This window comes from Metopolophium dirhodum, chromosome 1 (genome assembly GCF_019925205.1).
Source record: "Metopolophium dirhodum isolate CAU chromosome 1, ASM1992520v1, whole genome shotgun sequence".
Classification (NCBI taxonomy): Eukaryota; Metazoa; Arthropoda; class Insecta; order Hemiptera; family Aphididae; genus Metopolophium; species Metopolophium dirhodum.
This window is the reverse complement of record NC_083560.1, coordinates 139,459,274-139,531,362: the sequence shown is the minus strand read 5'-3', so window position 1 is coordinate 139,531,362 and position 72,089 is coordinate 139,459,274. Positions and strand designations below refer to the sequence as shown.

Genomic DNA, 72,089 nt, shown 5'->3' with positions numbered 1-72,089 from the left:
AAAATTTATTTTAGTTATTTTTATAGCTGGAAAGTTGAAAAATTCTGTCTTAAAGACCAAATTCTCCTGATTTTAATACAATTAAGATTGAATTTAGCTTAGCCAGATTTAAAACTAGTGAATCCATTGTTGGTAGTACTATTTTAACATTAATTAGTGTTATTCATGACATTTTGTATGTTAACTTCAACCAAAATTATTGCTTGCCAGAAGGTTTAAATAATTTTAAAAATTGTAGAATATCATTAGAGTGTACTGAAATTTCATTCAATATTCCTAAACCACTACTGGACCAAAAATTGACGGAAGTATAGTTCATATAAACATTAAAATACATTGAAAGGACTTATTGTAGTGGCTCCTAATGGTGTTATTACTTATGCTAGTAAATTGTATCCTGGGTCTACTTCACCTTCATTCTCATAACTTTTAAGAAGCATTTTTATGTGACACAATACACATACATAATTTATAAATGTTAAATATATGTATATATATATCCAAAATTATTAATAATATAATATATAGGGTAAAACACAGTTATATGCACCTTAAGAATTCGTTTTTGATAGTAATTGGAATACAACGAAATCGAACTGCAAATAATCAAATAAATATTATAATATCAAGATTGATATTGTAGTGGCCCAATTTAAATACGAATACATCGTACCTCAATAAACAAAACTTTCAAACAATTATTGTCGTCTTAAGGTCCCCACACACTGCGGCGGTGGCGTTAAATTCTATTGTCTTAGTTTTACCGCCGCGGTGAAATGTGTCCTGCATCAATTTACCGCCACCGCCACCGCTGCAGTGTGTGGGGACCTTTATTCATAGATAATATTATCTATGGTCTTATTAGTGTCCCTATCACTAAAATATTTAAACAGTATCAGTGTGACTGTATAATCGAAAAAAAAATATCCCTAAAATGTATAATTACACATTTTATTATATGAGAAAAATTACTTGGTGCCATAGACATATTAACCTAACATAATAAATTATTAATTAAAATGTCTATGCTTGGTGCCAATAATCATTAAATACTATGTTATATTTTACATTTGATTCTTTTTATAATTTAATATTGTCAATGTCATTGTTTATTACTTTATTATACTTATCTAATACAAATGATTTAAAATATTTCTCAGTTGCCAAAAAAGTAAACCTTTAAACTTGCCATTTAGAATTTTGTTATATTCAATATTTTTTAATATTCTTCGTGCACAACCTTTTTTGTGGAAAATTGTACAGTTGGCACTTAAGTGAAGATATACCAATACTTAATAAATAGCGTAATCAATGACCATAGTACGATAGTACCTACTTCTGACTTCAGTTATTCTTCAAGGAGCCATTGAGTATGCAGGGTTAAAAAAGTTACAAAAAATTAAATAACTAGGTAGCCAATTCAATTTTGTTCTATTCTATTTTTTAAATTTAACTATTCCCATATTCTTATAGCAATATTGAAATTGGTATTGCATATTGGACACCGATCGGAGTCCAACCTCGACACACAATCGACACACAACACCTTATGGCCAGATGGTATCAGGGCATGTGTTCTACGACTTTCATGGCAGATCACACAGATGTCCTCTACATTTCCCTGGGGTAAATATTCTTCTATATTTTGAGGGACGGGGGCATACGGAACTTCATCTTCTTCGTCACTTGCATAATTTACTTGCCAAAAATCTAGAGCTAAGTCTTCAGGTACGAAGAAATCAGCCTCATTATAAGAAGTATCATTTTGTTCTGGATTTAATTATGAAAGTATAGAAAGAAAAAACGTTAAATAATACGTTAGTTGATTGTTACATGAATTAAAGTAAAAATAATTTATTATAATATTATTTAATGCAAACTATATACCATCTATATTTATAAGACCTGGATTTCCATCTACATTTGGTACTTCCTGGGGAGGTGCATTAATTTGCCCATCTTGGACCTCATCTTCAGAATCTATTATTTTAATATAATAATTGTTTTAATAGTAAGTAGTAACCATGTTCTTGTCATAAACATAAACTTATTTGAAACATTCATATTTTAGGTTTGTAAATTGCTAAGAAATGAAAATATAATTGAAATTAGAAATTGTTCTCACCTTCTCCATTATTAATAACTGGATTATCCAATCTGGCAGCTTCAACGTTTTGTATTGCAGGAAGGGGAATTTGATCATCTGGTGTGTCATCTTCAGAATCTACTAAAACAAAATCATCAATAGTTTCGGTAGATATTGCTATATTTTAAACTATTAATAGTAATTTATTTATATTTACTATGTAAATAATTTGGGGTTTGGGGGTGTAGACATGTTATTTACAAAGTATAAATAATATAATATATGCCTAAGGAAGTAATTTACTCGATAAATATTCACAATAATTACTACAGGTATTACTTGGTCAGCTTTTTGCAAACACATGAAAATTAATTCAAGTAAAAATAACTAATACTTAATAATATGATAACTAGGTTAGTTTTAAATTTTAAAAGGAGTGATGAATGTATTTTATTTATAATTAATTCTTTTAATTTAAATTTTGTGTGATTGGCTATTGAAAAAAATTTATCAAAGGTTGTTTAAATTTTGAAATATTTTTTTTTTTATTCATACCATCGGTAGCATTATGCCAATTTAGTTCCCTGGTGAGATATCCATCCACACAGTGTGAGCACTGCAGCAAAAATTCTTTTATTGTTATTGCTCCTGTAGCAAGTAGAGCTGTTGTATGCTTTATACGCAAGCTATTTAAAATAAATTTGAATTTTGTGTTTCGTGTTGTAGCCATTCCTGCTGCCAATTGATTAATTACAATATGCTGCTTAATGGATATATTTTTCAAGTGATCTAGGCGTACACAAAATTTGATTTCAGTTATTTATTTCCAAAGGACATTCATTTTAATTTAGTAATATTAATTAATCTACATCTACATACATTTACGATTTTAGTCATTGGCCTTAAACTAACAATTACTATTCATAAGGTGTTAGATTTATATGCTCAACAACCCTGCCAAATAGTATGCACAAAATATAATTACTAAATTATTAAATAAAGTAAAATGTCTTATAACCTAGGTACACGGGTCATGGATACATAATACATATTATTAGTATATAGCTATTTCTGGGTTACTAGAAATATATATAATTCTAAGACTTGACTATTATTAATGAAAGCCAATTTTTATTTATTTTCAGATTCTAATAAAAATTGAAGAGATTTATACTATTTATATTTTGTATCCCCACGATAAACAATATATGAACATTTTTTATATGAAAAATAAATCAAAAAAAACTTACCCAACATTCTCCACAAATTTGGGTGTGACACTTGAAAAGTCTGTTTAAGATTCGAATGGAAACTTTCCACGTTATTGTTCGTTCGGCGTGGTTGGTTGTAAACCGAAAAACACTCTGGGCCTTTGCTAGTTAGCCAAAAACTATAAAATTGAAACTATTAGGTTGTATTGAGAACATTTTATTTTCCAATGATAATGAAACATATAACTCATGTGTATTATTATACTCAATTTACCTAGTAAAATATGTAAAAAATCTCGGTAACAAAACACCATTATTTTGGGCATGCATTTTTATGTCTTGAAAACCCTGCTCGATCTGATGAGCAGGCAATAGTGCTAATACTGCACACATTCTCAAGCACATTTTAGCTTCTCTGTGCTGTTGTACGTGGTTTGAGTAGCCCATCTTCTTTATATTTTTCTGCAAACTCTAAATAATTTATTTTTAATAATAAATTACTTAAATTATAATTAATGGGGAATGTTAAAATAAAATAAATGAAACAAGAAAAATGTCAAACCTGTACAAAATGAAACCAACACGAAGATACTGTCGCTTCAGGGTATACATCAGAGAAGACGTTGCGGAGTGCAGTTTCGAAGTCAATCATGATTGTCAATGGTCTGACTTCGGGAAATTTACGAGAAAATCTTTCCAAAACTTTCCTATATGCAGCCTCAGTCTTTACTTCCATCAATACAAAGCATACAGGAACAGACTAGACAAATGCATGTAGGTAGTTTAATATTTGTAATTTATAAATTTAAATGAATGGTAATTAATAATTATTTTTTACGTGATTTTGCAGAATCAAATGCAACATAAACAGTTGTCTACAATGAGGCATTGACGGCACTACTTTGAACGTTGCATCAGCGTGTAGTTCCGTGGCCCCCTGATGCACTACAGCACTAATGATTTCTTGGCACGCAAACATCACGCTATACTTTCCATCATTGTCCACTATCCATTCCTGGTAAAAATTATAGTTGTTGCATTGATACCTGTAAATGAGATATATAAATTACAACAATCAATAATTTTTAATTTTATTAATATATAATCTTACCTATCAGTATTCATATCCAAGTATTCCCCTAACTCGCGTAATGTGGATGGTACTGCTGGACAAACACTTCTTCGCGACTGCCGCATGGAAGACTCCGCTGTAGGCCAACTATACACTAAAGCCGCATCCGGATTCCTATCAAATTTATGTTTCATAAAAATATTGTTTGCATTTAACAATTTTAAAATACATTATAAATTACCCATACCTAACTATTTCTTCATCATATATAACTTTTAGAGGCGTAGTCTCTGTCTTTGATCTTTCAACCAAAGTGCTCCTAAAACGTTTAATAACTTCTTGCTCATTAAACATTGGACCATGAGCTTCATGAGTGTGAGCTTTTTTAGCTATAATAGTGCCATTTTCCATTTGTATAGCTGTGCCTTTGCAGTACACATTAGGTGTAGCACAGATATAGTAACTGTAATAATTATGTTAGAGACAACATTTTAACTAACCATTTGTTATGTATAACTGTAATTTTTTAATAAAACAAAAAATAATGAAAATTTGATTTTGACTTACCGTTTACCTCCACGAGTTTTATTTATTATATAGTGAAATCCTTCGTGATCCATTTCAAAAAATAAAACAAACAAGCAAGCAAAGCAAGGTAAAATAATTTTTATAATTTTTATTTAAATAAAAATAAAAATATAAAAATGATCAAGTAAAATGGAATTGTATTTAAATGATCAAATGACAAGTACAAAAATGTAGAAACAAATTACAATGAATCAATATTTAGGTTGAATACACTATACTAACTGTGTATGCTGTTGTATAACACTGCCGTCATAAGCAAAAACGCCGCTAGTCGAACGATTTTGAGGAAAACGCGTTTTTGTGATTTGTATTTTTATAAAATCATAACATCTTGTACATTATAATTATTTAATTACTTCGAAATTAGTCTAGACGTCTAGACGTCATACCCGCATATTGTGTTGTCTCTGTCTTACTCAAAAACGTTTTGGCACGGGGAAAAAACCGAGAAAGTTACATAACTAAGAAACGAAATTTTCACCACGTGAAAAGGAGAACTTTAGCTGTACAATATCGTTTTTATTTTTTCGATATCACTTAAACGAAAAAAGTTCTTATTGTTTCAAAATCCTTTATTTTTCAAACTTTAATAACTTTTATTGAAGTTCCGATAACGAATAAATAAAATCGATATTACACAGCCAAAGTTCTCTTTTTCGGTTCTTACCCACGCAAAACAGTTTTTGCTATGTTGTACATTTGTCAATTATGGACTAAAAAATATAATTGGTATATTCCAACTCTTCAATAAATATTTTGAACATTTTATGGTGTATACAAAATGTCCATATTCAGTTAAAATTGCATGTAGTGCCATGTACGGTAATTTTTAGAGTTACAAGAAAAACCAAAATCGATTTTGTCAAAAACCAAATTTGCGTAAAAATTACCGTTTTTCGTAATTTTTTTTGTTTCTTTTTCCTGCCGCTTTTGAAATTGATTTTGAATTTTTTACTAACATTTGCAAATCATCTAAGCTCCCAAATCTACTTATATAATTTTTATATAAGTATTTTACATAGTACGCACAAAGTTATATCGCTTAAAAACTACTAGTTCGAATTTTGATTTAGATGCATCAAAGTTCTCAAAAAAAAATATCTGCTGAATAATAAAAAGTAGAAAAAGACAATTCCCATTTGAAAAATAGAAGTTTGTATTGTAACAACATCATCCGTGTCGCAGTGGGAAGACATTCAGCTACTGGCTTGATGGACCAGGGTTCGATACGCTCTCTCGGTGAAAAAGTTTATCAATTAAAAAAAATTGAACCGTTCAATTCTATTCATTGTTCTTCTCCTTCATGTACCCGTGTTCCCGTGCATATATTAGACAGTCTAGATGACCGACGATATGTTAATAATATATATGTACCGACTACCGACATTAACTTGGGTGTTAAAAAGAATAATAATAACGTCTTCCCCCGATGCGTTAATTTTTTTTTTTATTTTTATCCATTACCCATTAGGTTTAAAATTTACATATCAAGTAATATAACATATTATAATACAGTAAAATCTCTTTATAACGGAATCGCTCGGTACCAACTGATATTTCCGTTGTAGAGGAGTTTCCTTTTTAGGGGGACTAAAATATACGGGATATAAATTATTTAGGACTATTAGAATTTTCCGTTATAATAAGGAGAATTCCGTCTTTTGGAGGGCCCAGTAAAAGGAGGTTTTACTGTATTACTACTAGGTCAATATAAGTATATCAATATGTACATTATTATATATTTTTTGGATATTATATACAATTTAAATATAATACAAGGAGAAATTGCCTTCATTACAAATTGTACAACAGTAGGACTGAGATCCTAAATAGTAGTGAATACTACTGTATATTATCATAATATTAAGTTGTAATTTGAACCAATACTAGGATTTCAAAACTAAATTGTATTAGTAATTACTACATTAATTTATAAATATTTTCAGTTATTACATATTATGTGCTACTCCTAATGTATAGGCAAAATTTTAGGTGACCTACACCTCATAATACTGTTATACCAACCTATATAGTTACCTATTTTTTCATAAATATTTCAATACCCTCCCAACCATATTTAGGGTGTTGCCCGAGCAACACTTGGGGACCCTATGTTACATGCCACTGATTTACATGCCACTTGAATTCAAGTTTATAATGTACTTACATTATGTGAGTTTATTGTGCTATTACTTCAAAATTTTTTGAAAAAAATTATTTTAATAGAAGATTATCATGCTTCACCTCGGTGCTTAAAGTTTGTTTCGTCCTTAGGTTAACGACAAACAAGACACAATACCAATAATATAAAAAAAAAACAGGTAACTAATTTATATTTTATTTTTATGACTTGGAAGAGGGAAAGAAAGATGAAAAACAATAGATAACAATTATAAGATGATAAAAGTTGTATTAATATCATTACTTGCATATTAATTATCATTAAGTCTTAATAGCTTTTGAGATTTTTTTGTAATTCAATACCCGAGTAGCAATTTGAAGGTGCAACGTCTGTGTATTTACACGGTGCTTAAAAGACCGTTCATACACGGTGTGAGCACTGTGCAGCTACAATAAACTATAACATTTATGCTAGGAAGGGTTGACGGTGTAAGAATAACCAATCAATAAAAGTGTTAATATATTCTTGGGTTGAATTGCGTGTGTAATTGTGAAAAAACACGGTGAAATAACTGTGAGAAAATTGTTTCAAGTACGGTGTTCTCAGTGTGCTATATATAATATATTATATAGAGGCGAAACCGTGAAACATATATTTATAGGTATTTGTGTTTTTGGTCGAATACCGTGTGTCCGTGCTAAGTACGCACGGTGAACTTACTGTGTGGAAATTGTTTCAAGTACTGTGTCCCCACTGTGCCAAAATGTAAAATAACATATATATTTATATATAGACTTTATTATATAATATATTATATAGGTAGTTGTTTATGTTTCTGGTTGAATAACGTGTGTCCGTGCAAAGCACACACGGTGAACTTATAATATAATATTATATGATAATGGGCAAATTATTTAAACCACGTGATTTAGATTTAGATTGATAATATAGCGAGTAGGTATAATAATATTATTATTGAAATCATATAATTATTTTCATTCTGTTGTAGGCGTTCCGCTTTTCACTATTTGGCGCGTGCCGCGTTGTTTTCTTTGTTAGCTAAGGACAGTTTATATATTATACTATAAATTATATAATAATATATATTCAACATTCAAAATGTAAGTACAATATATGTAAATAATACAGTGTGTTATATATTATATATAAGGTGTTACAAATATATATATTTATATATCTGTTATATATAAACAGCAGTCTACTGCACATTATATATTATTATATATACCTACCTATATAATTATCTTATATTACATACATAATTATTAGATATACCTATTTAACATAACAATCGTTAACATATCTCGATACATAGCATATATAGGTAGTTGGATATAATAATATACCTAGTAATATTTTATTTAAGTTTAGCAATTGTTTTAATAGTAATATTATTATATTATAATATTATTATATCTCTACCTTAATCATTCATACCTACTTCTCAGATATTGTATATTACTTAATATGTAGTTATATGTGCATGGTAAACACACTATTTATATATTTAGCCATGGTATTATAGATTTGGTATAATTATACAAACTTGGAAATCAAAATATTATAATATAGGTAGGTATATATTACATATTTTGATTTCCAAGTTAGTAAAATTATACCAATCTAGTATCTTATAACTTATAAGATATATATAGATACTTAGTTATGAAAAGTACCTATAGGTATAATATTCACATTCTAAATTTAATTTAAAAGAACCAATTTATATAACTTAATTTATTAAAATAATATTGGGTCTTATAAATTTTAAAAAGACTGGAATGATTGAATGATGGTTTTATTTATTAATTAAGTATAGGTTCCTAATTCAAATTTATTTTTTTACTTATAAAATCTTTTATAGTATCTACAATACCTCGTACAATACATATGTAACATAAGTTTAAATTATTTTTATATAGGTACCTATGTATAAATCTGTAGACTGCCATTTGAATAGTAATTATGTTTAGTTAAAACTAATCATAATATATAATGTAATTAGTCAGGATGGTATACTATTATATTAAATTTAATTTAATAACATGTCATCATATTTTAATTAGGTAATTTTTTTAAAAATTACATATATATTATATACTAAATTTGGATTAAAATAATATGTATAGGCACCATCATTTTGGCTTGCTTTAAAATGTCATCATTAAAACAGAACATTTTATTACTTTTATAATTCAATACCGAATAGAATACATTAAAATAATATGTTTAAATATCTATATATAGTTATTATATGTTATTGTACCTAATTTGTGATGAAATGTCTATTACATAGTCTATATAGATACTATATAGTATATCTATGAATACAAAAAATAACAGTACGCGTGTTAACAATATAAAGTTTAATTTGGTTGTGTTCTTATTATATAGGTCTAAAGTTAACTTAAGCAAATCTAGTCGGTATCGCAGAAGAAAGCGAGCTGCTACAGTTCTTACTTCAATGTATTCATCATCTAGTTCTGGTAATGAGTTTAATAGTGATCCTCATCAAAACCCCCTTCCTCATATTCCATGTCCATCAAATTCAGAAATTTATGAACGTTGTTCATCACCAATAGTACACACAGAGGAAGAAGTAACTTTAACTAATGATGATGAAGATTGTAGTGAACCAAGTTCTAGCTATAGTTCTTATGATGAAAAAGAATTTAATCCAGAAATTGATGGTGGGGTTAATTTAACTATTGCTAAATGGGCCATTCGAAATAATATTACTCACATGGCTTTAGACGATCTTCTCAAAAATTTATCAAAGTATCCACAATTTAAGGAATTACCCATAGATTCTCGAACATTATTAAAAACACCCACCAAAACTATTATTAAAGAAATTAAAGGGGGTAGTTACCATCATTTTGGAATCTTTGATCAAATTGAACATTTGATAAAGTCTGGTACTCCACTCCCTTCAATACTCATGCTAATGGTTGGAATAGACGGATTACCCATCACAAAAAATCCTCCAAGTCAATTATGGCCTATTTTAGGGTATTTTTCAAATATTTCTGACCCTAGTGTTTTCATTATTGGTTCATATTATGGTAAACCAAAACCAGAAGACAGTAATGAATTTTTGAGTGATTTTGTAAATGAAATCCGTGTGCTGATTAATGATGGTGTGACGTATAATAATATCCATGTAAAACTTCATCTAAAAGCTCTTATATGTGATGCCCCAGCAAAATCGTTTGCATTAAATTTTAAGGGGCACACAGGAAAAAAATCGTGTATTCGTTGTCATACTATTGGTTCTTTTGGGAATAATCGTATTTATTTTCCTCAATTAAATGCACCACTTAGGAATCATGAAGAATTTAGATTATATTCTGATTCAGATTTTCATTGTGGAAAAACAATTTTGGTAGATATACCTAAATTTGATGTAATTTCTTCTGTACCGTTTGATTACATGCATTGTATTCTCATTGGTGTCACCAAAAAATTATTAATGTTCTGGACTGGTGGCATAAAACAACACAATCAAAATCTTCCAAAAAATTTAATTTCTGCAATTGATAAAAAATTGACCAATTTATCGCAATATATTCCTCAAGAATTCCAAAGAAATTTAAATGAAAATAGTAGAAAGCATCCTCTACAAGATGTATCCCGGTGGAAGGCTACAGAGTTGAGACAATGTCTCCTCTATACGGGGATGGTAGTTTTTAAAGATTTTCTCAGTAAAAAAACCTATAATCATTTTATGGAATTATGCGTCGCTATAAGAATTCTCTCTACAGACAATATTTCAAATGCATATATTATGTTTGCTAAGGAACTACTTACACACTTTGTTTCAACATTTGGACAAATTTATGGAAAAACATTCATGTCACACAACATTCACATAACTCTACATGTAGCTGATGATGTGAAAGAGTTTGGACCCTTAAATTGTTATTCTGCCTTTCCGTTTGAAAGTTTCATGCAGCCATTGAAAAAAAAAATTAAAAATGGTGTAAAACCCCTTCAACAGTTGGCTAGAAGATATACTGAATATAAATTATTACGGGAACACAGACAAATAAATGAATCTAAATTTGACTACCCAATAAAAGTGTTATGTAAAAATAAAAATAGACCACTACTGCAAGAAGCTTGTGATCCACAGTATTCAGGATGGAAGCATAAACATTTTACAGTTAAACTTAATGACGCTAATAACTGTTTTGAATTGGAAAACGGTGATGTAATAGTAATCGAGAATATTGCAACTTCAAAAATTAATAAAAACCTGTTGGTCATTGGAAGACGATTTACTAAATTGTTAGATTTCTTCACCACTCCATGTTCATCAAAACTATTAGGAATTCAATCTGCCTCGGAACTTGGACCACTTCAGTCTTGGGATTTTAAATGTTTAAAAAAAAAAAATATGTGTTTACCTCTCAACGAATTAACATCAATTGTTATTCCACTGTTACACTGCCAATGAAATAGTATAACTTTTTTTTTTACATTTACCTACCTTATTACTGTTTATTAGTTTAATAATTTAAGTAACGTAATTTATAAAAATGTTTGATTATACTTTTAATTATTGTACATTTAAAATGCATTTTACTTATATGAATTTTCAAATTTCTCAGGTCGTGGCTAGTTGTTACATTTTTAAACACAAACGAAGTACAGCATGTACCATTTGTGTGGTTTGTTAAAAAATCAAAAATGAACCAAAGTACTTGTTGGTTTCCGCACATGAAATCTGATTCCAAAAAGGTATCAAATACATCTGCTGCAAGGGTATTATTTAGTGGATCCCAAATTGCCAAAATGATAACCATATGCATTGAACCTAATGAACGTGATGGGTCATATTATGAAGCTTCAAGAACTGCAGGACCATTTGGTTAGTGTTAGTTTAACACATGATTTCATAATTATCAAAAATATTAAATCATATAATTATCTATAATTTCAATTTTATTATTCCAACTATACAAATATTAGTTCTTATAAAACTCTATAGTTACATACTAAATGCAAGTCATCATTTAAATGTGTTTCTTTTGTTTATAATTTATTAAATTAATTATTACCTAATTTGTAAACATAATATTTTTATGTAAGACCTCTTGAAAAAATAATTTTACTAAAGCGTATTACAGAAATGCTTACATTGAGAATCTATCAAATAATAATATTCAATTTATCATCTGACAAAAATGTATATATATATGTTTATAATTTCCATCTGTTATTACTTAATTCACAAATATTTCTTTAAATAAAGCTAATGAAATTCAAGCGAGAAATGTAGCCAAGGCTTGTTCAGACTGCGAAACATGTGATGAAGAACTAATTAGTTCAGATATAACAGCTTCAACAAGAAAAAGAATGCCCAAAATATTGTATTCGCCTGAGATTCTAGTTAAAAAACCCAAACAAATTTGTTCTATAACAGATACAGAAGAAACTGATGAAACTATTGAATACTCATTACCGAATCCACCATTAGTTGCTGTTACTCAATCTGATTTAAACGAAAATACAAGTACCTAAATCAATACACTATTTATTTTATATTATACTAAAATTAATTGTTATAACTATATTGCAGCAAATGATCTAGAGCCAAAAGATTATAGATCCTTAGAATCAATTTCAATTCAAATTAATGATTTCATAGATGTGGCATCTCAACCAAGTTTATCAGGTATTAAGTCAGTTTATATGTGTCAATCTCATGTAATTAAACCTCTATGCATTATTTTTTCAAATATACTTTCAATTGTTTATTGATTAGCAATCTTATTTTGTTCAGGTATTTGTAATGATGGGTTGAAGGATGCTGAAACAAATCTCGAAAAAGACATTATTTCAAATTTTTTAAAAGAAAGTAGTAGCGCTGAAGATTTTTCAGCATTTTTAAATAATAATAATGATGATGATGCTAACATGATATATACAAATCTTGATACTACACCTCATTGTAATGAAACTTCCAACACATCTGCAGTTACCTTTTCTTCTAACACAGGAAATACTACTGAGACGAGTAAGTTAGAGAAAACTTTTATTTAATATAGTTCATATTATAAGTAGGTATGTTAATATTTTTACAAAGTTGGTTAAGTATATTACCTAAATCAAATATAACTAAGTAATATTTTTAAACTATATTTTTTCATACAAACCTTAATTACTCAATATGATATCAAATATAAGTAAAAAATAATTTAAATTAAAAACTGAGCTTTATTTTATCAGAACAATTTTATAATAAAATATTTATCTCGCCGTAATTTGTGAATTTATATGGTTATATTGTCAATCATTTAACATTAAACAAAACTTTTATTTCATATAATGTAGGTTGTTGCTGCAAAAGTATTTCAGATATGAAATCATACTTCAAATCTAAAGATAAACAATTAATGGTTCAAGTAATGATGCTAAACAATTCAAACACCAAACTTTGCAAAGCAGTAGAGAATATGGACAAAAAAATTGTTAGTATAATGAAATCAGATTCACGAATTAGAGCCATGGCTGTCCCACTTCCAAATATTCCTCCTGCGTTCATTGGTATCTTACCAGTGAAAACGATGGATGAATTAAAAACTGTAGAGACATTATTATCTGATGGTAACGAAGAGGCAAATAAATATAAAGAAGAACTGGTAATTTATAATTATTATTTAAATATTAATATTGCAGTTATTAAAAAAAAAAATATTTCTTTGATTCAAAAAACTTTTAAATTGTATTTAATACTCAATAAAATAAAATATATATTAACATATTAAGAATTATGGATATTGAGAGTTTATAATCTTAAAATTGTGTATTCCATAAGTGTTAAAACATTAAAACTATAACATAAGTTGTACAATAGTACTATTGTAGCCTGTAGGTACTCTATACTTCATCACACGGATAAAATGTATTGTAAATCATTTATTAGTCATTGTGCGTGTGTGGTTGGTATATTTGTAATTTTGTACTATATGACCCATGTAGTCATATATATATATTTAATCATAGAACATCCACAATAGTTTAGGTATATATTATTATGTATAATTCAGATAGAATCTAAATAATTGTTTTTTTTTTCTACTGGTTTTATAAATGCCATTTCAGAAGTTCTATTTGTTGAATAAAGTTGGCGGGATGTCATTTAACACTGCCATAAGGAAAACAATTGACTGTTGTTTTGAAAAAGAATTACTAACAAAATTTAGTTATAAGGGGAAAACAAAAGAAAAATTTATTGGCCTCCAGATATTCTCAGTCATTTATGGTAACATTACTATCATTTATAACTTATAAGATTTATATTATATCATAATTTTATTAGATTCCTTGTCAAGTTTTCGCCGAAGTCCTGAAGATGAAACAAAATTTCATTCTATTGCTGACAACTACATAAGACATGCCCCTCTTTATAACTGCAGTGGTAAGAGTGAAAAAAAAAAATATAATGATTATGTAAAGTATTATATATTTAAGTATTATATATATGTAGTATTATATGTCAGTTTTATTTTTCAATTTTATATTTTTTAATTAATTCAGTTCCTATACTGTTGTGAGAAGATAATTTTTTTTTTTTTTTTAATATTGAATGTAAAAGAAATAATGTTACTAATGTGTATTTTTGTAATAAAGAATACAATAATTGTTAAAATAATAAATATTGTTATTTATGTTATTTTTTAATATTTATACTCTATAATTAGATTATAATAGTGTGCTGTTAGTTTTAATATTAGAGTGAATTGACCTATCATCAAACCTCTAGGTAAGAACTTTATATGTGCTCTAGTGCAGTCGGTGTTTATTAAATATTTTCATTTTCAAGTGAAATTTTTAATTTGTGATATTTCACATAATTGTATTTATTACATATACAAATGAAAATATCAATAATTCATTGACGCTTGAGATTTTTACTTTAAGTTTTAATAATAGGCAATTTATTCTAATTTAAAAACAAACAGCACACTATTGAAACTATAGTGATCGAAAATTTGCTGTCGTACGTTGTAGGTAGTATCAGGTAAAACAGAGACAACAAACTCGCGCGTGGTTATATAGTATCCTCTAATAATTATATAAGCTGGTATATAGGCCCAGGCCTGTACTTAAGGGAGGGCCAGGATGGATCATAGCGCTCCTCATGGTGGAACTTGGAGGACGGTAAATTTTCATGAACTTTTTTTTATAATGATGTAAAATAGTTTTTCCTTTTATTATGTATATTGTGATTTAGTGGAAATTTATTCACGCTAGGTAACTAAAGTGAATTGGTTCCTTTATTAAAATACAAGTAATGTTTTATAATTTTATATAAGTATTCATAATTTTTATTTTTAACATTAGACATCCCCCTCCATGCTACTAAAAAGAAGGACGGAATTTCATTAATGCGCCCGGGGCGCATAATTTCTAAATACGGGTCTGGGGCGTATAGCTATAGTCAGTGCTCGAATTGGGGGGGGGGGGGCGCAGGGGGACGGAGCTCCCCTTCAAATTTTAATTTTTTTTAGCGTACCCCTTTTTATATTTTTAATTTGAACGGGGGGACGGTACGTCTCCCGTGTAAATTATTATTGAAAAACTTATAAAACGTTTATTTATAGATATTTATTATGTATTATCAATTTGAACAAAATATGCGATAAATTGTAAATTTCATTAATGATAAAAATCAAAATATATAAGATAATTTATTATTATAATCACGGACCACAGACTATAAATCTTAGTCCGTGATTATAATACAGGCTTACATATAATACTGATATACTAATAATGTGTATAAATAATGTATATTATATCGAGATTAAAATTAAAACCACCAGTGCACATGTTTGTACCTGAGCCTTATGTTGTATCATGGATACATAGAGGCAAACAATGTGCTGATGAAGTTAACTGCCCTAAACGACAAAATATTGAAGAGAACCATTCATATGTAGAGCTATGGAATATATTAAAAATTTAAATAATGTATAAAATATTTTAAAATAAAATAAAAGATTTGTTTGTAATTTAATAATATTTATTTATTGTTGTAATGTAACCTTTGTTTAATTTTAATGATTGTTTGATTTGGGTTGAAAATACTACATGGGGGGTGTGGGGGGCGAAGCACCCCACGGGTTAGTTTGGTTTAAATCGTCTATTATATTTCCAATTCGAGCACTGGCTATAGTTAATTAATACACTGTTGCACGGTGTTGAACCAGACCTACACACATACAGTACATGGTGTTTCAACCGACAAATGCCCAATAAGTACACGGTGAAATATTAACATAGTTGCACAGTGCTTTAACTGACTGTTACACGGTTGTACGATGGGCATTTACCCAATAAAACCTCCGTTAAAATATTGTACCATGACACAGTGTTTGAACTGACAATAGCACTCTGAGTGCACAGTGCTACCCATGTAAAAATTTGGTATTCAAAATGACTGAAAACACAGTGCAGGGACAGTAACTACACCGTGTTCTACACAATTAATTTATTGATGATTTGACACAATCATAGCACAGTAATTGCTACTCGGGTAGCATTTAGCTACATAGTACTGCACTGTTGTCTGTTTACATAAGTGTGTATTGATGTTTTTACACCTTTCTTCTACAACATAAATGGATGCACCGATGATTAATGGTAACATAATTGAATCATTCAATTAAAAAATAATATAATTAATTTTTAGGACTTAAATGCATGTTGGTTTTTAGGTATTGTTGAACACGATTATGACTACAATGTTGAACATCAAGAATATGGTATGAACTAAGTAGTATTGGATAAAATGTATTTAGTTAGTTATCCATTTACTGTTGTACACTAGTCAAATAGTGTAAAAATTATGAAAAACAAATCAGTATGCATTATCAATCATATGATATTATTATTATAACGTAAATCGATAGGTTTATAAGAATAAAATATTAAAACCTATAAAATAATAGGCCAATTCACTCTAATATAATATAAATTATATATTTGAGCCAACAACACAAAATTGGATGTATATTTCGAAGTACTAGTTCCTTCAATTTGGCACAACATTTACCCCTTTAATAATTGAGTTAATAAACTTTTGAAAACTGTGAACTGGTCTAGGGACGCTTCTCCTTCGATTCTCAAAGGTTTCAAGAATATAGTACTTTTTTTGAAGGATTTGGTTTTTCAAAATCGTAATTTATCGAGCAAACCTAAAAACTTCAATATTGATTGTATCGTCTTGTAATCTTTGAGGCTCAATGCAGTGACACCTCTAGATCAAATTTATGTTCTCAAAAAAAACCGTGTATCGTATTTAAGTTTGAGAAATTAGAAAAACAAAATTTCCCGCCAATTTTTTTTTTGAATAATTTAAATATTAAATACTTAATTTACCTACTTAATATTTGAGATAAAAAAACTATTACTGGCTGGCAAATGATCTAGGTACGCTTCTGCTTCGATCCTTGAAGGTTTCATAACGATAGAACTTATATTGAATGATTTAGGTTTTCGATATAATACGAAATTGAAAAACCTATCTAAAAACATAAATCCTTCAATGAAAGTCCTATCGTCATGAAACCTTCGAGGATCCAGCCAGTAATAGTTTTTTTATCTCAATTATTAATTAGGTAAATTACGTGTTCAAAATTTGAATTATTCAAAATAAAAATTGGCGGGAAATATTATTTTGCTAATTTCTCAAACTTAAATACGATACACGGTTTTTTTGAGAACATAAATTTGATCTAGAGGGGCCACTGCATTGAGCCTCAAAGATTACAAGACGATACAACCCATATTGAAGGTACTAGTACTTCAAAATGTATATCCAATGTTGTGTTGTTTGCTCAAATATATATATTAGAGTGAATTGACCTATTATTTTATAGGTTTTAATTTATTATTCTTATATACCTATCGATTTATAATAATAAATAATGAGCTACACGCCTACTAAAATAAATGCGAAAAAAAAGTTCAAAATATTTATTACTTAAAATGTTATACAGACGTATACTATAAGAAAACGTCTGGTTATACAAATAATCACTTAATGTATTTTTCAACTTTTTGCTACTCCGATTACGGGCGAAAAAATGGTCGTACGTATTTCGACCATAGACCATTTTTAGTAATCACTGTATCTTATGAAAAAACCAGTCTGTTTTTGTTCATGTACAAAATGTATCTGAACCACTCAGAACCCCCTGCAAAAAAGTTCTAATGCTGTGCCTGATAGTTATTAACATAGCATAGTGTGTACTGAAATAACTCAGATTTGTTTGTTTAATTAATATAGGAAGTATTAAAATAATTTTGTTAATTTAACACAAGAAATCGATAATATTTTTAATAAAATTAACTTAAACTATAAACTCAGTGGTTTATTTTATTATGATTGCTTCTAACAGTAATTCAAGAACGATAATGTGTTTAGTGGTGCAAATGTATGTCTTCTTGCCAATTATAAAATATTGGGTGGCTGAGTAGGTATAATATTACATATAAATAATAATGTTTATTTTAGTAGCAGTAAAAAATCTGTAGGAGGGATACATTTCCAATTTGTTCTACACTTGTGGGCTGTGTCATTATAACTCAATATTTTTGTGATATTAAAAATATTTTTAAGTACGGCCTGCAAATGAGTGTGATGGTAGTGTAGTGGTAATAGTAATCTATGCATAATAAGCCGTCTAAAAACACAAATATCACAAATTTGATACAATCAGAATTCAATTAAAAGTTTAAAATTAAATGTCATACCCAAAACACGTATTATAAGATGTTACAACCAATAGGTATTAGGTAGGTACGTCGGTAGTATACAACTTAAGCAATTATTATATTAATTTATTTATTTTTATAACTTTTTATTTTTAAGTTAGTATTGCTAAAATTTTGCTATAATTTATAAGCAGTAGTTAGGGTTTTAGATATTTTATATTAAGATTTTTGTATTTGTATGTTGAAAACGCTGTTATTTAATTTTTAAATATTCGAGAAATTTATGTCTCTCTGTTATCAAAATCTGTAATTCTGTTCCAGCCACAACCCGACAACCGTGGTATATACATAGATAATAAAGATATCTTTATTATCTATGGGTATATAGCACGATTTAAGATACAGTATATATAGTATATCATAAATCGTGGTATATAGTTTAAATAAAATATAATTATTATCAAATAATATAATAATTATCATTCAGTGGAACAATGATGAAACCTCACATACAAAAATATAATTTTAAGAAATTGAATGTTGGCAACAATTTTATGCCGCCGTCTTTCAACCCAGGTCTTTATCATTTTATATTTTCAACTATAATATCTTATCACGAATATTTGTCGGCTATAATATGGTTCTGCGTAAATATTTGTCGGCTAAAATACGGTTCGGCGTAAATAATTGTCGGCTAAAATACGGTTCGGTGCAAATATTTTTCGGCCGTAATATTTGTCGGCTAAAATACTGTCGGCCGTAATATTTGTCGGTTAAAATACTGTCGGCTGTAATATTTGTCGGCTAAAATACTGTCGGTTGTAATATTTGTCGGCTAAAATACTGTCGGCCGTAATATTTGTCGGTTAAAAATACTGTCGGCTGTAATATTTGTCGGCTAAAATACTGTCGGTTGTAATATTTGTCGGCTAAAATACTGTCGGCCGTAATATTTGTCGGCTAAAATACTGTCGGTTGTAATATTTGTCGGCTAAAATACTGTCGGTTGTAATATTTGTCGGCTAAAATACTGTCGGCCGTAATATCTGTCGGCTAAAATACTGTCGGATTTAATATTTTCGGCTAAAATATAGCCCCTCTGTTGAACAAACTAAGAAACGTAGAAAATTGATAAAGGTAAAAATTATATTTTTAACAATTCCATACATAATCAACTTAACTCCTCTTATGCGGTTTTAATCCTTTAATTTTATTCTATTTGATTTTTTTCAATTATTCATGTGTTCCAACTGTAAATTCAAATTGGTTCCAAAAATTCTAAAAAGTTCTAAAAAGTGAAATATTCTTATATATATTTTTTTTTTATTTAAATAGCTTACCTTTAGATACAACACAAGAAGTCAATCATGCAAGGACAGTGTTTAAAAAGCGTGAAAAAAAATTGTATTTTCAAAAATATTTATACTCATATTTTTTTCTATTTTATTTTAGTAGAGCATGGAATTTTTATGAGATCACAGATGAAGATAATATGACTACAATAATAAAGAAAAAAATTGAACTATTTTTATGTGCATTTATTTAAACAAATAAAATTGTTATACTTTTATTTATTTTCAATTATTGGGAATTATTAATAATAGTTTGTTTGTGTAAAAAAATACTGTTATACAGTGTAATCCCTTTTGAAGGTAACCATAGGCGCAACTAGGAACATTCTTCTGGGGGGCTAACGTTTTATGACATGTTTTTAGTTTTGTAGAAGTAGGTAACAAATATTAATAATTTAATATTTTAGTTTAATCTAAAGTTTAATCTTTTAGTTTCATCTCTATTTCTCAATGGTACACAATTCCCTGCTGTATGTAAAAAATTTTCTCATTGCCCTTTGCTTTTAATTTTTATAAGCCTTTGTTCTAATTTTTTTATTCCCGTAGACGATGACCCATATGAAGTATTACACAGGTTTAATAAGTTTAATACATTTTCAAATTTGCTGCTATCATTTGATTCTGAGCTGGAACTTGGTATGGGTTCTATTAAATTTAATTTTTGTACATTTTTATCGTTATTAATATTTGTATTATTAATTTCTGTCTCATTTCTTTGTTCTATTACAGCTTCTACTTTTAAAAATGGATCATAAAATGACTTAACCAAGACTTGTTCTCCAAAGGCAACTTTAGCTATATTAAAACGGTCTGTAGCAGTTATAGAAGAAAAATTATCAGATTTAATATTAAAAAATTGAAAAATAGCATACTGATGTTTACAAAACTTTCCAGCCAAGGCACTAGAACATGAACAAAGACCACATTTAATATTAACATAATATAATAATGTTTGTTCTTGTTCACTTGGCACTAAAAATTCATAGTCATTTTCTTGTACAATCATATCTTCTTTTAAATATGTAACTTTCTTCATCATTTTTTGTAACATTAATCTGATTGAGGAATTTCTACTGTATGCAAATTCTCTTAGTCTTCTTTTATAATAATCTTCTAAAGCTGTACTAGTTAAATCTATTAAAGCTAACACATTGTACGCTTTTACTCTACCTAAAACATGATCTTTATAAAGTCTAACTGCTACTTCACAGTAATTGTTAGTTACATGACCTCTAGAATAACTGTCCCTAAAACATATACACCATTTTTCTTTATATGTCCAATAATTACACAAATATTTTGTCCATTGAGGAAACTCTTCATTTTTACAACCTTTTTTGTAAGCATTTTCTACATCAATCATATTATCGGCGTATAAAATGTTTTGAAATAATTTCATTAATGGTTTACGTTTTTCAATAGGAATTTTATGAGCTGAATCCCACAACCATCGCCAAACTGCTTGCAAGACATGGAACGTACAAAGTAACGTGTTACTTTTTTGGCCAAATATTTTTGATGGCATTAATTTCAGCTGAGCTTTGATCAGTCAGAAATAAATTGGGATATCCCTGTCCACAAAAACTTTCTAGAACAGCTTCATTTATTAATTTAAATCCTTGACAATAACACTCATACGTTTGACCTTTTGTTTAAATGATGGCTAAAGGCACTGCCCCTGCAGAACTTGGGCACATAACAAATGTTATTGAATGATTCAAAGGATCACATGCACTTGTGCTGTCTACAAATATTATTTCTTTTGCCTCTTTCATTTGATGAGCTCTTCTCATAATGGGTGTTATAACAATTACAGCAAATGGATTTTCTTTGAATAAAACAGTAATGCCATTTTTACTGTATATTTCTTGTTTTTCTTTTAGTTTCTATATTAAAATTAAAATAATAAAACTACATTAATATGTATGCTAACCTTACTTATTTGTATTATCTGTATCTAATATTATGTAAGTATACTATTCTTTATTGCTATAATTGGATATATACCTCAATTAATCCAACACCACTACGTGGACCTAAATTCAAACTTCTCCAAACATCATACCAATAACGAACCGTACGATAACATGGATTAATGCCTCCATTAGCAAAATGTTCCAACGTGAAATCCTCTTTTAACTCCAATAATTGTTCATGATATTTTTGTGATTCAGTTATACCCATTCCAGAATCAAAATACTCATAAAACATATTTTTTAAATCATCACCAGCCGGAATAAATCTGAGACTTTCAGCAGATTTTATAGTATGGGTATGATGATTTTATATTTCTTTATTTCTATACAACATACTAAACCTTTCTGTAATATAAATATTACATATTTATTGTAATGCTTATATTATTATTATTATTATTTATTTTCAATTATTAAGTGTTGTTAATTTTTAAATCACATCATTAAAGTATAATATACAGTGTAATACAATAAAGACTGTATAATACAGTGGAAAATATTGTGGATGTATTGTTTACAATACTATACCAGAAACAGTGTAATACAATATAGTCTGTATTATTTGTTAGTAAATAATGAACACAAATTTAAAGTACCAATTTATTTTTATCAGACAGACAACATAAATTGTTTACTATGACTTGTCAATCAATCTGTAAAAATGTAGAATTCATTTTTATTTCATAAATTTAACACATATTTGGAATCTGCAAAAAAAAAACTAATTGCGAAAATTAAAATGAAAATAGTATCAGAATAATATATTACCATAGATGATCTGGACAAATTCACAAGCTAAACAAAAAGACAAAAAAATTAATTATGAGTTTAATTGAATTTATAAATACCTTAATAAATGGATCTTTCTTCCTTGTAGATACTGTGTCCAGTTTAATAACAGCCTTAACCTTAGCTGGACATTCAGCATTTTTCGAAATTCCTTTTTGATTTTCAGATATACTAGGCTTCTGAAATCCACTATGTTGACAAACAAAGTTTTTTCTAAAAAATGTTTAAAGATGTTTTTTAGTTAAGATTTCTACAACATAAATAGTAATGTAAATACAATATAAAATACTTACGAACACACAATTCGCTGCCCATTTGGAACACTAGTTCTAACGTTCCAATTTAAATAATTTATTTTACCAAACTCAGCAACCCACACATTGATGTCTTCCATAGATTTCACATCACATCTTAAAGTTATATTTACATTGTCATCTTTGACAATTTCATATTTAAATGATGGTGGGTAAATCATTTTATTAAATAATTAAAAATGTTAATTAACAAATCTATTCTAATTAGAAAAAGCATAAAATTTGAAAATATTGATAATTTTATCATGTTATCACAAATGTAATAGGACCAATGAGAGCTCTCTATTTCCTATGGGTCTCTAGCAATGTATGGTTTGCTTATATGCGGCCGGCACGGGAAGACAACCACCGACGAGGATGCTATTGATTTAAATCGCAGTTGTTTTCTTTGTTTCTATTTTTGCTTTTTGTATCATAAGCCCGTAAGGTACAAGTTACAAAATCAGAAGCCCGTAAAAAACGTCATGATGAAACTCCCAAGTTTCACCCTTTCAAAATTAATGATTTCGTTCTTGTTAAAACTCACCGACTAAGTAGTCAAATCGATAAAAAAATATCTAAATTTCTCCTGTTGTATGATGGCCCCTATAAAATCAAGAATATTAAGACTGTTAATGCATATGAGTTAGTTAGTCCGGATGATGATACACCTAAAGGTACCCATAATGTTGTATATTTAAAACCGTATATCCCACCGTATATCCCACCGTATATCCCACCGTATATCCCACCGTATATCCCACCAACCAGTGTAACACTTCCTGAGTGACCAATAGTTCATTAAACCTTATTAGTATTCATGCCATTTTATTTTTTTACGTAACCCCTGAAGAATGTCCTGGGTGCTCCATGCTAAATGGGGGGTTAAACCTGGTGTGATCTGCCTGACACGGAACCACCACTGGGTTCGAGCCTCGCTCCACACAATTGTGGGACACAAGCTCGGCTGTACGTACAACTATAGTAGGCCCGGGTAATTCATAATTTTCCGCGTTGTTCCCCCCCCCCCTTTTGTCCCCTTATTACCCCGCCTTTTTTTTTCTCTCTCGGATATCTTTTTTCAAATTCGTTGTCCCCCTAGCTCGGTAGAGCCCCCGTCGTGCAGAGTGTACCTATACTACACTCTGACCGGCAAAGAGTCTGCGACACTCTTCTGTTTAAAAAAAAAAAAACCGGTGTTGTGGTGACGCCCCGTCCCAGTAAGTGTCCGGGCTTGGTTGGCCTAGTGTGGTTGCCCTCGTGGCCTTGCGGTGAGCTTCCTACCCATACACATACAGCTGGCGTAAAACCCAGTTGTCCCTGTGCGTGTTAAGGTGGGCGGCGCCGGATCACATTTACCACTATTGTCCCGTGTTCCAATGATCTGGAGGGCGACTACCCCAAAAGGGAGTAAAGAAGCCACCAGACCCCGACTCTTGACCGCTCTTTCACCACAACATGCAGGAACATTCTTGATAGCCCCCCTTAATAATGTTAGGTCCCACCATGACTTGCCATGTGTGTAAAGTAAAAATGTCCAGATTAATCCATGCAGTGCAAGACCATCGTTGTCTTGCCTGTACACAATAGTTGTAATTTTATTTTTTTTGTCTTGCCCCTTCTACACTAAGTCCCCATAGTGTAGTCGTACCTAGTTCTGTCGTGACCCGAAGAAAGGCATAGACGCTCTAGAGTCCCTGTTCCCTTGTTAAGTTTGATTATTATTTGTGGTTAACAAGGTAGTTATTGGTATCATCATCATCCCTGGACTAGTCAGGTTATTATAATTGGTAGGTTTTTTTTATTATTATTATATTATACACTCACGTGTAGGTTAGTAGGATGAAAAAGACAGTTCCAAAACCTGAACCTGCAGGCGTTTCCCTATACCGCCTTGCTGAACCCTGACACCCGGTTCCAGACCCTCTGCTGAACCCTCCACACCCTCCGCACCATCCGCAGCTTATCGTTCACGTGCGCGAGATACCTCCCCCGCCCTCGCCGCTACCCCTTCCCATATGGCCGCCGCCCGGGGAAAATAATTTAAAAATTTTTTTTCCCGGACTGGGATTCGAACCCGGACCCGTTGATTGATGAGCGATGACTGTACCACTGCGCCACCCCGTTACATAGCTAGCCTTATTTAACTTGTAATAAAATATGTCGCCAACGTGCATGACTTATATCTGCGTTATCATATCTACGTTATCACATATACCCTTATTTTGTAATAAAATATACCGCGAACGAGTGTATATCAGTTATCATATCTACGTTATCACATATACCCTTATTTTGTAATAATAATATACTGCCAACGTGCATGACTTATATCTGCGTTATCACATTACTTCTTCCCCTATCGAACTTGTAATAATATACCGTGAACGAGTGTATATCAGTTATCATATCTACGTTATTACATATACCCTTAACTTGTAATAATATACCGCCAACGAATGTATATCATATCTACGTTATCGCATTATTTTAATATTATATTCCCAAAATTATTAAAATATATACATATCTGTTTGTAAAAGTCGACAGCCTTAACGAACATATGGCAACTAACCCTCCTATAGTCAAACAATTGTAAGCGTTCACGGACATGTAGCTGCATGCAACATCCCTGCAGGGACATGTAGATGTTCCTCCCTCCAAATGATATTCAATGTATACGTTAAATACCATAAAATAAAATCAGTCGCTCTACATCCACCCGAGTGTCTACTCTGTCCGTGCGTTCATCTCGTTTTAAAATAAAAATATTTTTTCGGTGTTTAAAATAAAATAATTTTTCAGCGTTTAAAATAAAATAATTTTTCGGCGCTTAAAATAAAATAATTTTTCGGCGTTTAAAATAAATATGGCTGGACCAGTCGCAAATATGGCTAATATTTGGAAGAAGAAGCCTTTTAAATATACTCCACCATCACCGCCAGCTAATCTCATCGATTGTAGTAATTTAACTATCGATTTCGCGGCTCGTAAGTTCTTAAACATTGGACTAGACCCTACCGATGAATTCAATACCAGGATACATATTATAACAGCTTCACGTTATGTAAATATTCCTGTCGACTTTCTAAATCGAATATTCAGACTTATGGGAAACATTCTATCGTTCATACTCGATCAACCAGAAAAATATGAACGAAAATTATTTTTGGAGACAGACTCAATTTCATTATCTAGTATGGTGTATCAATCGGAGAATACACTCGTTATAGAATCAAAAATTCAAGACGGTTGTCGTGTTTTGTTAAATCGTACCGACCTATTACTCTTGCAAGATTTAGAATCTACCATTTCTGAGATCATCGATAGAAAATCTATTATAATTAAACCAATTGTAATACATCAAATTGATCTAATCGCGTCATTCTTAAAATCAAACTCGATGATAAAACACTCGACACTCGAAATAATGAGAAACCGTGTGAGAAACGTCAATAATGATTTCATGTCAATACACGTTATTGGTGAGAACGACTACATTTTCACAAGTCAGTTAAAATTATATGCAACTGATTGTATCGTTCAAAAATGGATGGAAAAATTGGAAAAAGATGAGGTACGAATAAATTATATTATCATTATTATGTTATGTTAATAAATTTAATTTTTACAGGGATACAATGGTCAGTGTTCATTAGTTTATTCTCCGCCATCGTTTAACAGTTTATATGGACAGGTAATAAACAGTTTTTAAATTTAACCCACAAAACATATTTTAATTTTAAATATTTTTAGGAAAATCTGCCATTAATCTCGCCCTTATCTCCACCGACACAAGAGAGCCACGTCGAAAACATGGAGTATTCTCTACCCACACAGGAGAGCCCCGTCGAAAACATGCAGTATTCTCTACCCACACAGGAGAGCTTCACCGAAAACGATGGACCATTTGGACCACAGTATATATATAACTAATTTTATTTGTACTATTGTAATTTTTGTGTAAAATAAAAAAACAACCGTGATATTTAAAAAACAAGTCTTTTTATTTATTAGTCATAAGGTTTTATTATATAAGGTTACAATATATATAATACATTCATATATATTTGAAAAAAAAAAAAAATATACTGTACATTTTTATAATTTTCTAACATCACCACTAAACGGGTTATAAGTTATAATCTGGTCATGTAATATTAAGCAATATGCTGCAGTCTTTTCTGGTATAACTGTATCCGTTTCAAATTCAATACGTAGATCTACGGTCGACGACTTTACATTGTCGTTTTGACGTTATAAATCGACAACGATGATTGGAACATAGTTTTGATAAATATGTTTTGATAATAATGGTTCGCAATAGTCTCTCTCATAATACGATTTTTGAAAATCTGTATAGGCCTTATACAAAATACTAGTTGTATTATTTTTAAAATCAGCGTGAAAGTCTTCATATGGATACACTTGAGAATTTAAGTGAACCTTAAGGTTTTTTAGTTGACAGTGATCGAATCGTCCAGCATCGATTTCAATATTTTTTTTTCGATTTGTTTGTAATCCAAACAGTACAAATCTCGGTTTTTCTAGCAAGCTGCTGGACTTTACCGTCCACGAATGAGAAGTATTTCTAGGAAGTATCGGATATTCACACATGTCCCAAGTTCTGAACGCACACGATAGTGTTGTATGTGAATCTATTACTTTTATCAGCCTTAATTTTTCTCTATCACTAACTCTGATAATAGGCATCTTCCAAGTCACCTTAGTAAGTTCAATTGTAATTTTTTTATTTTTTTCAACGGCTGCAGTTGCGCCCTCCCCAACAACATGTATCGCATCCAGGTCGGTAGATGCACGATTTAAAATCAGTTAATATAACCACCACCACCACCACTTTTATATGGTGTGATTTTATACGAGTTGCCTTTATACGGCGTGACGTATAATCCACCGCCCAAATGAGATTTCGAATTTCTTTTAAATTCACTAGCCATCTTCACAACGTTGGCAACACCACCAGTCAATGCTCCGAGTGCTGATAAACCAGCAAAAATTGGAATCAGTGGTAGCACCCCGCCCTTTTTTGGAATTGTTATAATCCTTGGAATTTTAGTTTTTTTATTTTTGAATGTTTTTCGTGCGATGGTTATACACTTTTTACTTAATTTCTTAAGGTTTTTTTCACCAACATTTTTCTTTATAACGTTTTTAGCTGCTCTGATGGCTGCTTTAAACCCACATCCAGCCCCGATTTTACGTTTTGCTTTCATGGCGGTAGTCACGCCCCAAGCTACAGCTTTTTATTTTAAACTAGAATCTTTAGATTGAACCTATACCAGGCTCGCTGCTCTAATATATAGTCAGCCTGGTTACGATCTGTGATAGAGTTACTACGATCGTATGCAATATCGTGGTCTCTACACGCAGTGTCTAAAGGGTTTATTCCTTTATCTCCGCGAGCTAAACGTTTTTTTAAATTTGTACCAGGACCACAATATTGATAACCTAGAGAGAAATATTATTATTATAACTAATATAATATACGCATATTATGATCTCACTAGGTACGTGAAGCTCTAATGGTAATTTATTTATAAGCGTGTTGATAAGACCAGCGCCTTTATTGTTGTACCTCCTTCGAGCGAGTGACATCGTGTACTGATCAAGTTTACTGTGTTACATAGATATTTATTTAAAAAATGAAATTCCTTAAACAAGATATACAACTCACAGTTGAAAATGTGGACCCACCTACTTCGTATAAAAAACAAAGACATGGAACGCTTCTACCTAATACGATAAGATCACTTATCGTAGGTCCTTCGGGTTGTGGGAAAACTAATTTAATATTCACATTATTAACACATATAAACGGTGTACGATTTAACAACGTTTACATATATTCGAAAACATTGGATCAACCGAAATATAAATTATTGAGTGATATTTTATTAGACATTGCTGAAATACAATTATTCACGTTCTACGAAAACGAGCAAGTTATTGAACCTGAAAAAGCTTTACCAAACTCTGTGTTTATTTTCGACGATATTATAACTGAAAACCAAAAGATTGCTAGAACTTACTTTTCCAGAGGTCGACATAATTTAATAGATGTTTTCTATTTAGCTCAGAGTTATTCAAAAGCGCCTAAACAACTTTTGCGCGACAACGCTAATTTTATTGTACTATTTAATCAAGATGATACAAATTTAAAGCACGTTTACATGGAACATTGCTCTGGTGATATGTCATATACAGAGTTTAAAGACTTTTGTACTTCATGCTGGCGAAAGGGAGATTTGAGTTTATCGTCATAAACAAAGACTGTGAACGCGATAATGGACGATATCGTTACGGATTCGATACGTTCGTCGTTATATAAACTGGTGTTTTTTATAAAAACACTTCATTCGTAAATATGTCGCCTAACGACGAAGTACTCGGTGAATTAATTAAAGCCAAAGAAAATATTAAACGCAAGTACACTGCATTAAAACACGGAAAAGCTGATATTCATTCAATAGTAACAGAAACATTAAAGCCGATTATCGAACCATTAAACGATATTCATAATTCGACATCACAACCTCAGGACATAAGTGTTCGAAATATTGAAGAAAATAATACAGAAAATAATACAGAAAATTCTAGAGTTTTTAAAATAAACGAGTTGTTGGATTCATACAGCATAGACAAAACGTACGGTCCTAAATTACGATCGAACGGTGACGCATATTTGGGTAAAAAAGAAATTAAACTTGACGGAAATACATTAATTATTGAAGATATATCATACCCGTTAACACAAGGGCTTGTTAGTTTAATAATCTCGAAAACTCCGAAAATCTATACCACAGACGACCTAGACGGAAAAGCGCATATTAATTCAGACATCAGCACATTTGACATCAGACGAGAAAAAAATTAAAAAAGGTGGAAATAAAATAATCAAACCATTGTTCCCAACTGGTAGTGGGTTATCTATGAAACTACAAAATAAAAGTATAGTGTACTGGAATGATCCTAATGAGCTAGTCGATCGTTTACGACTACTTTTAGCTTCTCAAGCTGCTGGTAATACAGGGCTTTCCAACGAAATACTTTCAATTTATGAAGAATTGTATGAAGCGAGTTTGATAAAACGAATTCCAAATGTCTAAACGTGACATCGCTTTCGAACTACACAAACCAGCCAGAAAAAAATATACGAGGCGAAGAGTTTATGTGTATGGAAAAAACGATCTATGGCAGGCCGACTTGGTCGAAATGATTCCTTATTCAAAGATTAATGGTGGTTACATATATTTCCTGGTTGTAATTGATGCATTTACAAAACTTTCTTGGGCGAAACCGTTAAAGAGTAAATCAGGGAAAGAGGTTACTAGCGCTATGGCTACAATATTACTTGATCGGTCACCAAAACTTTTACAAGTCGATAACGGAAAAGAATTTTACAATACGACATTCGACGCGTTGATGAAGAAACATAATATACATAAATATTACACGTATAGTACAACGAAAGCGTGCATAGCAGAACGCCTGAACAGGACAATTAAAGGAAAAATGTATAGAGAGTTCACTGGACGAGGATCACATGAATGGGTTTCCATTTTACAATCTCTGATTAACGAATATAACAATTCAAAACATAGAACAATAGGTATGACGCCTATACAAGCTGATGCAAATCCTTTTTCAGTAAAATTAAAGCAACGTCAAATTAAAAATGTAAAGATTAAATTTAACATCGGTGATAATGTAAGGATAAGCACGTATAAAGGGGTATTTGCAAAAGGTTATTTACCGAGCTGGTCCACAGAAATATTTAAAATTATAAAAATAAATAAAACTTTTCCTACTACTTATCAACTAGAAGATTATACTGGAAAACCGATTGCAGGCTGTTTCTACTCTGAGGAAATTCAGAAAACCATTTACCCAAATGATTATTTAGTCGAAAAAATTATTCGTAAGAAGGGAAACCAAATGTTTGTAAAATGGTTAGGGTTCGATAATACACACAATAGTTGGATAAATACGATAGACATTAGAAAATAGTGTCAGTCGAGCTATAGGCATGGACGTGTTCGGAAGTTCTCGGGCTGGTGAAACAAATACATTTGTGACAAATCTTGAAAAGACAATCAAATCGTTTTCGTCTAAATTGGATAAAATCGAACATTTACTTGAAGAAAATCAAAAATCCGTAAATATACAACAAGAACAAACAAAAAAGTTAGAATTAACGTGCATAGAGATTACAGAGCATATGACAAGAGGCGAAGTATCATCACAATATATCAAAGAAACTATAGGCGAGATTAAAAAATAATACCAGCTATACTGAGCCGTCTTAACACTATAGAAACTTATTATAAAGACAAGCCATAATGTCTTCAGCCATCATCGATATACAATGTGTTCTTGGAATGGATAATTAATACATGATTAAAGAAATGTCTATTGTAGACACTGAATCATGGGCAAGCCAACATTGGATTTTTAAAAATTCTAAATCTAAGCAGGACAATAAGAGCCGAACAACTAATAAGTGGTTGGAACGTAACTATCATAATCTATCAATAGAATATGGTGATGTCGAGTATGAAGAACTAAGTAGAATATTGAATTCCTTAAAGTTTAGAAACATTTACGTAAAAGGGGAGCAGAAAAAACAACTTATTATAGAATTTATACCACACGTCGTAATTATTAACATTGAAGATATAGGATGCCCTCGATTAGATCAAATATGTGATGAAAAAACTTTGCCATGTTGTATTTTTCATATGGGGATTAACCCTAAACAATGTACATTTTATAAAGTATTTAGTCTAAGAAGATGGTTTGTAAATAATTGTTGAAATGTTTTGTAAATAAATATCAAATTTATTTTTATTACTAAAGAGTTCTTTATCCTAACCTATCCCAACTTAATATCTACCTACAATATCTTGAGGGATACTTTACAAGATAGAAAAAAAAAAAATAATATCCCTGTAGATATTTTACAAAAATGAAATAACTACAAAGGTATTTTACAATTCAATATCTATTTTAGAATAAAAAACTATCTGTCCAGCTCTAGAAGTTGTATTTATTCATCTTGCTCAGCTAGTGTATCGGGTTCCCTATAAAATTCATAAATATTATAAGTAGAAAATTATAAGTAGAATAAAATTATTTTTAACTCACTCTGTGAAGTAGTGTCCGTGAGCTAGGGTATGTATTTTATCCTCGAGTATAATCCTCTTATCATCGAAACTATTATAAGTGACTTTGTTTGATTTAATGGTGTTCAATTGATGTTTGAATGAACGGATAGAGACATTTTCTGTCTTCATATTGAAGGTTGCATCCCCAAACAGACAGCGATAATGATCGTCGAAGTTCATGTGGTTTTTCACTACATGTCCTCGGATTCCTTTCGCCCGGATCTTCTCCTTACCATTGATCTTATATGCATAAGACTTTGAACGTAGTGCACAAAAATCTGTCATAACCTCTGAATTAGCCTCATCGGAAAACAGACCCGGAATTTTCTTTCGTTCGGCAATGTAACACGGATGGTCTCGTGGTAAGTCTGATGTATCCATTCAATCGAGTAAATTGGAATTATTTTCCAAGTCTTTGTAAAAATCATCGGTCTGGATATAGTATACCAGTGAATCTAAAATAACATTATAAATTAACATATGAAAATTAGTTTAATTTGAAAACATTTACCTGTATCAGTATACATGAGCTCAATTTTATTTCCATAATGAGCTTGCATAACGTTGTAATGATAATCATACATAACGGTCTTAGAAATTTCCAATACTGCAAAACCTATTGAAAATTAAAAAATATTAAAATATGGTTGATAATAGTAAATTAATTGTATATATTTACCTATATATATTGGCTTGCAAAACTTGATAATTTTATTTTCTAATGATATGGCATTCAGAGTTTCATTGTATGTAAGGCAGTGTTTGAATGTTGTAAGGTTTATAAGTTTTTGCAGACGTTTTTCACTACAAACAAGCTCCATTTTAATTCGATGTCTTAAATTCTCCATCGTCTTCCCTTTAATATGTTATGTTATGTTAGTAAGATAATTAAAAATATATTAAATTTATATACCGAAAACAGCGTTGTTTAAAAGTTTGAAAAAGTCCTTTTCGAAGTCGTTTTTAGCTTTTTTTCGCATCTCAGTGTTTAATTCTATATATTTCTTAAGCCAGTCTGACTGATTAAACTGTATAACTCTGTGAACCTAAAATAAATTTATAATTTATAATTTATAAATAAAATAAAAAATAAATATGGTACTTTTTCCACTACTAGTCCGTTTTTAATGGCCTGCTGTAGGTTCCGATAATGAATCACGTAGTTTTTCTTTGAATGGAGTGTTGCCATTAGTTTTTTAACTTTTGTACCGGGTGGAATATCATTTTTCGGTAGGAATGGCAAGTCATTATGTTTGTCATGAAGTTCTTTTGGGTATGATATGTCAACCTCATACATCCGACCTATTGGGGAACTATCGTCTAAAGCATTTAACCCATCTAGTGTGGGTTCGACCCACTTAAATCCACCGTATAGCATGAATTGTGACATTGCGTAACCATACAAATTGTTACCTGGAATTTAAATAACAAATTAAATTAATTTAAATTAATTTAAAATATTAAAATTATTCTTACAATCCTGATAAACAAGCCATGATTTCGGTTTTGTTGGATCATAATCTGGTGTCTTTTCATTATTCACCTTTACATATCTCATGCTCGCCTGAGTCAACCCACCACGAATTCCTATAATAAAATCAAGTATTATTTCACATTTTTAAAAAAAAATAAATAATCATTTTACTTTTTTCAATCATTAACAACATGTCATAATCATGAAGTAATTCGAGTTGTTGACCCGTGTATTTCAACATACAGTCAAAACTAAATCCTGGCGCCGTGTAGTAAAATGATGGATCCAGATGGTAGGTGGTTAAACAGAGGTCTCGGAAATTTTCAAACACATCAGCCAACTGTAGCACATCGATTTTTAAATAAAGATCAGAGTATTCCCCGAGTGTTTGACAGCTGAAATGGTTCCAAACTGTATTTGCATGTTCAAAATCCTCATGTTTTATATGTGATTCTTCCAATGAACTGTAAAAATCTTTTTCTGCCGGTAAACTGGTTTCTTCGAGCTTATCCCAATCATCTGTATAGTCATACGGGTATACACCCTTACGGGTAACTAGTGGTAAATCCTGTGCGGAAAAATGTTTTGCGCTGTTTCTAAACTTTTCAAATCCAGGTGTGATTAAATTTTTTGAAAGTGTTGATAAGCTGGAGGCCATAAATCTCAGTGTATCGATAAATCTTAATGTGAACGAATTGCTTATATGTTTTGAAAACGTAATAAACTTTTCTTCGCTGTTTGGTATTACAGAGATGGAGTTTGTATCATATCCAAGACGAGTGACAATAAAATGTGAATCATAATTCGATAAATTATGAAAAAATACCGGTACAAAGTTTGGTGTTTGAAGTTTAAGATTACACGTATTGCATAACGATTGTCTAAATTTTCCCGATAAATGGCAGTGATCTGCCACTTTATGATTTTCACGAGAAAACTTGGTCTTACATAAATTACAATTATTACATAATTCGTGTGTTTTTCGTTGTTCACCCGTGAAAATTATAGGAATGTTTGTTTTGAGTAATTCTTCAATTTTTTTAGCTATGTCCAAAATACTATCTACAAAATGTTTCGCCACGTCCTTATTATTTTCATTTCCACGGTAGATTACGGGTGATGTTGGAATTCCGAATTTTTCAAGCAGTTCCACCGGTATTTTGTCATTTGCTTTAACCATATACCCATAGCTCATGGGTTCGTATTCTTGAAAAGCTGTTGTTTTTTCTCCAATTTTCTCATCAGTTTTCTTGAGAATTGCTTCGAAATCTGCATAAATTACTATAGGATGACGTTGTGTTTTATCCCATGCAGTAAACTCGAGTATTGACCCATGTTCAGGTATCTGAGGTAGTATGGGTTTGTGCTCCCCACATATTAATTTATGTTGTTCTAGTCCTGCCACGCCGTTTAATTTATATTTGTACTGTTGTTTGTCGAATGTTGTGAAGCACCGTTTGCAAAATATTGTTTGTCCATCGTGTTTGGTTTTTTGTGATCTGATGAGCCGTGAAAAATTAGAGATGTAGCTATAGTGACTGTTATCCCCGTCTGATATTATAAGTAGATCAAAATGGTCGGGTTTTTCTTCATGTACTACTTTCAGAGGGAATACTTTATATTCCGGAAATTTTGGTGGTTGAAATTTCTTATCGATACCGTAAACATTTACGGACACGTTTGGGTTATTTTTTTCAAAAATTTTAACCTGGTGTAGTGGTGTCGGGAACGATATATTTGTAAAATTATATTTTTTTTCGTGTTTTATATAATTATCACCAATACGACATTTATTTTCTCCTGTAACATGTTTTGCTAGGATTGCCCATTTGAAGCATTGCATGAATATTGCCGTTATTTTTTACGTAATACCAAGTGATTGTGTTGTTTGATGACGTCGAGATTTGTGTAAACCCGGGGGACTTTACGAGATTCAAGCGTAATTTTTTTGCCCTGACAGCAGATTTAGTGTGTGCACTGGAAACGCGTTTTCCATTATCAAGCGTAGTGTATGAATCTTTTTTTTAAAAAAAAAAAAACCTTATTAGTCTATACTGCGTTTATAAAAATTAAATTACTAACCTTCCTTTTTACAGAATCCAAGGTTTTCGATGATATCTGCAACTTGAGCGTAATCGCCATCGTCATCCACGTTGTTGTAAAATTCATCCATCACGTTATCTCGTACTGTTGACATTATGTTATCTCGTACTGGTGATACGCTATCTCGTACTGCTGATAGTTTATCATTGGGGCTAGGACAGTTTTCCCGATTTTGATAACAGCGAGATATCATCAAAATCAAATTTCGGGAGATCGGTTATGCCAACCTTAGAAACATAAATTTCCCGTATAAAAATATTTTTAGTTTTACCTAACCAGCGTTTCCAACATAAAAATACAAAAATCTTAATTTAAAATAGCTAAAAACCTAACTACCACTTATCAATTATAACTACAGGATATCAATATCTGAATTTAAAAAAAACAAATATTGGAGCTACCGTCCCATTACCCACCAAAGTTACACATTTAAACCTTGAATGCTCAAAAACTTAAAATAGTTTGTTCATGACACATCTAGTGAATCTTTGTAACACAGAATTCATAATAATTTTGATTATTCTTGATTAACTTTTGATAAAATAATACATGATTGAGTGACTTACATTTCCAATAACAATACGATGCGACATATGTTGAAGAATATTGGTGTATTGCTATTAATTTTATGTTCCACAACAGTTATTTGTTTTAAATGCAGTTTCAAAAACTTACATATGTCCATACATACATAAGCTCCTCAAACATTTCCTAAATTTAGTTTTAAGCTTATTCAATATTATCAAAGTAAGGCGTTAGCCACCCCAAATGCTATTTGCGCCCATGCATACATATTAGTATCAATTGTAAATTCATCATAATATATACACAGTATAAGACTTAAAAATTGCATTTACTTGTCTAAATTCTATATATATTTTATGTATAAGGTACATAGTTACATAAGATACAAACATAAGTACTGTGTAAATTATAAAACTAAGATTTTATATATGTACTAAAAAAAAATTATATAGCTGAAATTTAAAATATAAATATAATATTCGTCTAAGTTTATCAATAAATAGAAACAAAAAAAAATACATTCAAATATACATTAAATAGACAAATATAACTTAAGAAGTATGAAGTGAAGAATACACTGTTGAGTACTGTAGAGATGTGACAAGTTGTCTTTAATTAACTGATTCGTTTTTTTCAAATAAATGAACTGGTTCAGACAGTACAGTGAATCATTTGATCATAAGAATCATAATTTATTTGTTCGTGACCACCATTGACGAGTTTATTTAATTGAATCATTAGTCTAATGCGAGTTGTTTCTTATCATAATTATACAAAATTAATTAAATGAATACAAAATAATTTATTATAAGAATCTAAATAATCAATAGTATACAAGAAGTCACTATTTCTATTTTTTGGTTTTTATACATCAAATTTGACTTAAATAATATAAAATTAGTTTGTTGACACATTAAAAACACAGTAAATAAAAATCATCTACATCTTATATGGAGTTAAGTAAAAAGAAATAATAATTAATATTAGTCCCAATTATCTACACACCAAGTATCTATTTAGTTTAATTTTTTATTTATTTTAAACTAACAAACCATGTTTAGTAATCAAAGGTCAGGTATTTATCAATAGAGTAATATGGTTTGAAACTGGCTGGACAGTGATGTACTGATGTGATATGATATTTAATCTTTTAGTCGGGTAAATATTTAAACATAAATTCAATCAACCAACCAGGGAAATTTTATTTTAGCACATTGAAAATGAAAATTTGTTTCTTAAATTACATTTTAACCGTTTCTTATTCTATTTTATTGTATCTTTTAATAAGAAAAATTTCAATCCCCTAAAGAAGAATTCAATTACAGTAAAAATATTAACTTCAAAAAATACAAAATTGTTTGTTTGTTTTTTCAATATTTTATTTGTAATATCTATTTATTAGATTTTGTAATTTGTAATTTAGTTTTATAATATAGGAATTTTTTGTATATCAAGAAATAGCGTGGATTTTTGTGAACGAGACGTCTAGAACCTACATATATTCTATTATAATCTATTTTTCATTTTTATATATATATAATATATAATATTAGGGCCTTGTCCTTGAGTATAGGTAGGTGCAACGTTTTAATGTCATTAATTATTATTAAGGTGTTAATATTAATAAGGCAGAATTTAAATCCCTACTCATGGCACCCAATTTATTTAGTTGTGCCTTAACCACGGTGGCACAGTATGGCACTTGTCACGGATTACAGAATAACATAATATTATTATATATAAATAAATACACCGGCATATATCCGGAAACGGTATTTACAACTCTATGTGGTATAGCTTAATGACGTTCTTTCAAGGGTGAACACAGAAGTTGAAGCTAGATGCCTATTTTGGTCATTACTCGTAAACCGCCATGTGGAACTGTTAGTGGAAACAGTTTTTTCAGAAGAAGTTTTTCCAAACAGAATAATCTCCTACATGGCTTGGGTACATGCATACACCAGTTACTGTATCTTGCTTACTAAAATTGGAAAAAAAAACAACTATATTAATTAAATTATTTTGAAAATAGTATTCATTTAATGGCTCAATATCATATAAAAAATCAATGAAGGTAAAATAGTAACCAATCAACATTATTCATAGTCCCAACACATAGTGTATCCCAATATATAATATAGCCAACATCCTTGTGTTATAGTTGTGAACCTATAGTGTATACTTGTATTATTTATTATTATCTATGCCTTATGGAGAAAAATAAAAAATAACAATATAGGTAAACATGTAAACTTTTTAATATTATTAATAATTAGTAACTCCATCATCATTAACCATTACTATAAAATTTAACACTAAGGACCATAGTCAATGCTTAAGAATAAGTATTGCTTAAGTAAATGTTGGTAATTTAAAAACTAAAAAAGTTGTGATATAAAAAAACAGGTTAGGTTAGTAGCTATAGTAACTAAAAGCAATGCTTGATGCAGGTCTCGACGATCCTTAGTTTAAGTAACACTATTTCTTTTCTTAGGCTAAAGTCTCGTGTATGAATCTCGTTTGAGTCATAAGTAGGTACAGCTTAAGCAATACTTATTTTTAAGCATCAGCTATGATAATGGCCCTAAACATTTACAAAATAATGGTTACACATGTTAATAATTCATTATCATAATTTAAAATCTATGATTATTTGATAAAGCAAATTTAGTATGGTTTTTTGGTTTTTTTATGGTTTTTGTAAGCTCTCTATTTAACAACTGGAAAATTCATTACACCAACCATTTAAATGGAATCTCCATAATATTCTCCATCGACAAACTTTAGATTTCACCATTTCTCGTTCTCCTATGTGGGATTAATCTCATCCACAAACAGACGACCACAATAGTTCTGAATAGAGTACATACCTAATGGCTAATATTATATTATATATCTGTCATTTACTAATTCACAATACGTTTATACCTATTGTCCAGCGTTAGTAAATTTCAGGACATGTCATATTAAAGTATTATAATTTATGACAAAATACATTTAGTTATAATCATTTTCGAGACGTATAATACGTCATAAACTTTGATGATTGAGTTCATCAATTATATAAACAATTGTTCATGTTTAACACTAAATAGATTTATTATCGATGTGATTATATGAATAGGTAACTACTTCTAGGAAAACTACTGACATAGAAAGTTGTATGTTACTGGCGTAATTACCAAATGCGAACTAACGTATAAATATGTTATAGTTTTTAAAGTTCAATAAATCTATAAGTTGTAGCTGATGACGTTTTCATAAGCTAATATTATACTTTTAAGTTCCCAAACGTTTTGGTTTAGGCCCTTCTAAAACGTAATCCCGGAGTCCCCCCCCCCCTAGTTGTATTTTGGAAAAGATTTAGTTTTTGTACGACGTTTCTGAAACTCGAGATTTGTATAGTTTGGAGGTCGGTGATCAAATTCGGTATCAGGTGTCGAGACCATAGGAGCCGTTTTTCTCCGTCTTTTGGGGCTTCGGAAATTTAAAATTTGCGTTTTTCGGGGTTTCCGGTACGGACACTTAGATTTTGGGAGCGGTGAGCCTTTTTTTGTAGTCGGACGTTATAGAAGACTTTGCGCCGTATCGATGGATACCAATATCGAGGTTATCCCACTTTTGGTTCGGGAGTTATGATTTTTCAAGTGTTTTTTGTACTTAAAAAATTACGTAGTTACGTGTATTTTGGATTTTAGGTTGTCGTTTGATCAGTACGAAACTCGAGATTCCTGTCTTTTGGTGTACGAGGATTTAAAAAGGCTCTATGGTTGAAGTACGTGCGACCATTATTTCGCCCGTAATCGGAGAAGCAAAAAGTTGAAAAACGCAATATGTGATTATTCGTATAACCAGACGTTTCCTTATGGTATACGTATGTATGACGTTTTAAGTAATAATTGTTTTGAACTTTTTTTTCACATTTATTCTAGTAGGCAATTATTTATTAATGTAAATCGATAGGCATATAAGAATAAAATATTAAAACCTATAAAATAATAGGTCAATTAACTCTAATATAATATTTGAGGTAACACAAGTAACAACACAAAATTGGATGTACATTTTCAAAAATTAGCTCCTTTAATATGGGTCGTATCGTTTTGAAATCTTTAAGGTGCAATGCAGTGACATCTCTAGATCAAATTTCTGTTCTCGAAAAAGCCAAGTCTCGTATTTAAGTTTGAGAAATTGGTAAAACTAAATTTCCCGCTAATTTTTTTTTAAAAAAAATTCAAATTTTGATCACAACATTTACCCCCTTAATAGTAGAGTTAATAAACTTTTAAAAACTGGTAACTGGTCTAGAGACGTTTCTGCTTCAATCCTCGAAAGTTTCAAAAAGATCGTACTTTTTTTGAAGGATTTGGTTTTTTCAAAATCGTAATATATGTATTGAGAAAACCTAAAACCTACAATATTGATCGTATCGTCTTGAAATCTTCGAGGTTCAATGCAGTGACCCCTCTAGATCCAATATCTGTTCTTAAAAAAATCACGTATCGACCCTAAGGCTGGATAATTGACAAAAGAAAATTTCCCGCCAATTTTTTTTTTGAACAATTCAAAATTTTGAACCTTAATTTACCCCCTTAATATTTGAGTTAAAAAAACTTTTACCAGATGACAAATGAACTACGCATGTTTCTGCTTCGATCCTCATAGGTTTCATTAAGATAGGACTTTTATTGAAGGATTTAGGTTTTTAAATAGGTTTTTCAAATTCGTATTTTATTGAAAACCTAAATCATTCAATATAAGTGCTATCGTTATGAAACCTTCAAGGATCGAAGCAGTCAACCCTCGAGATCAAATTTCTATTCTCAAAAAAGTCGCGTACCGACCTTAAGTTTGAAAAATTAACAAAAGAAAATTTCCCGCCAATTTCATTTTTGAATAATTCAAATTTTGAACATGTAATTTACCCCCTTAATAATTGAGTTAATAACCTTTTAAAAACTGGAAACTGGTCTAAGGTCGTTTCGGCTTCGAACCTTGAAGGTTTCATAAATATAGGAATTTTATTGAAGGATTTGGTTTTTTCAAAATCGTAATATATCAAGAAAACCTAAAAACTTCAATATTGATCGTATCGTCTTGAAATCTCCGAGGTTCAATGCAGTGATACCTCTAGATCAAATTTCTGTTCTTAAAAAAGCTGCGTCTTGTATTTAAGTTAGAGAAATTGGCAAAACAAAATTTCCCGCCATTTTTTTTTTTTTTTTGAAAATTCAAATTTCGATCACAACATTTACCCCATTAACAATTGAGTTAATACACTTTTAAAAACTGGAAACTAGTCTAGGGACGCTTCTGCTTCGAACCTTGAAGGTTTCATAAAGATAGGACTTTTATTGAAGGATTTAAATTTTTTAATATGTTTTTCATATTCTTATTATATATATATTCAATATAAGTCCTTTCTTTAATAATAGCAGTATTTCCTATTTAACAAGTTTTTGAGACCAAAAGATTTACAACATCTAGGCATATTTTAAATGATACTTATATTTACATTTTTCTAAATCTTGTATTAACAATATTTTTATGTTTAGATACAAGTAATAATAAACATTATTTAAATAGCTTTTCAAAATTATACACATAATATCAAAATACTTGCACAGTTTAGTAACTTTAATAGAAATTAAATTAATTAATTTATAGTTACTTTTAGTTATGTAAGTGAACGTCATAAGCAAACCCCCAACTCTCAAAACCATAAGTAATAATTCATTGAACCAGTGAAATATAAATTATTCTTAATTGCATTTTATCAAGTATAGTACTAAGATTACGAAAAATGTAGTAAATGTTTTTAGTTACCACCTAGGTAACAGTAAAAGTGTTTTTTAAAAATATTTTTAAACAAAATATGATGTAATATAAAATAATAAAAAAAACATAATAGGTACTTAATTTTTAAAACCACCCTAGGTAACAGTACAAGGAAAATAAAATACACGTCACTAGATAACAATTAGAAAAGTAATTTCAATTTTCAAGTTTCAAAGTACCTACTAAGGCACAGTGCATTTATAAAAACTGAATCTTCGATTGAATAATTTGAGCTTATTTGAAGTTGGTTAGGTTCTCTAGAGGTCATTTTCCGAAATTCTCAATAGTTTTTCTAAAACTTGTTTGAAATTGATTTTAATTATTTACTATTTATTGCAACTCCAAAAATAATTGTGCTACCTAGAGACTTAACTTACATTTTAACATTTATTAATCCATCATTGCTTTCAAATTTAAATTCATCTATATTTTAAACCATACGCCTATAAACTAACTATGCATAGAACAGGTACATCAAGGATGATGCAAAAGGAGAATGCAGACATGCATTTAGCTACAGGTATAACATTGAAGGGTAACAAAAGTCAATAATATTTTTTAATATAAAAAAGTAATATAATATTAAGTTTGATAAATAATAAATATGTCATAGTATTATTGTAATTTGTCAAAATATCATAATTATATAAATATATATTTATTCATCATGGTGTTGAAATGAAGTTAACAATAAAAAATGAATTAACAGAGGTCAGCCATTGTCCATATTTCTTACAAACACAAATATTACTGAAAAAGTGACAGTAAATTTATGTTTGCTCACATAATATAGGTACTTATATACATTGTCCCTTAATATGGACTATATTGTATATGTGTTATACAGCATTATCTTTATAAGGAGAAAAGAATACCCATTTTGTCATGTACTAGAAAATCCCTATGTAGTACCTTCTATTAATTGTGTATTTATTTGAGTGAATAAAGTAGTCTGTTTGGTCTGTTGATAGTCACCAAACGTGGAAGTGTGTTTAAATAGTATAGTCTGGAGTACATGTTTAACATCCAATAAAGGTATCGAAATTATGGGGTTAAATATTTTATACACTTATCTTTCTTTATGTTATAACACCTAATTATTGCAAATTGCATTAAACTTAAATTTCTTTTTTCTAAATATACCAATAAATTATAAATACTGAATAGATTGATACAGTTAATACATTTTAAAAACAAGAAATTGTCACACAACAAAATTAAACCTTAAACAACTAAAAACTATGAATAATTTGAAAGGTTAGGAATTAAAATAAATTTAAAGTACTTATTTTATTTTTTTAGTACAAAAAAAAACCAAAATTAAAAACATTTATTGCCATTTAAATCATTTTAATAATGTAAAGAAAAATATCTTGTTGAAATAATACTGTCGATTTTGTACTACAATCCAGGCTGAAACAGAAATAAAATTGAATGATTCTGTGGCCTAATATGTTTAATCATATATTTAATACAGTAAGAATATGTACATAAATATAATAAGAATGAAGATTTAATAAAACTGTGAAGAAACTTCCTATTGCATGTAGCGATCTGCCATTTAGTTACATAATACCTATAACAAGTTTAGTTTATCTTCAATAAAAACAGAAGTGTTAGTAATAATCATTGAATATACCTATTACCTACTGAAATACTTGTCCCAAAAAATAATTATATTTACAAAGTATTTAAAAAACTATAAACATATAGATATAAGTAATAACTAATAAGTAACAACAAATATGAATTTTTATTTTTGTTTCTAAATATTATATAAATAAATAGATTAGTTTCTTGCGCCAATATGAATTGTGGAATTGTAAAGTTAAAAATAATCAAATTAAATTTATATTATGAATATCTACTAAAAATTTACTACAATAATATCCAAAGTAGTATTTAAATCTGAGAATAATTATAGGCATCATACATTCATACCTTTTCAATAAATATAGTTAGGTTTGTTTGGCACATTTAACATATTATTATATATTAAATTTATTTCTTATAGCACAGTAAGTATACTTTCACTAATATTAAAGCTGCATTTAACTCCAAAAATTTAAATTATAATACTAGTAATCGTGAGTATGTACCTACTGTGAAAGTGTGAAGTATAAAGCATAGAATAGAGGTTAAAGTATTGGTATAAAGTATAAAGTTAAAAGTATTAAAATTTAAATTTAAAATATGAATATTATATAATATTATGATCATTGATCAATAAATGATAAAAACCTAACTTCACCGATTAAAAGCTAACTAAACAGGGTTTTATTTTATAGAAGGCAAAATTTCTCGCTATACATTTTTTCAATCATATGAAAAAGATTTTTATATTTTTGATTTATTCGCTGGTCAACGCCGCGGGAATTGGGATTTTTTCTAACTTTTGTAGGTTGGCATAAGCATTATTTTTTTTTTCTTATCAAGTTCGCTGTTATCAATTGTTATCAAAATCGGGAAAACTGTACCCGTCCCGTTTATCATTTCGGACGGATGGTTCCACCGGACAGTCTGTCGCGGCATCATTTAGGGTTGGTATCACTGGTGGACCGTTTACCTTGGTATCTCGTACACATGACGAACCTGCTGGAATATCAGGAACGACTATATGTGGTGCGATCTGTATATTTCCTTGCTGCATGATACCTAGTAAAAAATATAATATAAATAAATATTTTAAGTGTAAAACAGAAATACTTACCATGAACATTATCGGGGGTGGTTGTTTGCGGCATGATTCGAATATTTCTTTGCCGAATCGGGGCTTGTATAACACCTAGTAAAAAAATATGTATATAAATAAATATTTAAAGTGTAAAACAGAAATACTTACCATGAACATTTTTCAAATGTTTTTTGAAGCTGGTCTTGTAACTGAATGTAATGGAACATCTAGTACACGGGAAACGGACACCTTCATGCGTTTTTCGGTGAGCAGTTAAATTACGTTTCGCCGTGAATTCCGAAGTACATTGATCGCATTTAAAAAAATTTATATGCGTTTTTCGGTGAACCATCAAATTAGTTTCGTACATGAATACCAAAGGGCATTGCTCGCATTTAAACATTTTTAAATAAACGCACGACAAAAATTAATACGGCAAATTAAAATGGAGTAAATTACGTACGTTGTAATACAACAGTGTGAATCGTACTAACCGACCTTCCCTTACAGACACACTAGGAGATGACATCCCCCGCCACCGCTCGTCCTATCATCTGGACCTAACATTCCTCACCACCACTCACCCCCAATCATAGGGATCTATACCGTATACGATGTTTGGACATCTGTTGTATAGATTCCATGAATCCGTATCCCTACGGATAACAAAAGATTTTTTCAGACCTTTTTTTCTATAAGTAATATATAAACTAAAATATTTAAAACTATAATATATATATACAGGATATAACCATCTACCAAGTCAGTAGTATAGACGATTATGTACGTAACCAATATTATACGATCGATTGGTTAATGTTATATTAAGTCTCGTGTGATTAACTTCGATGTCTAACTGGATATGATAACTGATATACATTCGTTGGCTGTATATTATTACAAGTTCGATAGGGGAAGAACAATATTACATATATATTAAAGTAATGTGATAACGTAGATATGATAACGCAGATATGATAACGCAGATATAAGTCATGCACGTTGGCGGTATATTATTACAAGTTCGATAGGGGAAGAACAATATTACAGTTAAAGTAATGTGATAACGTAGATATGATAACGCAGATATAAGTCATGCACGTTGGCGGTATATTATTATTACAAAATAAGGGTATATGTGATAACGTAGATATGATAACTGATATACACTCGTTTTCGGTATATTTTATTACAAGTTAAGGATATATGACGTGATAACGTAGATATGATAACTGATATACACTCGTTCGCGGTATATTTTATTACAAAATAAGGGTATATGTGATAACGTAGATATGATAACGCAGATATGATAACGCAGATATGATAACGCAGATATAAGTCATGCACGTTGGCGACATATTTTGTTACAAGTTAAATAAAGCTAGTTATTAATGATAAGTATATGTAACGGGGTGGCGCAGTGGTACGGTGATCGCTCATCAGCCAACAGATCCGGGTTCGAATCCCAGTCCGGGAAAAAAAAATCTTTAAATTATTTTCCCCGGGTGGCGGCCATATGGGAAGGGGTAGCGGCGAGGGCGGGGGGTATCTCGCGCACGTGAACGATAAGCTGCGGAGGGTGTGGAGGGTTCAGCAAGGCGGCGGAATCAGCAGAGGGTCTGGAACCGGGTGTCAGGGTTCAGCAAGGCGGTATAGGGAAACGCCTGCAGGTTCAGGTTTTGGAACTGTCTTTTTCATCCTACTTAGGTTTTATATATTATTACATTGATCGTGTTGCAGTTTATTATTATTATTATTATTATTGTTATGATGCCTATACCTTAACTATTTCTTTATTAACTCAAAGTTTTTATTATTTTTCATTTATGGTTGCAAACCAGAATTTATTATTATTAAATTGATAATCATTATAATATCTCCAACTAAATTGTCAATCCCCCTTTTACTTATGACCATAACCCCCAAATTCTGTCACTGTTTCTCTTACAACAAGTGGTTGTCAGTCCCAATCGAGGTGGGAAATTTAACAACATGTTGGGGGGGGGGGGGGTAATGTAACGTAACAGAATTTTTGCTTTCATTGTATTATTATTTAGTCTGAGCATCTTTTTTATTATTATAGTCATGGTAGTATGTAGGTATAACGTGTATGAAAATCCTCCCCGCTATTAGTGCAACGCGCTACTCACATTCAGTGAACATGCAATTGTTATGCAACACCTGTCCCCCGACCCCCACAATCTGCAGTGTCCAGTTGTCAACAGTTCGTCGCTGTTTGCCGGGCGTGTCCGTCGCGTCCGTCGGCATACATCGACACGGCAATCTGTGACTCCCCATAATTTTGTTATATTAAAAATCCCCGCATCTACCGACACTGGTGACTCGTTCCATACAACATTCTCCACCAACAATATCAAGATTCGCCGACTCGACGATTCCGGGTCGTTATGCCACTAGAAAAAAAATACATTCCTTTTTTCTTTTCGCGACCGCTGAACTGAGCTGACGTAGCTCAAAGTTCACGTCTCTCGGACCTTTTGTTGGCTACAATTTTCTGCCTACCACACACACGTGGCCACAGTACGAGTTTTTCAACATCGTTTTGTTTTTCATCTTGAACCGTGGTCGTCAATCACCATGATGGGCTAAGCGACGCCAGTGGACAACATTAACATTCGCCTCACTTCGGCCACTTCGAGGGCGTCCATGGATTTTTTTGTCTTGTGTAGAACCACTTTCTTCAAATTTCTTAATCAACCGACGATCAGTTGATTCGTTTGGTGCATTATGATGTCCAAGAATAGTGCGTAGTTTTCGTACAGTCACTGCGTAATGTTCACCATTCTGGTAGTGAGTTTTCACTATTAAAATACGCTGTTCTTTACTGTACATTTCCATTGCGATACAACATAAACAATGACTAAGAACCACGAAACCCCTTTTCAACACAAAACCTCAATGATAACAGATAACAAAACTATCAAAACCAGCGCAGCCAACAAAAAAAAAACAAAAATGGCGGCCTTCTCAAATCCGGTGTTCCTTTTGAGACACCCTATAGTAACTGAGTACCATATTGAAGTAGAATTACACTATGCAGTATTTTCAACGGCACTGGATCGACACAGTGACTCCACATAGATTCTCTGTTTATAGCCTGCAATATAGGACAAATAATTATATTGAATCCTATCATAGTTAACTGATAAGATTGATGGGTCAACATCCATCCCTCTATCAGTTCTATGGTTAGTTTAAATCTAAAATTCATTAAAATTAAATAATTTAGTAATCAAATTTAAACTGGTTAATATTCTTAAGTCACTTTCGAACATAGGGGAGGTCAAGAAATGATTTAAGAAGGGCAGTAAATGGACAGTAGGTATATGATTATTTACTGCTTAATCATACATACACTAATGTTCATTCGTGATTTATTATAATTGTAAACATATTGGCCACTTTAATTTTTGGATTAGTTTGAATAAAAAAGTAGTAACTGTAAATAGATTAATTCATACTTCATAAGTAAGACAGGCGACCTATTCGGCAAACAATAACAGGTGTTCTACAACTATCAGAAATGTGTAGGGACTAGTAGAGCTTGGCAATTATGATATAGAAGAGCTTTTAAGAAATGTGTCTTATATTCCTGAACATAAGAAACCAAATTGGAGAGCTTAACGTTGAACGATGTAAGATCATTTATTTAATTGTAGAAACTACCAACTAGTAAAACTTACCTACAATTTATACATAATAATATGTACCTACCCACAAAGTATCCAATTGACATTAAAAAAAATGCATAGGTACAAGAACTTTGTAGTTGAACTTTATTTATAAAAAAGTGGATTATTAAAATGTAAGCACTTAAAAATGTGAAATATTAAAAAGTAAAAGTTTATTAACATTAACGATTCAAGATCATGATCAAATACTTTAAACGATTTGATTAAATCATTTAAAGTATTTAGCACAATTCAATTATTTCTTATAATCTAACAAGTTTATAACAATATAACCTAACCGTTTATCTACTCAACGTATTTTCATGCGCTTCATGATAACCTGGTAATAGGTATACTTGCATATCATCATGTAATTATGAACCATGATAATATTATAGATATTATCTGGGTGTCACCGGTTTCCGCCAAAAATGACCTTTAAGTTTTCCGCCAAATTAGAAAAAACGTCATTCTTTTTTCCGCCAATTATAATTATAGAATTTTAAAGTTTGGGAACCCTTACGTAAAGATTTAATAATTTTACAAATTTTTTTAAGTCACTATAATATATTGTATAGATACACACTATAGAGTTAAATAATAATATTTTTTTCCAGTTATTACTTATTATATAAGTAATAGTTATGATATTAGTGTACCGACAAAATAAGTCAAAAAATATAATTCTATCATAACACTTATTACGATGAACCTATGGTTTATATTGAGATATAATAGTCTATATTATGGTATGTAATAACTTATATGGTGGGTTTTTAATTTTTATACCTGTATTCGTCTTTATCTACGTAGAAAATATTATTTTATAAATATAGATTATATTATCTAATCCGACATCTGATATCATACTGCAATAGTTTGTTCGATTTGTTAGATATATTACGGTATTGAGTACTGAGTAGTGACTAGTGATCACCAATAAGTGGATAGTGTTTGATGTGTTTTAACCAATATAAGCTACAGCAATGTCTGCACAATTAATTACCAGTAAACGTGAAAATCCAAATGTGTTTGAATGTGACTATCGATTACGAAAAAGGTATTATAAATGCAGTTACTGAAGTTTAGCCAGAAAGTAATATAATTATTTATATTTAATTATTTATATTATATTTCATTTGAATAATTTTTGGGGAAAAAAATACAATCTCTTGGTTTATCAATTGAATATAAAGAAAACAATTCCGAAATCGGCAAATCGGCAAATGGTTACGACACACATTTGGTCTTTTGTTTCTTGATGCGCAGGAAGTATCAGACTGTTTTTCATATGATTTTATGAGTGATCGTCCTGTAATAGCCGTGGTGACCATTATTATACGGACGTTTGTTTCTTCCTGCTTCACAATGCGGATACACGTTTCCGACGACCAGGTGGGTCGTGCCGGCCTCGTGCGTGCCGGTGGCAGTTCGCCAACCCACCCATATCATCGGAACGTCAATCCACATCTCAACAACCAGTCGACCATACCTCATGGATTGTAACGTATAATTTCTTTCTCCCCTGTAAGCACAATGTATAGGCGTCACAAGACGCAAGTCTCCCGTTCATTCCCTTAGTAAGCTGTCGCAAGCTTTACGCCACCTTGGCGATCATGATTGTAATTATTACTGTCAAAAATACGATACACGTACCCTTCCGGTAACCCTGTGAGTACCACCACGAGTAATGCGGTGTGTTGTCTCCCGTGGGCCAGGAGTTGTTTTTATTATTCTTATTATAACTAAAAAGGAGAACACATAAAATCATTATGATGTCTTGTGACAGTTTTCTTTCTTATATTCATTTTTGTTTCCCACACCTGCCATGTTGCCCAATTGTCCCATGATTATAAATCAAATTTCTATATTATTATTCACCTGTGTGAACTTGTTATTATTTTGTTATTGCCATTATTATTATTTAAAAATATTATTTGTAAAACCTAAAATATAAAACCTCGTGATTACCGTAAACTACGCTTCTTATTCTATTATACAGTTATTAATTAGTGTCACCTGAATTTATACTCATATTTATGAACATTATTTTTTTTTTAAATCTGTGACTTTCAACTTATCACTGCGTGTATCAAAGCCTACGAGCTCCACCGACGTCAATCATCGGATTTACACGCGGTGTTGCTCGTAGGTCACGAACAGAGTGTTCCCCTCAGTTTGTGGGTGGTTTTTGGAGTCGTAAAAAACTCCATTTTCTCACAGTATCTATAGGTAATAGGTATTGTAATGTGTTATTATGCAAGTATTTTAAAAATAAATTATTATTTTAAAGTTTAATTTATTATAAATTATATCTTAGTATTAATCTATTTTTCTAAAATTTTACTTCACAAAAACTCGTAAGTAAAATTTACTTATAATCTAAAACTCGTAAGTCAATTTAATGAAATCAAGAACTCGTAAGTCAATTTAATGAAATCAAGAACTCGTAAGTCAAATTATTTACACAATAATATCAAAATTTTGATTTCTTTTATTATTTAACGATGAAGAATAATTGTAAAAGAAGAATAAAGTAAAAATTATTTATAATTGACAAATACGTGTCACAGTTTTTCGCTCCTCCTGAACAATTTGGTAAAATCGAGTTACGAGGTATTGCTGTGTAGTCATCGATATGATGAGAAAGTATAGGATGATAATGGGCTAATAACTTAACGAGTTGCAAAAAGTTTCTTTGATTCAAGGAAGTAACACTTTCATCATTTCCTCGTAACGGAATATTTTGTCTTACAGGGTAAATAATTATTTCAATTATAACTTCTACTGTTTTTCTATTTTCGGCTACATTTGTATTTGAAATTAGTCTAACATCATTTATATCAACTCGACTATTCTTAACATACATGGAATGTCCTATTATTACAGAGTTTAAATGATCTTTAGACGATTCGTGTTCATTTTAAAATAATAACTGTCGTTATAAGATCGGACATTATTATTTTGCTTCCTTTTGGCCTTAAGGGAATAATTACCTGGCATATTTGAAGCTAAAGGTTGGCATGGTCCAATCGAAATCATATATGTCAAATATTCACTGGTTATTTGAGAATCGTTAACTAGAGCTGGATCATTTGGGTACCTTTCGAAATCAGTCGTATCTTTATTAAGCATGTTTATTGATGAGCCATCAGAATCACCATAGTAATAAATATCAGTGAATAATAATTTAATTTAACAATTACATTTTTTAACTACTATTGAATAAAATAATTTAAAAAGAATACCTAATATTAAATAATAACAGTATAAAACTCAACAAACTTTAAAATAAAGACTTTTTGAGCATTGTATTATTTCTATTTAAAATTAAAGTTCAAATTATGAACATTTAAGTTTCTATTAGTATTTGAATAATATAAAATAGTTAGATAACTTTAAAACTAAGTCTTACCATCAATTTTTTTTTTCCACTCTCATGTTTAAAACGTTTAATATAGCCATGTAAGCTTTAGAACAAAAAAATTGAAAAATTTGAGTGTGTGCTAAGCAAGATTATTGTTATTAAGTTAAATTAGTAGCTATGCATATATACACGCAAGTAAGCAGCCTGGAAATTTCTAATGCGACGTTCTTATGGGCTTCCATTTATTTTCGTCGACTATTTTAGCTACTGGTTGACTCAGATCAATATAGTTCTGGTTAGCAAATAAGTTCGAATTGATTCTGCTGCTGTGCATTCAGCACTCATTAATGGACGGTGTCCATGAACACTGAGACTACTGTTACAATTAAATTATTTGAACTCTGTACCAAAAAGATAAAGATAAACTGAGGGGACCACCTTTTTGAACGAACGGAATGACAAGCTTCCAGCCAAACTGGCACCATAGAAACGTATATTTACAGAGGCGATATGATTTTAGCAAACGTGTATCATGATTAAGCTCAAAGCGGACATGACAAAGTTTAGGGCTGGGTGACGAGGCATGCTGTCTAAATTTAATATTATCATTTTTCAATATCTAAAATAAAAGTGAATTACTAGGCTGTATATTATAATATTGGTATGCATAATCAAATCATAATCCATAATATTGTACATATACAATAATAGTTGTAGGTAATTCCCTATATTTTAGCTACTTTCTGAAAAGCTTCACATGCTGCAGTAGGTAGCGTAAAATCTATTTGGTTGAATCGCTGCAGTTACAGAGTCACGATTAAATCAAATACAACGTCGCGTTGTCACTGCCGCCTTTGTCCCTTTTTTTGAATTTTGAATGGATATTTGTATATCCTCCATAAGCTTGTCTATAATTGCCATCTGTTCACAAGACTTTGATCGAAGTTTCTCCAGCTGTTCTGACAGACACGCTATGTCGTTGGCCGCCCGGCACTGAACTGATGATATGTTGCCATTTATTGTGGAAAGTTCAGCCGTCAGCTTGGCGTGCTGTTCATGCAGACAGTGGTTCTCGCTGTCGGCTCTGTCATTTTCGGACCGGAGCCAGTTAAGTTGGTAAAGCAGCCCCTTCCCCCGAGCATCTTCATCCGTATCTTCTGCCCGAGCGTTTTGCAGACAACTCGACACCACCACAGACTTGATGTAGCCTGGTTCCGATGAATACCGCTGCCAGTCAAATGTAGGCATCACTTCCTTGACGTGAAACACTGACAACTGCGCCCGGTTTAATGTCCGGGACTCGAGCTCCGCGTACCGGTCGCGGATAGACATGTGCTCACGCGCAAGCACCATGCCAATCTGTGTCACGCGGTTGCTGAAGACGCTGTCGACAAAAAACCGAAAGTCTGTCAACACGTCTCGCGTGACACGCATTAGTAAATCACCGCGATCACAAGTGTTCACAGCCACGTCCCGAAAGAACTGTTGCAGACCGACGTTGTCTTCTACAGTCACCAAGGACGACTTCAGTATGCAATCGGCATCAGTGTCTGGAAAGGGCAACTGCGGGTATATAACCTGTTCAGGTTTTTCTGTAGTCTTGGATAAGGATATCCCACACATTTCATCGTCATTTGAACGCTCACAAGTTTCGTTTGGCCGCTGTTCCTCTGGGCAACACAACTCAACGACTTCCAAACGGCAACATGCTTCTTCTCCACCAAATTTCTCTTTGGGACAGCAGACTTCATTACCGGCTCTCAGCGCACTGATCAACGATTTAAGTTGACATAATTCTTCATTGTTTCGTCGACCGGAGCACGTCAATTTTGCCAACATCTGTCTTGCACATTTGTACGTGGCTGACTCGCGCAAAGTTTCGTCGTCCGTGCACCGTTCCCACGCCTCGAGCAACAGCTTTTCAAATTGATTATTATTAGTCATTGTTGCTTAAGTGTAATAAAATTTTAAAATTAATTATAACTTCCCGTAGAATTTTAATTTGTTCTGATCATAAAAATGTATAAGATTATTATATGGTATCGTATAGTTTGCTTCTATAGTGACCAATATGAGGTTATTTATTTTCAAATAGCCAGTAGGTACTATTACAAATTATATCCTGTCCAGTGAAATAACATGCTGATTTTTAGCATACAAATTCGATATCCTATACCGGTTCTAACCACTATGTCAGGGTTTTACGCAGAATAAACGATTTGCGTACAACAGAAAAACCTAACAAAAGAAAAATGAAAATTAATACTAATTAAACGCAAGGCTTGGCAAGTTAATGCTATTTTTTAACTCAGTTAAAAAATTAAAATCTAAAGAAAGTTAGGGCCGATTTCACCAAATATGATTATTCGTGGTTACAGCTTACAGCTATAGATCTATTAACTTAATGAACCTTGATCATTAAAAAAAATCGGGATGGATTTAGTTTTAATGATACACTAACTATAAATGGATTTGAAGAATTTGATGTTTTAGTTAATTCAGGAATAAATCGAAATACAAATTTGATTCGTGATGCTCTATCTTATTATTTTATGAGTGACGAAGAAAAATTGCCATGGTTTGAAAAAATCTAATTATTTTAATTAGTATAAAAACTTATCATATTAATTAAATATTAGTAAATAAAATCTTACACAACGGACGCACTAAGTACGCGCGTTGCGACGGACGTACTATTTAACGCGCGCACTAGAGCGGGCACACGAGCGTCAATATGACGTCCGTTAAAAATGTGTTATCATTGATTTTGTATCTAGTATCTACTATCTACTTGGTTGTAAAGTTGTAAAGACGTTTTGCGTACTATTTTCACAAAGTTTTTTTTAAATATGGACCCAGATGAAGTTTTTTCCTTCAGTTCTTTAACCTATTTATACCTAAAACAAAAACGGACTAAAAGGGAACATTGGGTTCATCCAATAAATTGTGAACGATATACAAATGGTCATTACGTGAAGTTGTACAATAAACTTCGAGAAGATTCGTCAAAATTTTTTAACTACTTCCGCATGTCTGTAAGATCATTTGATGAACTTTTACTGTGCATCAAAAATGATATTCAGTTACAAAATACCAATATGCGATTAGCCATACAGCCCGAAGAAATGTTGGTGATAACTTTGAGGTATGTAGGTATTTTTGTAGTAAAATTTACTCTTATAAAAATAAGTTATTATTCCGGTATTTTATTTTTTATTAAGTTACTTTATTAGTCAATGTATATTGATATATATATATATTTATAATTAATAGGTATACATATTATAATATTTTACTTTTTTAAATAATATTGCGTAAAAAAATATAATTATGAACTGGGATTTAAATAACTAACATTTTCCATAGTTGTATATTCGTTTGACAACTCATCACTGGAGAATTGAGAGTAATAAGACAAAGCAGACGAAGATGATGTTGGACGGAAATTTGCGGGTGTTTTATTGAAAGTTGTAGATGAAGTATTATAAAATTGACTATGTTCTGGCGTTTTTAAATTTTGTAGGAGCTGCATTGTTTGCATTCTAAATTCAAATTTCTGATCCATAGTTAAAGATTTAACCGATGGTAGTAATGAATAAAAAAAAGCTAAATCCTCATCGTTGTCAGAGGTTTTCTTTGATGCTTTGTGGCTTTCCATAAAGTCGATTAATGCATGTTCCACATTGGGTTTTTTTCTTTTACTTGTGGATTTTTCGTTTGAAGATGTTGCTGTGATTTCCATATCTATGTTGCTGTTATTTATACCATCGTCAACACAAGTCACTGAATCATGCTCAATTTCATCAAAATTGTCTACTCCATCGTCTTCAGTTGTTGCATAACTAGAATCAGTATTACGTAACTCCTTAGTTTTTCTCAGGAATGATAACTGTTCACCATAGACGTACTGTCTAATTTTTTTAGCCGCCGAACCAGATCTATTACATTCATCTTGTTTTTTCAAGTTTCGCGTATAATTATCTCGAATTGTACGCCATTTCGAAGTTATATCTTGCACTAAAATAAAAAATAAAAATAAGTTTACTTTTTTCACATAATGGTTATTAAGTGGATATTTTTGTTTATTTGGTTTTAAATTATTATTAAATTGTTTTAATTAGTTTTTAAATTATTTGATTTTTTTATGTTATTTTATCCACCAGATACCTCGCTTCAGGGTGCAGTTTTAAAGAACTGCATTATAACTATCGGATTGGGAGAAGTACTGCAAGTGAAGTCGTCAGAAAAGTATGCAAAAGTATTTGGAACAGATTAAAAGAAATATGCATTCCCATCCCTGATCAGGGTATGTGGCTTAAAATTGCCAAAGAATTCAATGAAAGAGCAAATTTTCCAAACTGCTTAGGTGCTGTTGATGGAAAACATATCCGAATCATAAAACCGGAAAGAAGTGGTTCATTATATATGAATTATAAGCATTACTTTTCCATTGGACTGCTAGCTATTGCCGACGAAAACTACAAGTTCATTTATGTAGATGTTGGATCTTATGGAAAATATTCAGATTCAACTATCTTTAAAAACTCGGCACTTTGGGAAAATTTGAAAAAAAATAATTTGAATATACCTGCATCAACAACAGTACCAGGAGTTGATATTTCATTACCATACGCGTTTGTTGGAGACGAAGCATTTGGTCTGGACAAGCACTTACTTCGACCCTACTCTGGTACTCATTTCCCAGTTCGAAAAAAAATATTTAACTATCGTCTATCACGCGCAAGACGATACGTAGAGTGTACATTTTGCATTCTTTCTAATAAGTGGCGTATATTTCACAGACCGATCGATGTACACGTAGATTTCGCAGTCGATATTGTTAAATGTTGTTGCGTTTTACATAATTTTGTTCGTGACCGGGATGGGTTCAAGTTTGACGATACACTAGCAATCAGTGGCTTTGAAGAACTTAGCATTGTTGAAAACTATTTGGTACCTCGAAGTCTTAACCGTTATCGTGATGCGTTATCTAATTATTTTGTAAGTGAAGAAGGACAATTGGAATGGCAGATGGGTAAAATATAATCAAAAACTTAATTTATAAAAGAATTAACGTATTTTCGAATTGTGTACCGATGTATTATATTGTATTATATAAATAATAAAATAAAATAAAATACTTACAAATTACTTTTTGTTCAGAGTTATTTTTTTCTTGAAACTTGCTAATGATACTTAAGGCAATCTCCCTCCATGCCGTATTTTTTTTCGTTTTGTCTTTGTAGTTTTCGTCTGCAGTGTTCCACAACAATGGCCTTTTTTGCACCTCATTTATTAAAATCTCGCAGTCAACATTTGCTGCCATAATAATTATTTTAGTGCTTATAATAATAATACTAATTATAATTATTTTTGTATATTATAATATTACACGTGGACGAGTGGGTCAAAAACGTCTGGATAGGATATAACGTGCGTACTGCGTATACAAAAGTGCGCCGGTGTGACCACGCAGTTGACGTTCATATTTAAAAACAATACAAATTTAATTTTGGCGTTGATATGTTCGACGTCCGTTGGACGTGCGTCGAAGAGATAATACGTCGATAAAATTTGACGTCCGTATTAACGTGCGTTATTTTTAACGCGCGTTACTCGTGTGTCTGCTCCCATAACCGATAATGTAGTCCTACAACGCGCGTCAAAAAGTACGTGCGTATCAACGCATTTTGTACGCTCGTGTGGCCCCAGCCTAAAAGTGAAGAATGCTCACCCATGTTTGCGTGAGACCCATCGTGCGAGCGTGTAGACGTGTGCGTGAGCATTCGGATTTATTCGTTAACGTTCGCCGAATAGGTCGAATGTCGAGCCGATTACTGTCGGTATTTTGGTCTTGCTCAAAGAAACACCACGTGGACCGTTATTTTGGTTTTATGTTGTGCGTCGTATGCCAGTGAGAATAATTATTTAAAATTGACTGGCCCAGTGAATTAAGTTTCGAATTAATCGAAGAATTTCGACTAAATGAAGTACTATGGGATCCACAAAATCCATCGTATTTTTCAATAAATGCGAAACACGATGCGTGGTGTTTAATTTTGAGAAAATTGAATAAAGATGTGGAAGAGATAAAAAATAAAATGCATAGTTTACAAAGTTCATTTCGCCGAGAAAAGGCCAAAATAAAAAATAGCAACTTGGGACTGGGAAAAGGTAAGAATTTAAATTTGTATACTTATTTATTTCAATTCTTATTAATATATAATTTTGTGTTGTAAAAGATACTTTTTAAAAGTATTCAAGACTCAAGTACAAACTACAAATACAGATACTAGAAAAGTAGAAATTATTTAAAATACGTGTTTGAGTTGGAACTTAAAAAGAATCTGATTACTTTTACTCATGTACTTTCCAACACTGATAAGTAATAATATTATATTATATCAACACATTGACGGACAGCCACACAAAAGTACTGCTACAGCAATATTTTTATTTGGTAATGCCAGTTTTTGAATAATACTGCTATAGCAGTACTGTAAAAACCTAGCAGTGGTGTTTTCAATGGTACCATGTGAAAGAGCAAGTTGTACTGGGGCCCATACAGCATAAGGGACATTGGGCACTGACTAAATAATAATATTATTTTTCTATAATTATGATGTTATATATGACAACATTATTTCTATTGATTATTATATTTAGACCGTATCCGTGGCATCGTATCGTTAATAATAATTAATAATATACGTTGTATGGATATTATAGATACTTTGGAGATTTTATTTTTATTGACGATTGGAAATATCTCATGTGTCATGACTCTCGTAGTCTCGTGTCACCACTTTTGTGCTATTTGCATAATATGTTAGGTGGCTCTCACACCGGAGCAATAAGCACTAACAATCGGCAATAAGCAATAATATTGGCATTTGATAAATCACGTAGAAATTAATGAATATTCTCACACCGAAGCAACACAAAGTTTCTTGTTGCGAACTTGTAGCAACACGCATTGACAGCGACACGACCGTCGTGTTGCCGGTCGATATTTATTGACAGTGTTGGGCAAACGAGCTATTCGTAATATGTTTTTTTATTATTCATTTTATTTATTTTAATTATTCATTTATTATTATACAGTTTTTTCAATATTAATAAATAAAATTAAATAAATTCAATACACATTATTACATTTGTGTTACCTCATTTTCAATTTTTCTCTTATTAAATTAAATGAGTGATGAAGCCGCGTTGAACATAAAATTTGTAAAATACGTTAAACAATATCCATGTATTTATGATTCCACTCGGGATGATTACAGTAAAAGAAACGTGACTGAAAATGCGTGGAATTCAATTGGAAAAGAATTTAAATTATCAGGTATATTTTATATTAAAGAAATAATCAATTTGCACATCTATAGAAAAAATTATTAAAATACTCGGGAGTGCTTTTTATCATGTTAATACATTTATAAAGTGTAATTTTCATGCCAAGGCAATGCATTTTCTGGTTTCAAAAAATATATTTTCAAATAATCTCTTACTTCTTCTGCAGATTTATTACTACAATGGTTATTGTTTGATTGTGACGCCTTTCGATTTGTACATTGATTTTCCTGATTTTTACTGATTTGGGGAACTGAAAAATAACCCTCGATCAATTTAATGAAATTGTGTAGAATACATGCTGCTTTTATAACTTTGATTGCAGTGTCTTCATGACACATTATTGGTCTATGAAATATTTCAAATTTTGACGCTAACATTCCAAATGCGCATTTGACGCTTTTTCGTCCACGTGACATTCTATAGTTGAATATTCATTTTTCACTGTCGAGAACTCACTTAGGATACGGCCGCATGAGATTTACTTTGAGTGGAAATGCTTCATCTCCTACCATGTACAAAGGAAAATCAAAAGCATCATTAGGCATTAGTGTTGGTTTTGGGATATGAAGTTTATCAAGTATAGAAGCTTTAAAAACGGCACCATCACTAAACCTGCCTGCTTCTCCTACATCAACGGTCGTAAAAATTCCATCGGCGTCCGCGCATGCCATGAGCACCACGGAAAAAAAACTTTTATAATTATAATGAAGTGAACTTGTGTTGTCAAATTTTTTAATAACACAATGCTTGCCATTTACGGAACTAATACAATTGGACAGGTCTCATAATTAGTAGTATCGTTTTGCTATCGATTTCCATGTTTCTTCATTTGGAACAGGCATATATGTAGGTTGAAGAATTTTCCAGATAGATTCACTGCACTCTTTCACTATTATTCCAATTGTATTGTTTCCTCTCATGAATATATGTGACAAAGCAAAAAAACTACATCCTGCAACCAAATATCTGAAACAAGTAAATCAATATTTTTTTTTATATAAAACCGTTTATTTAAATAAACACATTTCAATAGCAACGCAAATAATTAAATCATTACCTATTCAAATTAATAATGTAAATAATATAGAATAATATTCAAGATCATTGTTTAGAAACTTCTTTTATTTTAATAATAAGTACATAACATTAAGAGGACGCTACAAAGATATTTGTTGTCTCCGTCTTACAAGTGCGTAACAATTTTATGTTCAGCAGATCACGTTTAACTACGTTAGTTTAAAAATTAGAGTAAATTGACCTATTATGATACTTGATGGTAAGAATATTATCTGTGTTTGTATGTGGGATTAAAAATAATTTGCATATTCTTCTCTTATTTCCTGAGCGTTGATTGGGGGTCTCCAAGGAATGATTCTAATATTATGGAGTGACGATAAAGGCGTATCTTCCTGTCTCCAACTTCCTTGTATAATTTCGCCTTCTAATTCGCTATCTAATGATCCTGGTGGAGTGTATATTAGGGGGTAGTGATATTCTGTTTTTTGTCAAATTCGATTTTCCTTAGTACTAAAAAGATGCCCAATAAGCTCCTGAACACCAAACTTTTTAAAAAATTTAAATCGGTCATTGTCTTCAGGTCGCGGATCTGAAAAAACGTTTTAATTGGCGGGAGGAGAGGGGGGTGTTCGTGAATTGTCGAACCCTTATGTTTTAGTCAGTTAGAATTCGAAACAAAAGGTGCAGCTCTTGGCTAGTTATTTTCTGAACTACCCAGGACTCACCACGGGGAGGTGGCTGCACATCGAGTCCCACCCACCCTCCCCTTCCTCCCTACCAAAAAAGCGTAATAGGCATAAGACAATTAAAAAATTAATATACTTGCACTTTACACAATGGATTTTTCTTCCGTAGAAATCTTGTAATCTGCCTTAGTGCGAAGACTGGGCATGAGCTTCCTATGACTTATTTTACTCAGAATTAGGCCATCGCGTGCTTCAAATACGCAAACCATCTTAGAAGCTTTGCTAACTTCTTGAACAATACGCTCAACGCTTTGTGTATGGCATGGATAGTCTAAAATTGGCAATTGAGGCAGTTCATTCTGATTGAAATAATCCGCAAGTTCTGATGTAGAAAAGTTGTTCATCACAGGTGGAGTAGTTAAATCGATTTCATCCCAACTTATGAGTTCCGAGTAGTGCGTCGCTTCAAAATTTATTTTTGGAACACGGAATGGACGAATTTTTCCTTCTTTTTTGGCGGTCTCCCTGCTTAACAACACTAATTCCAATCCCCGTTTTCGGATCTCAGGATCGTTATCAGTTACTATACAAATTAAAACATTTTCTGGATGCAGAAAGTAAGCATTTTGCTGTATTACTTGTTGAACGATGACCTTGTATTTTGTTGGTAAGTACGACGAGAGTGTTATTTGCTTCATCATGTGTCTGCTTCCATTAGTACACGAGGGCTCTTTTCTAATGGTAAACCACATCGGTACATATACTTTCATGACAAACTCTACTAAGGTAACTAACTCAACAGATGGATTCATTGTTCCAATATAAACTCTCATTAGTCTGTTACCCGTTGTCACCCAGCGCGAATGGTTTAGCGGTCCAGGATCCCTCGATGCCAAATTGTCTGGGCAATGACCAGACTTGATTACGTGGGCAATATCAATTAAGTACTTTTGATCTGTGCTCAAAAGTTTCGAATCAAAATTTGGAATTTCCACATCGATTTTTTGAAATTGTACTACCTGAAGACTTAAGCAGCGCACAAGCGATTTTCCGATGGGGCCGCTGAAAGATGTTGGCCCAGTCGTTGATCCATCAATATTTTGAAACATATGTCGAAGGGGAAGTTCATTGCCATGAAGCAAGCAAATGAACCTTTGCACTGGATATCCTAATTTTTTCTCTAGTAATGCGATTGCTCCTGCCTTCCAACCTGTGTTGACGTTGGTTCCGTCACATCCAACGGCGCGCAAATCCAATGCAGGTAGGTTCTGCAAATATTCAAATAAAACACTTGCGATTTGTTCCCCTGTTCCACCAGCCGGCGTTAAATGCGTTAAATATTCGTCGTTTGGTTGGGATAACACAGATATGTGCGCTTAAATTTTACTGATTGTGCGACTTTTATCTCCGGTTTTATCAACGGTTTTAGTCTCATCCTGTTTCCCATCAAAATATATTGCTGTCACTGTGTTAGTCTGGAGTGATATTGACGCTTCTTCTCGTTTTTCAGTTCTTATCTTTGACCTCTGTCTATTAAGTTTACTTTTATCAACAAGCAAACTGGAATCACTGCCAGTGACCAGCTTATAATCCTGCAGAGCTCCAGATATAATTGCTGCTGCCGCGCCGCTGGACACTCCAAAACGATCAGCTGCTACAGATGCGTTTTTAAGTTTTTTGCAATTATAGTAACTCGATTCCAATGATAATGAGCGTTTTTGGGGACACCATTCGTCCGTTTCACTATCTGAGTCTTGACCTGATTCCGATTCAGGAGAAAAAATTGATGTAGATTCACCTTGAATATTTTTAATAGTTTGTAGACTTTTTGACCGAGCGATCCGTTTAATTTTCCGCTCCTCTTTGTCTCTCATATTTTTTGTTTCTTTTTGATCAACTCCTCCGATTCCCATTTTACGAACGGTTCGCTGATCTTCCATAAATTTGAATTCAAGAAACGGAATCTTCTTAAAAGTCGGACACTTGCAAAATTTCGGTTCAGGGCACTTACATGCAGCTATATCAAATAACTGTTGCGCCATTTCAAGCAACGCTGTTTTACTTTTATCCTTTTTGTTCACAGTTGTATGAGCTTTAGATCCAATACTTTTCTTAGCATTTTTATACTTTTCGTAAAACGTCGAAAACATCGATTCAACACGTTGAACGGACACAGTAGGAATCGAAGCTTTAGCCCATATTTCAACTACGTTTTTAACAATTTTTCCCCGGATCAACTTCATTGAAGGGCTCTTCTTGCATGTTTTTTTCATCTCATTAGTGATAAATAAAAAATGTTTCATGATATCCTCGTAGGTAGGCAGCATTACAACCGATAACGGTTGTGGTGTCCCAAAAATTGGACATTCAGTATCTGAAGATCGCAGATTGAAAGACATCTTGATATCACAGAAGCGCTCAACACAGTACACACTGTATATATTTCGGGATGATTTACTTTTCCTTAAGAAGTTGTGTAAGTACACAATTGCTATTACCACCAACTCCGCTTTTTCTGGTTCCAATAATAATGGCTTTCTCAGAACACGAAAAACTGCGGATGATATTTTAAAAGCATTCTCGACTGTTCTGCGTGCCCGACTTAACCTATTATTAAATACTCTTTCTTTGGATCAAATATTGTGTACTCCTGAGTATGGTTTCATTATAATATTTGTCAATACAAGAATCTCCTTATTTTTTCCGGGCAAAGATTTTGGTGGTGGTAAATTCATATTTCCCGATTGTATTTTTTTATGTAACATACTATTTTTGAAAACACCTCTGTCAGATATTCTGCCTTGGCATCCGACATCAACAAAAAGAAAATTGTAATCCGCGTCAACCAATGCAAATGAAACAATGCTGAAGAAAGACTTGTAGTTGAAATATTCGTTCCCACTTTTAATGGGAGACTGTATAACAACGTGTTTTCCATCCATCGATCCGATACAATTAGGGTAATTCCACAACTGTTCAAATCTTTCGGAAATAATTGTCCACTCGGCTGGTGAAGAAGGCATCTAAAAAACAATTTTTACTTTAAAATAAAGTAATTACTTCCCTTCTAAATAATCAAAATGAATAATTCATTCACTAAAAATTCATTAGTAATTATATTATTCAATGCAAATGGTCTAAAAAACCACGTTAATCAACTGAAGAATGTGCTATTCGATAAACGCATTGACATCGTTCTAATTTCCGAATCCCATTTCACAAAGCATTCCTACATCTATTCCTAGTTACAGCCTAATCAAATCCAACCATCCCGATGGCACAGCTCTTGGTGGAGCAGCCATACTCATAAAACACAATCTTAAATACTATTCACTTCCCAACTACTCTCAAAACCATTTCCAACCATGTGCTATCTCAATTACAATAAATTATATCCCTGTTGTTATCTCTGCAATCTATAGCCCACCTAGGCACAATTTAACTAGTGTTAACCTTGCTGACTATTTTGACTCAACAGCCAATAACTTTATTATCGATGGTGATTATAACGCGAAACACCAAAGCTGGGGGTCCCGAGTCACCAACCCTCGTGGAAACTTGCTCTATAATTCCACCAATATGAAAAAATACAAAATTCTCACACCTCCTGGGCCAACATATTGGCCAACCTCAGATAGGTAAAAACCTGACGTTTTAGAGATCTTCGTCACAAAAATTCCTAGCAACTTATACTATTCAATTAATAATAGTCTGGATCTAAACTCCGATCACTCGTCTGTTATTCTAAATATTGATGCCACTCCACAAACACGAACGACTAGTCCCAAACTTTTTACAGCATCGACTGATCGCTTTAAATTTCATAACATCATAGACGAAGAAATTAACCTAAAAATAAGATTAAAATCTGCTGACGAAATTGACGATGCAGTTAATAATTTAACATCGCTTATCCAATCAGCGGCTTCTATGTCAAACTCCCTAAACACCTCAATGAACTCAGCACACAAACACCCATTTGTTTCCGACCAAGTCCGTTCATTAATAGTCGAAAAGCGTAGAGCAAGAACGCGTTATCAAATCACTCGGTTACCTTCATATAAAAGTGCATATTAGCAAATTCACTAAAAAAATATTTGGCTAAAAACAAATCTGACATATACGAACAAAAACTAACCTTGCTCTCCTCTGTTGACAGAAGCTTACGGCGTGAAACAAAAAAAATACTTCAATATAAATGCCCCTCAGTCCCACTTAAGAAACCAGATAATTAATTTGCCTTCTCTGACATTGATAAGGTCGACGTTTTTAAAGCTCATCTTCACGAAACATTCCAACCTCATCATGATATCCTTACACATGAAAACACGGATGAGGGAAACACCTATCTAAGCCTACCATCGTCAATCAGTCGGCCTGAAAAATATTTCACCCCAAATGAAGTTAAACAGACCATCAAAAAATATTCACTAAAAAAGTCATCCGGCTTTGATTTAATTACGGCCGAAGTAGCTCGGTGCCTTCCCAAAAAAGCCATAATACTAATAACATATATTTTTAACGCTACTCTCAGACTTTCATATTTTCCAATATTATGGAAATTCTCTAAAATAGTTCTTTTTTCTAAACCTGATAAACCACTCGACACCCCAACCTCATTCAGACCAATAAGTCTCTTACCATTCCTTTCTAAAGTTTTAGAAATACTTATTTTAAGACGCCTAATACCTCATATTATCACTAACAACATACTTCCAAATACCCAGTTCGGGTTCCACAACTCACATAGCACCATACATCAATTACACCGAGTTGTTGATGTTATTTTTACATCCCTTGAAAAAAAGCTTTATTGCTCGTGTGTTTTTCTAGATGTTGCACAAGCGTTCGATCGGGTTTGGCATGAAGGCCTTCAATTTAAACTTGAAAAATTTCTCCCCTCCTCATTATACCTATTAATTAAATCTTATTTAACTGACAGATATTTCCAAGTCCAATTTAATTCGTCGACATCGGAAATCGCACCAATTAAAGCGGGTGTACCACAAGGTGGTATACTTTCCCCCTTTCTGTTGAACATCTATGTAGCAGACCAACTCACCATGCAACAAACTATTGTAGCGGACTATGCCGATGACAAAGTCATCTTATCCATAAATGAAGATCCTTTAATTGCCTCATCCAACTTACAAGAACATCTTAACCACTTATTCGATTGGTATGAAAAATGGCGAGTAAAAATGAATCAAAACAAATCTATTACCACAACATTCACTCTTAAACAAGGAATATGTCCAAACATTACACTCGACGATGTACCAATTCCCACATCCGACACAGTCAAATATCTAGGACTATTCCTTGACAAAAGACTAACATGGAAGAAACATCTTCAAACCAAACGACTAACCCTAAACAATCGCTTACGTATGCTCAGACCTCTGCTAATTAGAAATAAATACTCCACTCTAAACACCAAACTAATAATCTACAAAGCGCTACTCAAACCAATCTGGACGTTTGGACTCCAACTGTGGGGTGCAGCAAAAAAATCGAACACTAACAGAATTCAAACGTTCCAAAATATATCACTCCGACGATTATCCAACGCTCCGCCGTATATTTCTAACCATACTCTTCACAACGATCTCCATATGAAAACAATAAATGAGGAAGCACGCTTTTTCTACACACGTTTTCATAAACGTCTCCAAAACCATCCAAACCCTCTTATAAAAGATCTGTCCATCCTTACTCTTCCAGGGAATCCTAACCGAAAATTGAAAAGAAAATGGCGTCGTGACCTTTTACAAAACTTCAATGTCTAACGTCCCACAGTAGGAAGGAAAAGTTATATATATAAAAAAAAAACCTAATTAACCAATAGCCAAGAGTCACTAATGGGTGGCTGCTAAATCACACCATTCATGTTATATTATTACCCTCATCTTACAAACTTATTGTGCAATTGTGTATAGATCGTTAATGTCAAATAAAAAAAAAAAAAAAAACTTTAAAATTAAAGGCACGCAGAGTGTTTTCGACTCCCAAAACCCAAAAAACCTAACCAATCTCTCAAATTCACTACATCCACTATCATCAGCATCTTCAACAATAGACCCATCAGATGGATGTAGACGTGTAGTAATGAAGGTGATATGAGTAATATTATGAGCAACTACTACACGACTTTTTCAGAAACAAATTAATATATAATATATTAAGGTGGTTGAAAGTGGACTGGTTTTTTAGGGGTTGTGTATAGGCAATATGTTATATTCATTGGGAATTGCTGTGTGAGTGTGTGTGTAGTAACTGATCATTGGTGTGGTAAGTTCCCCGAACGCGCAATTATTTAGTTTTATCACTAAACAGTTCAACAATAATTTTATTACCGTCACAGCGCGCATTGTATTGAAAAAACAGGTAGGTAAATACAACATCGTACTTACATAAAGTGTAATGTACCTAGTTCATAGTTTTATTCAAAAACATAATCATTATAAATTATATATTGACAACAGTAAGTCTTTAAAAAAACAATTGCTTGTATTATATTATATTGCTACATAAATATACCTTTATTTAGTTAGAGCTTCTTTGTCCGTATACCGGACCTTATTGGTAGTCCTCTATCAAATCTTGGGTCAATGATTTCAGGCAGTAACGATTCCATGTAAAATGTTGTGACAAATGGTTCAATTTTTATGTCCAAAATTTGACATCTTTGGATATCTTGTCTACTATAAAACCTAAAATAAACACGTTTAAAATCGAACGTATAAATTATAATATTTTAGATTCTACGAAAACAATTGTCTTATACTATTACCTTTTGGAGTCCAAACAACAAAATAACAGTAGTTCCTTTCTGTAATGTTGAGTTGTGCTTAAACTTGATAATAATAATTATCAGTTTTTTTTTAAAGTAATTTTGTCACCATCGGATATCATGTACTTTATTTTTTTTTATGTACTGCCTCTTCTGGAGTATATTCTTTTATGCTCGGAGGACACTTTATCTCCAAGATACAGTTTTTACCTATTAACCCGTCAGGACTTGCTGCGAAATAGGGTTTATTCTTATGAATAAACAATCCCGCTGGTTCGATTTTCTCCTTTATGGTTTTTTGGAATGCATTTCGGGCTATTGATTCGTTTTCAATACCATACCTTAGTAATTATATACCTAAACAATTACTATTGTAAAATAAATAAAATATAAGTAGACCACAAATCTAGTTGAAGAACTTCCTTGAAAAATATCATATAAAATATATTTTATGGTATTCGCTCGCGATAACGGTAACGTGGCGCTGCGGTTTTCTTCAATTGCTGGTGTTTTCCGGGAGTTGCGAAAACAAGAGTTGTATATCGGCTGAAAGCAGAGAAAATTCATTACAAAACGATGGTTTGTCCACTCATTTCACGATTTTAATCACGACAAACGGGTGCTGTGGCACTGCGGTTTCCTTCGATTGCTTGTGTTTTTCGGGAGGTGAGAAAACAATTGTTGTATATCGGCTGAAAGCTGAGAAAATTCCTTACAAAACGATAGTTTGCCAACTCTTTTCACGATTTTAATCACGACAGACGGTAACGTGGCGCTGCGGTTTTCTTCGATTGCTGGTGTTTTCCAGAAGTTGCGAAAACAAGTGTTGTATATCGGCTGCAAGCAGAGAAAATTCATTACAAAACGATAGTTTGTCTACTCATTTCACGATTTTAATCACGAAATACGGGTGCCGTGGCGCTGCGGTTTTCTTCGATTCCTGGTATCTTCCGGGAGGTGAGAATACAAGTGTTGTATATCTGCTGAAAGCTGAGAAAAATCCTTACAAAACAATAGTTTGTCTACTCATTTCACGATTTTAATCACGACAAACGGGTGCCGTGGCGCTGCGGGTTTCTTCGATTGCTGGTATCTTCCTGGAGGTGAGAAAACAAGTGTTGTATATTGGCGAAACGCTGAGAATATTCCTTAAAAACCTAGTGGTCCACTAATTTCACGATTTTTTATGAAAACGTACGGGTATTGTGGTGCTGTAGTTTTCTTCGATTGCTGGAGTTTTCCGGGAGATGAGAAAATTCCTTACAAAACGACAGTTTGTCCACTCTTTTCACGATTTTAATCACGACAAACGGGATGCTGGTGCTGCGGTTTTCTTCGATTGCTGGTACCTTCCGATTGGTGAGAAAACTAGTGATGTATATTGGCGAAAAGCAGAGAAAATGCATTACAAAACTAAAGTGGTCCGATTATTCCAACGAGTTATTACGACCCTTTACCGAACTGCCGAACGCGCGGACTGCGATTTTCCATAACGACGTACGGATGCTGTAAAACTGCGGTTTTCTTTGATTGCTGTTGTTTTCCGGGAGGTGAGGAAACAGGTGTTGTTTATCAGCTGAAAGCTGAGAAAAATCCTTACAAAACATTAGTTGTTCACTCATTTCACAATTTTAATCACGACAAACGGATGCCGTGGCGCTGCGGTTTTCTTCGATTGCTGGTGTCTTCCGGGAGGCGAGAAACAAGAGTTGTTTATTTGCGGAAAGCTGAGAAAATTCGTTACAAAACAATAGTTGTCCAGTAATTTCCACAATTTTTTACAACGCCTTCCCGAATCGCTGAACGCGTGGATGGCAATTAATCATCACGACGTACGGTTGTTGTGGCGTTGCGGGTTTCTTTAATTTCTGGTGTCTTCTGGGAGGTGAGAAAACAAGTGTTGTATATTGGTGGAAAGCTGAGAAAAATCCTTACAAAACTATAGTGGTCCAATAATTTCAACGATTTATTAGGACCCTTTACCGAACTGCCGAACGCGTGGACTGCAATTTTTCGTAACGACATACGGATGCTGTGGCACTGTGGTTTCCTTTGATTGCTTGTATCTTCTGGGAGGTAAGAAAACAAGTGTTGTATATTGGTGAAAAGCTGAGTATATTCCTTACATAACAATAGTTGTCCACTCATTTCACGATTTTAATCACGACAAACGGGTGCCGTGGCGCTGCGGTTTTCTTCGATTGCTGGTGTCTTCCGGGAGGTAAGAAAACAAGTGTTGTATACTGGCGAAATGCTGAGAGTATTCCTTAAAAAACTATAGTGGCCCACTAATTTCACGATTTTAATAACAACAAATGGGTTGCTGGTGCTGCGGTTTTCTTTGATTGTTGTTATCTTCTGGTTGGTGAGAAAACCAGTGTTGTACATTGGCGGAAAGCTGAGAAAATTCGTTACAAAACAATAGTTGTCCTCAGTAGGATAAAAAAGAGAGTTCTGGAACCTCAACCTGCTGGCACAACCCTATACCTGATGGCACAACCCGTGAAGCCCGTTGCACAACCCGCATACATCTACTATACACCTCTGCACAACCCATGGGTTGAGCAGATGTATCACATACGTGCACGACAATAAAAAAAACAAAAAAAAATAAAGATTACTTCATCTACACTCTGTGAACGATGAAGTAATAAGTCATAATGGGTGATGACCTTTATTTTTTTTGTTTTTTTTTTTCGTATAACCTACAGGAAACTAACCTAACCTAGTGGAGGGGTGGAGGGGGAAATATAGTCGTGCACGTATGCGAGTGTTTTTGGTGATTGTGGAGGGTTTAAATGGGTAAAATATAGTCGTGCACGTATGCGAGTGATTGTGATTTCTGAATTCGAATCGTATGGATGTTAATTATGAATTGGATGATCTTTAATGTATCTTGAGTTAAACAGTTAACGTATGAAATCATCATATTATTATGTATAACGGTTTATGATGATAATGATAATAATTATATGTTTTTTTTAATAAAATTACGATATTTGTATATGAATTTAGTATGAAAATAGTTTATATTTGAGGTATAAATATGCTGATGTTTATGAGAACTACAGAAATATAATATTTCTCACGTGGATGCATCTAATATGATTTTTTGATACGAATATGAAGTTTGTATATATTTTCATTGAAAATATGATATTATTATACAAATATTTATTTATTTATTTATTTATCGATGCCTCAGGGGCATTAGTTTAGTACAGATTATAATAATAGAAATTACATAATGTTACAAGGTAAGAATAAAGTACATTGGTGCACGAATAAAGAATAGGCTAAAGAAAATATTAACAAGTACAATTTTATAGTTTTAGAATTAATGATGGCAAAGAATCGTTAAAAATATCAATATTTGACATATTATTAATAGATCGACAAGCACGATCAAGAGGGGCTGCGTAACCATAGTTAGTGGTGTGAAAATTCGTTTTAAAAGTTTGGGGGTTTCTAGAATAAAAAGAAGGAACGGCTAAAGATAATTTAGCAAGTAAATCAGGAGCATCAATATCATTGTTCAATAATTTGTAAATAAAGGTAACATCAAATTCAACACGTCTATCAGTTAGAGATTTAAAAGTATACGGGTTAATCCCACAACGAAATGTGCTTATTTTTATAAATTTATTTTGTACTTTATTTATACGATTAATATGTAATTGTTGATGGGGTGACCAAATAATAGCAGCGTATTCAAGTATTGAACGGACTAGTGACATATATAGAGTATTCAACGCGTTAATATTAGAGAAACCAATGGTGTTACGGTTTAAAAACCCAAGTATTTTATTGGACTTGTTACAAATGTAATTAATGTGGTCATTAAATGAAAGGTCGGAAGAGAAAATAACACCTAGATCTTTTATTGTGGTAACTGGGACAAGTTGATTGGAATTAATGGAATATTGGAAGTTAATATATGAACGAGTACGAAAAAACGATATATAATTACATTTGTTAATGTTTATTAATAAACCATTATCAGTGCACTATTTATAAAGTTTAACTAAGCAACTTTGTAAATCTAAGCAGTTAGATGTGTTATTTATAACATTAAAAATCTTCAAGTCATCAGCAAAGAGCAAGAATTTACAGTTAGAAAAGCATTGGGACACATC

The 72,089-nt window shown here is 31.8% G+C and overlaps 6 protein-coding genes, 1 long non-coding RNA gene and 1 pseudogene across 7 annotated transcripts; 2 read left to right on the top strand and 6 right to left on the bottom strand.

Moving 5' to 3' along the window:
* Window positions 1–1,453: 1,453 nt before the first annotated feature.
* LOC132932779 (uncharacterized) lies at window positions 1,454–4,989 on the bottom strand. The gene is made up of 11 exons (XM_060999143.1): window positions 4,937–4,989; window positions 4,617–4,832; window positions 4,409–4,543; window positions 4,136–4,343; window positions 3,860–4,057; window positions 3,572–3,768; window positions 3,337–3,476; window positions 2,642–2,875; window positions 2,126–2,224; window positions 1,888–1,980; window positions 1,454–1,770 (listed from the first exon to the last, which is right to left on the bottom strand). Exons 1-11 carry the CDS (start codon window positions 4,987–4,989, stop codon window positions 1,454–1,456), a joined length of 1,890 nt encoding a protein of 629 aa, XP_060855126.1.
* Window positions 4,990–20,585: 15,596 nt separating this feature from the next.
* LOC132932778 (uncharacterized) lies at window positions 20,586–22,465 on the bottom strand (annotated as a pseudogene).
* A 423-nt stretch (window positions 22,466–22,888) lies between these two features.
* LOC132935745 (uncharacterized) lies at window positions 22,889–23,581 on the bottom strand. The gene is made up of 2 exons (XM_061002359.1): window positions 23,241–23,581; window positions 22,889–23,160 (listed from the first exon to the last, which is right to left on the bottom strand). Exons 1-2 carry the CDS (start codon window positions 23,420–23,422, stop codon window positions 22,947–22,949), a joined length of 396 nt encoding a protein of 131 aa, XP_060858342.1. The 5' UTR covers window positions 23,423–23,581; the 3' UTR covers window positions 22,889–22,946.
* Window positions 23,582–26,670: 3,089 nt separating this feature from the next.
* LOC132933621 (uncharacterized) lies at window positions 26,671–27,215 on the top strand. The gene is made up of 3 exons (XM_060999885.1): window positions 26,671–26,817; window positions 26,875–26,937; window positions 26,997–27,215. Exons 1-3 carry the CDS (start codon window positions 26,671–26,673, stop codon window positions 27,174–27,176), a joined length of 390 nt encoding a protein of 129 aa, XP_060855868.1. The 3' UTR covers window positions 27,177–27,215.
* A 5,186-nt stretch (window positions 27,216–32,401) lies between these two features.
* Window positions 32,402–32,806, bottom strand: LOC132933517 (uncharacterized). The gene has a single exon (XM_060999792.1). The coding sequence runs from the start codon at window positions 32,804–32,806 to the stop codon at window positions 32,402–32,404; it is 405 nt and encodes a 134-aa protein (XP_060855775.1).
* A 453-nt stretch (window positions 32,807–33,259) lies between these two features.
* On the bottom strand, window positions 33,260–33,587 carry LOC132934280 (uncharacterized). The gene is made up of 3 exons (XR_009663005.1): window positions 33,528–33,587; window positions 33,339–33,471; window positions 33,260–33,281 (listed from the first exon to the last, which is right to left on the bottom strand). It is a non-coding gene; the product is annotated as an uncharacterized LOC132934280 (long non-coding RNA).
* Window positions 33,588–54,950: 21,363 nt separating this feature from the next.
* Window positions 54,951–57,147, top strand: LOC132932776 (uncharacterized). The gene is made up of 3 exons (XM_060999140.1): window positions 54,951–55,246; window positions 56,265–56,407; window positions 56,468–57,147. Exons 1-3 carry the CDS (start codon window positions 54,951–54,953, stop codon window positions 57,145–57,147), a joined length of 1,119 nt encoding a protein of 372 aa, XP_060855123.1.
* A 2,390-nt stretch (window positions 57,148–59,537) lies between these two features.
* On the bottom strand, window positions 59,538–60,128 carry LOC132932774 (uncharacterized). The gene is made up of 2 exons (XM_060999139.1): window positions 59,914–60,128; window positions 59,538–59,802 (listed from the first exon to the last, which is right to left on the bottom strand). Exons 1-2 carry the CDS (start codon window positions 60,126–60,128, stop codon window positions 59,538–59,540), a joined length of 480 nt encoding a protein of 159 aa, XP_060855122.1.
* Window positions 60,129–72,089: the final 11,961 nt, after the last annotated feature.

What these genes read in the sequence shown, in the direction of transcription:
- LOC132932776 (XM_060999140.1), top strand. Translation starts at nt 54,951, where the DNA reads ATGGACCCAGATGAAGTTTTTTCCTTCAGTTCTTTAACCTATTTATAC. An exon ending in ATGTTGGTGATAACTTTGAG is followed by an intron (nt 55,247 to 56,264) that starts GTATGTAGGTAT and finishes TTTATCCACCAG; the next exon opens with ATACCTCGCTTCAGGGTGCA. An exon ending in CATTCCCATCCCTGATCAGG is followed by an intron (nt 56,408 to 56,467) that starts GTATGTGGCTTA and finishes CAAACTGCTTAG; the next exon opens with GTGCTGTTGATGGAAAACAT.
- LOC132933517 (XM_060999792.1), bottom strand. Translation starts at nt 32,806, where the DNA reads ATGGATACATCAGACTTACCACGAGACCATCCGTGTTACATTGCCGAA.
- LOC132933621 (XM_060999885.1), top strand. Translation starts at nt 26,671, where the DNA reads ATGAGAAACCGTGTGAGAAACGTCAATAATGATTTCATGTCAATACAC. An exon ending in AAAAATTGGAAAAAGATGAG is followed by an intron (nt 26,818 to 26,874) that starts GTACGAATAAAT and finishes TAATTTTTACAG; the next exon opens with GGATACAATGGTCAGTGTTC. An exon ending in TTAACAGTTTATATGGACAG is followed by an intron (nt 26,938 to 26,996) that starts GTAATAAACAGT and finishes AAATATTTTTAG; the next exon opens with GAAAATCTGCCATTAATCTC.
- LOC132935745 (XM_061002359.1), bottom strand. Translation starts at nt 23,422, where the DNA reads ATGATTTACCCACCATCATTTAAATATGAAATTGTCAAAGATGACAAT. An exon ending in GGGCAGCGAATTGTGTGTTC is followed by an intron (nt 23,161 to 23,240) that starts GTAAGTATTTTA and finishes AACATTTTTTAG; the next exon opens with AAAAAACTTTGTTTGTCAAC.
- LOC132932779 (XM_060999143.1), bottom strand. Translation starts at nt 4,989, where the DNA reads ATGGATCACGAAGGATTTCACTATATAATAAATAAAACTCGTGGAGGT. An exon ending in TTGGATATGAATACTGATAG is followed by an intron (nt 4,344 to 4,408) that starts GTAAGATTATAT and finishes TCTCATTTACAG; the next exon opens with GTATCAATGCAACAACTATA. An exon ending in AAATTTGTGGAGAATGTTGG is followed by an intron (nt 2,876 to 3,336) that starts GTAAGTTTTTTT and finishes GTGTACGCCTAG; the next exon opens with ATCACTTGAAAAATATATCC.
- LOC132932774 (XM_060999139.1), bottom strand. Translation starts at nt 60,128, where the DNA reads ATGGCATGCGCGGACGCCGATGGAATTTTTACGACCGTTGATGTAGGA. An exon ending in CTCATGCGGCCGTATCCTAA is followed by an intron (nt 59,803 to 59,913) that starts GTGAGTTCTCGA and finishes AATATTTCATAG; the next exon opens with ACCAATAATGTGTCATGAAG.